General features: G+C 42.9%; 1 protein-coding gene across 2 annotated transcripts; it reads right to left on the bottom strand.

The window, feature by feature from the left end:
• Positions 1 to 235: 235 nt before the first annotated feature.
• Positions 236 to 56402, bottom strand: LOC130537441 (seizure protein 6 homolog). 2 transcript variants are annotated; one of them, XM_057054277.1, is made up of 17 exons: positions 56028 to 56400; positions 23644 to 24267; positions 23131 to 23252; positions 14993 to 15185; positions 10531 to 10716; positions 9704 to 9872; positions 9213 to 9379; positions 8937 to 9131; positions 8107 to 8245; positions 3847 to 4043; positions 3037 to 3231; positions 2492 to 2683; positions 2202 to 2396; positions 2084 to 2122; positions 1877 to 1985; positions 1700 to 1787; positions 236 to 1292 (listed from the first exon to the last, which is right to left on the bottom strand). In XM_057054277.1, the coding sequence occupies exons 1-17, from the start codon at positions 56101 to 56103 to the stop codon at positions 1284 to 1286; spliced, it is 2895 nt and encodes a 964-aa protein (XP_056910257.1). In that variant the 5' UTR covers positions 56104 to 56400; the 3' UTR covers positions 236 to 1283. The 2 variants fall into 2 exon arrangements, with proteins under 2 accessions (XP_056910257.1, XP_056910256.1); XM_057054276.1 differs by lacking the exon at positions 236 to 1292 and having other exon boundaries at positions 1299 to 1787; positions 56028 to 56402.
• Between the last annotated feature and the right edge of the window lie 4546 nt (positions 56403 to 60948).

The following is a 60948-nucleotide window of genomic DNA, read 5'->3' as shown; positions in this document are numbered from 1 at the left end:
TAAGAATACTTCACTGATTAATCTAGTTTGTGTTAAGCTACAACAGCGTAAAACTCCAACAAAGACTTGGCAATTGGTTCCCTGTTCATATGTCGCCATCTAGTGGTAAACCTGGGCATAACTATATCTCAAAGAAACAAAACCTTAGTCTGTGTCTTAATCTTAGTGCACAGTGTGCACTTTATCTGGCAGAAACTAGAAAAACAATTACAAGCGAATAATAAGACAATTTCAATACTTTTAATATAACTGCATTTTATTGAATCATTATAGATGTTGATTGATATGAATGATTTGATTCAACACTTAAGGTGCCTCTTTATCATCTCTGATGCTGAAAATCGTTGGTAGAATTCTAAAGATGCACAAATGAGAAGGTTTATCTACAAATGTAACATATGGGCCAAAAATTAAAAACACAAAACTACAGTATGCGTGTACATGAGTGTGTTTAAGTCCTTATCTGAGGGCTTTTGTATCATTAGGTGCTGCTGCAGGTTAGCAAACACAAATGAATTTTCTTTAACCTCATACACAGTTTCAGCAGGGTGGTCCAGGCTGAAGGACCAGCATTTGAGCTTTTGCATCACTTTTTCAGAGTGAATCGTTTGACATTTGTCAGCAGCCACTTCATGAATACTCACCAGTGAGCCTGTTACATTAACTAATAACACATATTTCATCACTGTTCATCTCATTATGGTCCTGACTAGCTCCACTCTGCTGTGTTTGGGACATGTCATCTTAAAAAAAGGTAAAAATGCAGCAAATTTTTGTATCTTTAAATAAAACTGCAGGAAAAGAAACACTTTGATGAAAATATTGGTGACTTTCACAGATGATATCTCAGGCTCTAGTCAGGCATGAGGCACTCATATTAGACAGGCAATTTATTTACAAATTGTAGACCTTACAGACAAAAAGAAAAAAAAGAAATGTGCAAAAACTGTTTCATGGATGGAGATTTGTATCCAACAGAAGATGACTGATCATAACAGTGTTTTGCTCCCTACACTGGCCTTTAATTACTTAAAAACATACAATCACCAAAGGTCATCAGCTTTTTACATTATAAAAATATCACCATGGTGATCCACAGATTGACAAACCAGACTGTGGGAAGTGGAAAGTATTTACAGGAATCCACCTATGGGGGAAATGTGGAAGGAAATCATGAGGGAAGCAAATGTTGGAGGAAAAGTTGAGCAGTGCAGAGAGGGTCCCAAGGCAAAGCTTGAGCAGTTCTTGATTTAAGGTCTCTAAATGGACACCTCGGAATCCTTTCATTTGTCCTGAAATATCAGACGGCTTGAATTAAATGAGAAACACCTACATACATATCCAAAAGATTGGGACGTGGAGAGAAAAACAAACATTTCCGCAACATTTCCACAATGTCGAGGACTCTCAGTCAGACATGCTGCTTTTTTCATTCTACAAATGGCACAAAGGGGACAGAAAATGACAAACCACATGCTGAAGTGAGGGAAATGGTCCTTGCTAATGTTATTGTGAACAGCATCACCAGGATGGAACATCAGCCATTTAATCATGGTTCATGCAGGGATGGAAGGTGTGGCGCCCTCTGCTGGTTAACAGTGAGATGACAACACGATGGCGTCCAGATGGGAGGGGATCAGGACAGCACACTGGTGTTATGACAATCCACGTCTTGCATGTTCACGGCATCTGTACTTACTCCGCTCTCATTGTCAAAAGCGGATTCTTCCGTCATGTTGTCATACGGTGGCAGGGATGATGGTATTCTGATAGACTTCCCCTGGAGTCTGAAGAGGGAGCAGAGCAACAGGGAACATCCCATCAGGGTGTATTTGATTCCAAAATAGCAACTTGCAATTTTATTCTGAAAACTTACTTTGCAAAGTAGACATAAATCCCCAAGACAACCACCAAGATGACCACGGTTGGAATCAAAACGGCAAGCGCAGCATTAGTTCCCTCCAAACTGTAATCCATATTAAGGACTACAAGACGAAAAACACAGAAAACATATCTCGGAAATATGCACAGCCCGTTAAGAGTACTTCCTTTTTTTGAGCAGTATTTGTCAGGCGTGTCTTACCATCTAGCTTCCGCTCGCTCACTTTCTGCGAGGAAGAAACTGAAATGGAAGAATAATAGTGGAGTCAGTGGTAAAATCTAAATCTAAAGTGGAAAGCGTAGCTAGGACGTGCTCTCACCTCTGCAGGCAGGGGGGGTGTTATTCCACTGTGAAGGGTGCCCAGGGATACAGTAAATGGTGGCCTCACCCTGCAGCTCGTATCCAGGGTGACAGGAGAAGGTCAGCATCTCCCCTGCTTGGTAAAAGGCCTTCTCGGAGTTCTGCATGCTGGTGGAGGCTGCGCCAGGGTTCCTGCACGGCTCGTACTTCTCAGCTGAAAGGGCCGCAAACACTGTCACCGACCCGAGCGTGGCCGAAATCTACGAACATCCTCGTGACTGCAGTGATTTCACGCCGCGGTTGACTTACGGACACACTTGGGGAGCCTCTCGCTCCACTTCGGAGCGGCCGAGTCTCTGTTGTAGCAGGTCAGCAGGCTGTTTCCAGACAGCACGTAGCCTTTGTTGCAGATAAACTGCACCGTGGAGCCCACGGTGAAGCGGCTGCCTGTGAGAATCCTGTGACTGTGCGCCACAGTTCCAGGATCCTGACACGTCAGAACTGGCACAAAACAAATGACAAATATTACACACACGCGCGCACTTGGATACAAGCGCCGCCGCCCATGATGCAACTGGGCCGCAGTCATTTGGCTCACAGATTCAGGCGACAGCATGATGGTTAATTACGGTGGCTCAGCAGCAGTTTCACAGTTTCGGATCCAAGCGGGTGTTATATTTGTTCCCTACAATCATATGCTGCATTTTATGTTTAAAAATAACCACTTTCCTCTCCTGCTTTTGATTGGACTCGATGAATAAACTGCATAAAAAACTCTCCCTCCTCACAATGTTCCAGCTTTCATAAAGTGCTTTAACTAAAATGGAGTCCTCCTACAGACCCTCCTATATTACCTTCTTCACATCTTGGTACGTCGCCACTCCATGTTAGATCCCACTGGCACATGAGGATCTCAGAGCCGGTCAGCTGATATCCGGGGTAGCACTGGTAGGTGACCACGGTGCCATGGATGAGGTCGGGGTGGGAGGTGCTCTTCCATCCGTTGGTGATCTCGGGCAGCTCGGAGCAAGTGTCGTTCCTGGGCACCTCTTCAGATGTTGTGACGGTCAGAGAGGTTGGACATTAAACACACAAAAAACATGCTACATTTAAAAAACAACAACTTTGAATGGTTTATTTTAACACGCCATCAAGAGGAAACGTGATGAGTCTGCTGGTGGAGCGCTATTACGCTTCCTCAGCAGGGAGCGACTCCAGCTGCAGACCCGTCTGCTCTGCGTAAACTCCGTAGAAGAATTTGGAGAAGAGAATGTAAACACGGGCTTGTGATGTTAGCTGGGGGCAGCGCAGCGTGAGGCTCGGCATCAGTCGGCTGCGCGCACGGACGCGAACACAAAGCACTGGGTGAAATCAGCTGATGTGGTCCCTGTGATGTAGACCCTATTACCCCGCTCCTGAGTTTGTTGTTAGCACATCCCATCCACCTGGGATAAGCCATAACGGAAACAGAGGCGCAGCGAGAGATCGACGCAACCAGACAAGAATAAACTTTCCCACTAATTGGTATCCTGTTGGGTTGAGATGTAATATTTTTTATTCTCCTCTTGTTACCCATCTACGGATTCTAGTCTGTTTTGCGGGAGGGGGGGGGGGGGGGGGGGGGGGTGTTCTACCAGAGGTTTAACAAGTTGGCAGAGACTCACCGAAGAAGTGAACCACAAAGCCGTTGTTGTAGCCGTAGATGTTCGTCGCCGGGTCCGACTGAAACTGGATGGTGACGTCAGCCATGGAGGTGTAGAGCTTGAAGCGTGACCGTGTGCCGCTGTACTGACCCAGGATGTTCCCCGTCAGGTCATCCCCGTCGTAGAAGGTCAGCAGGTCATTCTTGCCAATGTGGAGTCTAGAGTGAAGAACTCTTTTAAACCACGTGACTCTGAACTGATCTGCATTAGAGCTGCGCAGGGTTAGTAAGCTCTAAAGAGAAGTTTTTGTTCCCATTTGAAAATGTCCTGATTATGCTCACACGTGCGTTTGCCGTTTATGGAACAGAAAAAAACGGGCTGCTACAGCTCCATGATATAATAAGCAGGTAAAGTATCAGCGGGGGGTGGGGGTAATCTGTTTAATACCCATCATTACCGCAGACCTTTACATAATAACAGTATGCACCACTTGGGAAAAAAAGCTTTTATAGCTCACCTACTGCACCTCAGCAATCAGAAGAACTATACAGTGATACTTGAGGATTACTTGGTTCAGTTTACACCAATAAAAAAACAAAGAAAAGCACAACTGCTCTCAATATGGTCACAGATTGGGTCTACAAGAAATGGAGTTTCGGTGTCTTATTCTCGACTGTGCACCACAGATGCTGCACCCAGATGCGAATGTCCCCAGTAAAGCTCAATTTAGAGACAACAGCACGATGAGGGTGACTGAATTCCACTCTGGGTGCGTGCAGCGTGCCGGTGCCGAAATTTAGGCGAAAGAAAATTTCAGCTCCTCCTGATGGGCAGAGATGATGGATCCCAGCTGTGTGAATGGGAGGGAAATGTGGTGGCGACGTGCTCGGGCTGCTTAGGCGGACAGCGATGAGTATAATTTACACTTCCGTGTTCAGGAACAATCAGAAGCTGTGCAGGATGGGGCGGGAATGGCAACGGCAGTTGCTATTTCTGAAAACTCAAAACACTTCTTGCATGTGTGAAATGTGGTAATGCACTAAAACACAAACACACACACACACACACACACAGTTTGGTAAATGCATTGGTTGGCAAAAGGCAATGCAGCAACTCAGTTTATCTATCTATTTATCCAGATTGAGCCATGGCACCAGTGTCTAATTTTCTGAGTAGTTCCACCTTCCACCCCCCCACCACCCCCTCCACACTCCCCCCAATAGGTCCTGACTGAGCTAGATCCACTTCAGACACCAGAGGCTCCACTGGGGAAGGGGACGCACCTCCTGCTGTGCCACATTCACATACAGACAAGGTCCCTCTCCTTTTTCTAGAAACGCCTCCCCTGACAGCCTCATTCAAAGCAGATGATGACCTTGTTTTGCCACTGATGCCAACGCTCCTGTTCATCTTTGCTTGAATTGTTCCCTGAATCCTGACGACCCGGGGAGACGACCAAGCCTCCATTGCCTTCGGTGCAGACATACACGGCACACCATGGCGACGCTCTCCAGACGCCTTTTGTGTACAACCTGGCAGTCACTGCATCCAAATGTCAAACAACCTGCATCCTTTCATGGTTTCTTTGACAGGTTTCCTTTTTCAATCCATATTCACCATAATGGGTTTCACAGGGGTTTCAAAAAGCTGGCGAATCTCTGAAAGGAATGCATTTATATAATCCTATTCAGTCGTCCTTATGATGGGATGGCAGGGTTATAGAGGGCTACCTGTTTTATTGCAAAGAAACCTTGCCTGCAATAGTGTAAAATATATACCATTAATCTTTAAAAATCACTGGCAAGATTGCAATGTAACACTCTAGATGTCCACAAGAGGGCTCTATAAACCTGGTATACTTGGCTATAGAGCGTTAAAACTGGTGAAGTCTCCCACCCTACATTAACATGTAAAATATGTTTAATTTAACTTCTGAATGATAAAGCCCACCTGCTAATGATGCAGCTTGCGTATGCTACAGGTGTGGATATCAGCTGTAACCTCTTGTCTCCATCTCTTGCTCAAGCCATGCTCTATATTAATTAGCAAGGAGCCAACCCCTCTTGTTTGGTCTAAATTAATTAATCAGTCCTCATTATGCACACTGCTTTTCAGTAATTGCCAGCACAGACGCAGTGATGAATGATGAAATTGAAAGCATTCTCATTAATGTAGAAAAGCGTGTTCCTGCCTTTATAATGAGGCAGCTCTATTCAGCAAGAGTCTTTTTAGCCACTTCAACATGCAAAACGGTTTTCTCACAAATTGCATGTTGACCAAGCCTTTAGGAGATCACCAGCAAGATAAACAGACTGGACATGAAGGTAATGGGAGGCTCCCTGGGGATCAGACGAGCTGTGCTTCTTTTCTGCCATCAAGGCCATGCATGACCAACCTTGAGATTTACACTACTGCTGGCCATTAATTTACAGCAAGTGGCCTCCTGTGGCTCAAATTAAAACAAACTCTGGGCAGCTGCAATTTATTTTAAAGAGATCTCTGGGTGAAATTCAGTTAACCTCAGATCATACTTGTTTACTTGTGCGTGGGGGCAGAGGGGACCACTTTTTGATCAGTCTTTACCCGAGGTGCACGAGCTGGCAATCAGACATTAATCACAGAGTAATAAACCAAACACCCAGGAGTAGAGCAGGGTCACATGGATCCATGCGGAATTCACACTTGTATTATTGCCCCCTCTCATGCTGTTATTCCCATTTGGATCTGCGTCTCATATCTCAGCTGCTGTGAGCCCGACAGATAACATTTTGGGGCCTTGTATTCTTTGTGTAACAGAATACAAAACACAGCCCGTACTTGTGCTGTTGGAGCTACTCTACAGCGAGAGAATATCATAGAGGCTGCAGAAAAATGAACTCCAACACAGCAAGGATTGTACATAGATCGAGGGGCATGGAAAAAAGTCCTCTGCATTTAAAAATAAAATGTTAAAATAAATAAATAAAGGCCGCTGCCCACAGGACTGTTGGCCAGTTCGGACAGGCTCAGGAGGAGAGGAGGAGCGCCAGGGTAGGAGCTCTGCTGTGTCTGCTTGGGCTCCACGCTGCTCCTGGCTATGTGCACTTGCCGGGGAAAAAAATGGATGAACCGGGAGTAGAACTGGACGGAACACAAGGAGACAGGAGCAGCTTTGGCTGAATGAAACACTTTTTGGTATTCCTAATATACCTTAAAAAAACAAAACATCCTTTCTGTTTCCAGAGAGACCTTTGGCAGAAGGAAGACAGTGTTTTCTCTAAAATCTTCCCATGGTCCTTAAAGACAGCATCACCCGATGTTACAAACACATAAGTGAGCAAAGATCTGCTTGTTGCCCTTTCTGGGGGATCTCCTGCTGATGGTTACAATCATCATAAAGCTATCATGTCATAATTAACCCAATGAGTTCAGCCAACAACAAAAGAATTAAGAATGCTAATCCTAAACAGGGACACCTGTGTTTGCAGGTGTCTGACAGGCTTGTTGGTGTTCTTCTGTCACTCTCCAACCCCAGGCATTATTCCCACTGGTTTAATTTGAACATCTCTACACCCTCTTGTGAGCAGTTGCTCCGGGCAATAATGCAAACTACTTATGCAGTAGATTTGTAGCTTTCCACAGGATTCTACCTTCATGGAAATGGTGGAAATTGCTCAAAGAAAGACAAGCAAATGAATCCTAATGAAATATGCAGACGAAAAACAAGGCGATGCATACAATTGAATGGATTTGCTTGGAAATAGAAACAAAACATACATTTAATATAACTAAAAAAATATACAAGCAATAAAGCGAATGAGAAAACACAGCATTGAATGAAGGAAGTGAGCTGCGTTCACGTAAATGGGGAGAAGGACGAATGTGCCTTTCTCTGAAAAGTGTATCGGCTGATTGTGACATCTGTGTGCCTATGTTGAATTACAGTTGGGAGGGCTGGATAAATGACTCTAGTTCATTGCCAGTGCATATTCATTTCAAAGCCAGCTCTGAGACACACACCAGGGAAGAGAAAGCAGGGAGGCTTACTGGCTAATCTGGTCAGAGAGCGAGCTGGAAGCTACACAGAATTCTTAATGTAGCAGAAGAGGGGAGGGGGGAAAAAAGGAGCTAATTAGCGACTTCAACTGCAAAAATACCTCCCCATGTGCATACTGTGGCGTGTCAGTTTTATTACGAGAAGACGTGAGAAACAAACTATTTCTGTCTGGAGAAGCCTTTTACGGCGTGTCTGACCTCACTTCTGATCCCATTGTGTGATTTCACCTGAGTGCAGTCGCTTACACTTGGATGTCAAGCATGATCCTCTTGTCCTCTTCCACATGGATGCCCCAGATGCAGTCCTGCCCCTTGTCGTAGGCCTCAGGCCAATTAGGAGACAACACCACACCGGCAGAGTCTGTGATTTCCCCACTGCACACAGCTGCAAGACACAAACACCTCAGCCTCACACTAGCAAACAAAAATGCAGGATTTAAATCACAGCCAGTGAATAAAAACAGAATTATGTATCAGCAACAGCATCAGATGACCTCCCTCCTTATGTTTAACCGTGCATTATTACAAAACTGGTCTGAACTCATTGCTGACTTCTTGACAGGAAGCTTATAAAAATGCATACTAGTACTGAACTGCTTGGTGACCATGGCCCACAGGGCAGAAAATACATTTTCCAGCTTTACTGGAGAGCTTTTCAATTTCAGCATGTGCCAGAATGACCAGGCAACAAAGACTGGGAGGTCATTGTGTCATGTGGGTGTGTAAAGTGAAAAGGATAAGGAAAAGACTTGGGTATAGTGGCGGTATTAAACATGCGTGATCGTTGTGGCGTTGGGCTAACAGTTGCATGCCTTTAATCTGAAGCACGTCTGAAGTGTGCCCAAGCGCACACGTCAAATTATGGTTATAATTATAAGATCATTTATCATGGATCAGAGGAAAGCTGCTTAGGAAGATATATTAAAGGGCCAGTTTTAATACATGAGTAAAAGCACTTCTGCACTCATCAAGCACACAATGGAGGCCTCGGCTCTCTGCGTCAGTCAGTTTTGCCCCAGCGAACATGGATTTTTAAAAAGACTCCACAGCACAATCAAGCCGGAGCCGGAACTCACCCCTACAAGCTGGCTCAGTCTCATTCCACTGTGGGTTCTGCGCATCTGCGCACTCGATCACCACCGAGCCTTGCTCCAGCGTGTATCCCGGGTTACAGGAGAATTCCACCACCGCCCCGACGCCGTAGGTGGAGTCGCTGCTGCTGAAGTTGCCGTACTTCACAAAGGGTTCGTAACACATGCCTTTGGCAAAGGCTTTGGGTAAAACATGCAAAAAGGATTTACTTTAGGCAGTCTGCGTCGAGGGTGTTAAAGTGCTGCATTCTTTACACCTGCCTTCATATCTGATGGCGGCACCGGTCGAGGTTATCGTCCCGTCTGTGGTGAACTCTATGAACAGGTAACGTCCAGTGCTGAGCACGCCTTCGTTGGGCAGATACTCTACCTCATAGGAGTCATAGATAGGGGGGGAATCTATGTTGTTGCCGTTCTTAATCAGCAGTCTAAAAATATTCACGGAGACATAGATCACATCAGTTGTCATGTAGATTAGTACAGAAATGTAAATAATTATCTATTTCCTTCCCCTCTCGATGTGAACCCTGCAAATCATTGGCTCGAGAGGATAAAAGAGCCTTTCAACCTCATCTGTCATTCTCTAAAGATTTTAGTTATTTATAGACATTTTGGTTTTCAGCAGCTTACCCGCCGGCGCAGTGTTATTAGGAAAATGAGACTGAAACTCTCCGCCATCTATTTGCTGACGAGGGACACACACAATTTGATTCACTCGGAGGGTTTGGAGTGTGCCAGTGTGCATACACCACCTGTCATCATCCTCTGCCAGGGCAACCTTCTCAAAGTGAACGTGAAGTCGCTGGCCTTCGGGGGCCTCAAGGACCCAGTGGCACGTCAGATTGTTGCTGTAGTTGCCAGGGAAACCAGGAGAGACGATGCGACCGTAAGTGGCATTTTTTATCATCCCTCCGCATGATGCTGTGTTGGAGGAAAGAGACGGTGAAGGGTTGAAAGGGAGAACTTTGCAAAATGCAGCGACCCCCAACTACTGCCGGAGGGTTCGAGGGAAAGTCCAAGCCTTTGCAGAGATTGCATCAACCTCCACCAGACTGCAGCTGGACTCCATCAGCCAGCTCACCTGGGTGTGTATATGCGAGTCAGGAGCTGCGTGGTGGATTTGTAAAGCATGCAAGAAAACATTATCGGCTCAGAGCAGCCGCAGAAAGGTGTATGACAAGATGAGCCTTCAGCATCAGGACACGGGGAGTCATGTGGTCCAGTTCTAATTAAGCCAAACAGGTCCTTGTTTATCCTCCAACGCTTCCTGTGCTTCTGTATCACAGGCAAACACACTGATTTGGCCTCAGAGTGTAGCTAATTAACTCTCTCGGAAAGAAGGTAATGCAAGCTTTCATTAATCAAAAGCACTTCTGTTCGAGACATAAGGGCTTTTTGTGTCTTGAAATGATTTAGTGAACTGAAATTTAATTGCAAAACTATCAGCCAAGAGCAATATTGCTAAAGTGCGTGTGAACAAATAGTAAACAATACAGAACGTGCATGTAGAGCGCCATTGTGGTTGCTGAGTGACAGTATTGGGAGTTAACAGTGAGGAAGAGTTTGAAGCAAAACTTGCCGACACATCGGGGCTCCTTTCCGCTCCAGTAAGGCTTTGTTGCGTTTCGACAGGTGAGCATTTTCATGCCTTGCAACCTGTAGCCCGTGAGACAGCGGAAATAAGCTTCTCCACCAGGATGGAGGTGCGTCACGGAAACTTCTCCACCGGCCGGCTCTTTGGGGAAGGAGCAGCTCAGCACAAAAGCTGGAATAAAATGGAAATTAAGTTTTCATTGTCTTCTTTAGATGAATTTATAGTAATTTGCTGCATTGCTATTAACCAGTGAGTCACAATATGACTCCAGAATATGTTTTATTTCATTAATATTGTGCAGTTTATATTTTAGTGGCTAATAAATGTTACATTTGGAGCGAGCAGATCCCTTGCCTCTCCTCCAAACCATCACTGACCTCACAACTTGCAGCTATAAAGAAGGGACAACAATTTCCCCCTCTGCCACAAGCACGCGTCATTAGAGATGTTTGACGACCAACCTTTTAGCCTTGCAATATTTATTAATAGCACGTCGGCGGTGCACACAATGTACACCGAGATGTTAACAGCACTGCAGTAATTAACACCACAATGCAAGGCAACACAAACACTTTAACAAATAGAAAGGGGGCTGATTGGTTGAACGTCTTGCTGGATCTTTAATGTGATTACTGGAAGAGAAATGGCCCCAGAAGCTGTTGTCAGAAAATGGCGACTCCGGCGGGGTAAGATCAATGTTTTCCTACACCGGTTTTGCATTGTTGCTCCTGCTTTTAAATGAACGGTGCGGGACGGAGCGCAGTTCATATGGATAATGGAGTGAGCTAACTAAGTCCATAATGGAAGCTATTAAACAAAGTTCTTCTTCTGTCTAATAACCACACGGTTCTACCTCATTAGTGTAGATGTTTTAATGGCTGGAGAAAAAGTTTTAAACTTTTCAAGTTAACAGCAAAACAGCCGATATAATTGGATGCACTATGGCTAGTGTACTACCAGTGTCCAGTGGCAATTTCACTTTAGCGTTTCAAAATGCATTTTTGCTCAAAATTGCAGGTCAAGTTTTAGCTTATACCCCTTAGCCCAACTTTTTTAGAGGAACAGACTACATGTTGGTGGAGCCTTTATGTCTCTTGCATATATACTAAAGAAACACCATCCCAGTTTCTTGATTCTACACAGTATTCTGGAAATCAGAAAGAACAGGCCTCAACAGGCCTAAAACACATGTGGTCTGTGCTTCTCCCACCTGTATTGAGCTCTTCTGCAGCACTGACTGCGGTCATGGAGGGTGACATTCTGGATCATTCCGATTTTCAGAGTTCCAGCAATTGTTGACTCGCCAGAGACGTTCCCACTGGAATTCTCTCATTATTGAGGTGATGGCATGAGGACATTCGTGGGGAATGTTGGGATTGCGTACAATTGTTGGAAATGAGGGTTAGACACTATCAGATGCTTTTTTTTTTTATTGGCACTGAGCGCCTGCCAGGACAGCAGTCTGTAGCGAGGATTGTGTTTACTGGTTGAGCTAAAATAGAAATCAAAATGTTTTTAAAGGATATATCAATGATGACTGAGATTGTCGCACATTTATACATGTTCCATGCACACGTTGCAGGTTCTCTGCATGCACAGATGATCAGAAAACCTAAATGACCCCACAAAAGGGTGACTTTATTCAATACAGCAAAATGTTTTTATCGCACCTTACCATTTGAGGCATCACTTTAAAGCTTTAAAGCTTTGACCTCTAGGAAATGAACAGCTGAACGCACCGTGTAGATATTCTAATGCAATTGCTGTTTTTTGTTTGTTTGTTTGTTTTACACAAGCTGCTGGTTTCCACTATAATGAAACAGGCCTTTCTTTGTGGCAAATCAGTAAGCCACAGGGACGGGGTACGTTGCCCCTGGGTCATCCATTCAATTCGCAGTTTATCACTAGCTCCAGTGAACCTAGTTATTGCCATTATCATAGCAGCATTTACATCCCTATTGAGCATGCAGCGGCAGAGCCAGAGGCAAAAATTGTGGAGCCAATTCCTGAAGTATTAAATTACGTGCTGCCTCCATTCCACTAGATGTGGAGCTGGGTCATAAAGTCTGATTGTTTTACCATTACAAATAATAGATCCACAGTGCAGACAGCCTGAATGATTAGCTCACACTGCTATTGGACCCAGAGAAATGGATGTGGAGCTTATGCCTGTATTTAGTGATTCCTCATAGAGCAGAGAAAATGGTCACACTCGCAGAACACAGGTACATCATCAGTTGTCCTTTGTTATAAAATAGAATTAACTTGTTCGAAAATGCTGTTCCAATTTGCCGTACATCCTATCTTCAGGGGCACAGCGGTTTTATCTTTTCTTCAACCTATTTATTCACAAGGGTTGAAGAGTAACCATCCTGCAGGATCTCCCCTGTTTTCTCCTGCAGATGGTAAAACCTTAAAAACCAGTAATGACTTGAATTGTCTGTTTTTCCTGATAAAAAATACTGGAAATAATTCTTTAGTTGAAGAAAAAGTGCACCTCCTTAAATCACTCATGCGCTCCTCTCTATTAATTATTCTGCGGCTCGGACATGTTTTCTTGCGGGAATGGTTCATATTCATAATGTTTTTCAGGCTCTAATAGAAACGGATTATTGTCCTGTGGAAAATAGATGAGGTAAAGAGGCTTACCCACCATATTTTGGGCAAATAAACAACTCATGAATTTTAATTTTGCCTGAACAAAATGCATTTCAAGTATCTCTTCACGGGAGAGCAGAGGTGAGACCCAACAGGTCAAAAGATAATGAAAATAAGAAAACCCAGCACAAACAAAGATGGTACTTTTGTCTGGAATGGTGAGGAACATTAACACAGATGTATAGAGAGCAGCCTGGGCTGAACAGCAGCCCAGCAGTGTGACAGAGGGACTGTAAATGTGTCCTGGCTGCGCACCAGTGCATTACTTTTAGCAGAAAGATCAATACTGTTGTTGCAGACAAAGTGATTCAGTTGTGGAAACCCTGGCTGTAGCTCTGCCAAGATATGGACTCTTGATATTTGTGCAGTTGGGTTCCAAACTCAATTTTAATGGTCATTTACTCAATAAAGGCTATTAAAGGGAAATAACGTTGGGCCACAGGCAGCATCTCATCAATGCTGCTGAGAAGTGGTGGCAGGCGGTGGCTCGCTGCCCGTGACACACATCCTCTGCACTCTCTTCTTGTCAAATTGGCATATTAGTTACTGCCAATCAATACATGTCAAACATTACTGCCATTGATTATGCTCATAAAATGTAGAAGTTACAATTGGAGGTCAAGATTTGTCAATCACTCCATTGACAAGATAATGTGGAGCGTGTGGGTGATCATAAATTTAAAACAAAGGATCGTTCTTATTCATAGTAATGCAGTAATGTGTAGTTAGGGTGTTACAGTATAGTGTAGGTTCATACAAATTACCTTCAAAATGATAGCTTTGATCCCATAAGGGCACTGGTAGAGTTTCAGATTACCATCACTTTAATTAATTATCTTACGAACGATGTCCTGTATCGTACTCTTACAGCTTGAGGAATTCCCATCTATAATTTGAAAAGCTGCATTTAAATGGGAAACCAGCGCAGTGTGGATGGTATGAACACGCAGTTGCAGCAGCTGATGCTATAATGGCATTTAGACTTTTGAAAAGTAGAGATATCAAGCTCCCAGCTCTCTGCTGAGGTTAGAAGGGCATCCATCAGCCTGCCAGCCATGCAGCAGATATTAATTACCCTGATCACAGCTCCATCACTCCACAGGTCTTGCTTCTTCTCCATGCCTGCCCAATCACATTTCTCACAGTCCATTATAAGGGACAAGGTGATACTCAGCTTACAAAGCCTAGGATACAAATTGAAATATCCTGCATGGATCAGGTCGGCCTCGCCTCTTCCAAACCTGTTCTTTAGATTTTCCCTTAATTGCTTTTTCTTTTTCTCGTCCCTCCAACACCAGCAGCTCTGTTTTTGATGGATGCTTTCATGAAAGAGCAGCAGCACTATAGTGGAATCAACACTTTGTCCACCATCATCTCAAATTGATGGTGCATGTAATTAGCGCCCACTTTGGGTGATTGTGATGATAAACAGACGCCGATGCAAACGTGGAAAACCGGCATCAAAACAAGCGAGAGTGAGGGAGGAGGGTTCATGATACATTATTTGTGTGGTCAACATATAACAGCTGTTCAGCTGATGTGTTTTTCTGCTTGTGAACCATGATTACTGTTAGCTGGAATACTTTCCTCAAGCTTATGCTATTCATGATGGTGTTGAAAACGATGATGGAGCTCTGACACACACGGGACCGAAACTGTTTCCTGTTTATGTTAAATTAAAGCAAGTCGAACATGTCTGTGAGGTTTATTTCAAATTTTAGTTTCTTTTTTTTTTTTTTTTTGCTGTCTGGAATTCTCAGCAATATTTCGACACAACGCAGTTGCTCACCTTGGTAATGCAGCCTGACAAACCCGGAATTGTGCCCTTGATCGCTGCGGAATCGAATGGCGATCTGGTTGCTCCAGCTACGCAGGACGAGTCCCCTCATCAAGACCGACTCGTTGGCGAGGATGAAGGTCTCCTGGCCGCCCGTGTCCTCCACTGTCACCTGCTCTCCCTCCAGCACACTCACATTTAGCACCTATAGCAGGGGAAAATGATGCCTTATCACCACGGTAGAAGGAATATGATTCATTTGTGCAGCCTTTTGCTGTTTTTGCGCCTTTCTTGCTAATTTTTCTAAGATATTAAACAAGATTATGGTTTTTGTCCCACTTTACAGACAACAGAGGCCCTGCTAAAATGTAGTAATTTTATTAAAGCTTTAGTCTACTGAAACATCTTTGCTCTTTATATTTCTGCAATAAAGCACAATAGAGAAATACTTTAACCTTTATTATTTCACTTATATTTCGCTGTAAATGTGACAAATATTTAATGTCTTCAGCGAGTCACAACAGCATCTGCAGCTAAATCTGGGGAAGGGGCCTTGGGGGATTGAGATATAGTAAAACAGTCTGGATAATGGACTACCAGCATAATGTGGGACACCATCTGATTTGCTCCCCATAGAACTGGGGGGGGGGGGGGGGGGGGGGGGGTTATTCCAACAACAAGTTATGATTATTATTAGTCCCTGTATGTCAATGGAAAAAAAAAACATAATTGCACTTATATATAAAATATTTGGGATATATTTCAATATTTTTTACTGAGAGAAAAATCCTACACTACAATCCTATACTCAAAGCTTAATCAATGGGTTTATTTTAACCCAGCCTGCAATCAGCCCCAGAGTCCCAGCACTCGTCTTGAAAGATGAGTGCACCTTCAAAGCTTATTCAACCACATTTCAAGCTCTTGGTGAAATTCCCAAGATCCTCTGAAAGTGAGCTGTGTAGTTGGTGCAGGTCTTGGGTTTAAAGGCAGGGTGAGAATTGCCCTCCACAAGCTGAAATCTCCGAGGTAACACGTGCATAGCTGTGTTTTTGCAACAGCTTGACAAAGCTGAGACAGGCTGAGCACGTTGCTCTAAAGTGTCAGCAAAAAACACCCCGTCTGGTCGGGTTGCCTAACAGTCACTCTGTTAGGTGTGTGCTGATGGAACCCGAGTGATTTTCCAGTCATCCAAATTGAGTTTCCCCACAACCAGAAACACCACCACTCCATATTATCAGGGCGGCTCCGGTGAATTTAATCAAAACAGTATTTCCAATTTTTCTGTCTGTCTTATCTTATACAGAAACCTATAACGCAATTTCATTGCAGCGTCACCAGTGGAGTAGATTCTAGAGCCTTAAACAGCAGAGCCAGTAACAAAGGCAATGTTGCATGATTTTCAAATCTGTGTTTTTCTCTTTTCTCAAGGGCAGTAGCAATGACAATGCCTTAGGCACAATTCTCTTTTCTGCTTTTTCTCTGACTTAATATGGGCGACTGTGATGCAGATCGGATTATTTCACTAGTTCTCCCACAATTTCATCTATCTATCTATCTATCTATCTATCTATCTATCTATCTATCTATCTATCTATCTATCTATCTATCTATCTATCTATCTATCTATCTATCTATCTATCTATCTATCTATCATGTCTGGAATAGGTTTCATGGGTCTGTGTCCACTTCCATAGTCCAATTATATAGCAGCGGGCTACAGAAAGTAAAGGTGAGCCGACAGTAGACAGTGAACATTTGGACTGATAGATAGTTCGGCCCCAGAGGGCCCTATCATCTGTCATTCGCCCTGGGGCCTGTCAGTGCAGCCAGCAACAGCTGTCCTACCTCAATTATGAATCATTGGCCATGTCAGGAGACATCAGACTGTCTTATCTTCACCAGTGCTGCAGCCAAATGCCCACAGGGACTTCTTTCTCACTGTTGTATGTCTCAGTCTCCTCTTCGCTCTGACTCTCTCTCTCACACGCACATACATACATATATGTATGTTCCCCTGGACAGTAATAAGAGCAGACCTGGTGTACCCAGCTAGAATCTCTGCCTCAGCAGGCACATTTTTGAGACTGGAGATTTGGCTGACCGTGCACCCTTCTGCACCAAAAACACTACCAGAGGTTACCATCCACACGTTGTCCTGCTCCATTTTGCAAATTGTGTTGTCAGAGTGAAAAATTTCAATTTATTTATGAATAGAGAGAGCTGTATGTATCGCAGCAAACATGATGGAGTCCTTTGTGTAGGTGCATTTTAATTTACTCCCCACGGATTGCAATACACATTTTTTCTGAAGAATCAGAATGAGAGGGCTGTAGGACAGAGGCTCTTGTCCCACATCTACAGCCACACAAGCAGCTGTATCAAGAGACCATCCATCTAAAAGAAACCAGACTGTGCTTGAAATACAGAAGTAACTTGAACGTACTATGTTTAATGTGATTGCTGTAAAGCATGGAGTTTACTGCATAGTGCTGTCTTAAACCATCAGGGTGGACCGCAAGGCGAGGGGAGATCTATCTTATCTCATCCAAACAGAAATCAGTTTGGCACGGGGTTTAATCCGTAACACCGCTGGCATCCAGCAGTCACACCTAAAACATGAATCTGACCGTCCTTTTCGTGCAATTAGAGGAAGTCCTCCTACTGTCCTAAACAAATAAACACTAAAAATATTATCACATTATGTTTGAGTAAAGCATTTCCCCAGAAACAAACAACCCGGCGAACAAATGGCACTTTTCACCAGTGGATTGTGTTCTTTATTCATCCTTATGTACACAGCACCGTTTATCTGTCCACAGAGGCTGGCTCGCACTGATGATTTACTGCTGGAACATCTGCCGAACATTTAAACTGACTCACCGGAGTCATTCCCGATGCGGAAACATGCAATATGTAATGAAAATGATCCCTCTATACATGCAAATAAAATGACCCTGCTGCTGTAAGGGAAATAAATCAGAGGCCATTCGGATCCCCAGCTGCGGTGTCACCAAGATGGAACGCGTCGGCTGTACCTACCTCACTGCTTTATGTCGCCGCTTCACATTGGAAATCATCTTCATGCTGCTCATTCAGTGGAGCCTTTTCTGCGCATCCTGATTATTTTGTGTGACAGAGAGTTCTTCCAGCGCTCATTACATGAAAAATGTTATCTCAGTTGAACATTCACCTCTGCATAAGGCAGCCAAGGCCATTTTGTATTGGCCCTGCTGTCTGAAACAATAGATCTTTGCCAATCAAGAGGAGCTGAATGTTAATGAGAAGGCGTCGGAGTCAGCAGCTGAATAACTCATATCCTGCATTCAGTTGTGGTTTTGTATGTATTAGTGCACCTTCTTATTTTCTAGAAATGTATAGTAAACCACATGTGAAAAACCATGAATATATATATTTTTAAAGTATTTCTGCATAGATTTAAATGTATGCAATGCTGATACCCCCCCTCCCCACCAAAACCACCTTCAAAATAGCACTGAAAGAGTAGGAGGAAACACAGACAGTCTTCTCTGTTTATGACAGCTAGCTGGGTAGAGAAGCAATTAGTGTCACCTGAAAGTGTTCCTCTTGGGGTGTCTAGGTCCAATAAAATCTCATCTCAGCAAGCCCTGACACCCTAAAAGCTCATCATGATCCAACCGGCCTTCTTTATGTCCTTCCTCGCTCCCTTAAGGCACAAAGTGATGAAGACCTCCCTCTGTCTTCTGTTTGATTAAAGGAAGTCTCTTTTTGTGCCCGTTCCTCAGTCCGGATCATGTTCTCTAGGGTGATTTCCCTGCTGCACAACGCAGTTTTAGACAGTTTGGAAGGTTAGCCAGGTAAGTCTCAGCGTGTCTCAGCTGTAAAAAGAAATGACCTTCTCACCAGTCATCTTTCAGGATGATTTTGGAAGAAAAGATAACACTGTTGAGCAAAAGGTCCAAACAACAGGTGAATTTATGCAGACTTTTTAAACCTTTTGATGATTAAATTAAATTTGTGTTTGACCGGGTGCAACCATTGTTCATTCACCGTAACATGTCTTAATGACATAATGCAACCCAACCCAACACCTCCACAATTCTGTGTTTGGAATAAGCAGCAGTTACCAGATGACGGATAAATAAAATGCTGCCCATCATTTGTTTGAAGCTGGTAATTACATGTTGAACCAGTCTGTGCATGTGGGCCTTGGCAGTCACTGGAAACCAACAAATCAAATGAAACTGCCCTGTTCATCTGCCACACTCAGTCAGGATGGTTGCCCCGCACATCGTATTCCTTTCGTGGGAAATACTGGAATTAAAACGAGAATGCAATGATCAGGTCAGCCGGTGCCGAGATAAGAATGTGTGTCCAGTGTTGGTGCTGCTCATTAACGTGGCTATTGATTGGACTCGGTCGAGTGTGGCCATGGAAGCAGCATCAAATACTGATCGTTAACCCTCAAGCCAGGGATAGCTTGAAACATTTGGTCTGGTCTGTAACGTCTCAGTTTCTGAGGCTGCATTTCACTGGCGGAATACGACCACAATGCATTCATTTCCATCCGAGGTGTAATTCATTAGCACATTCAGTCTGGACGCATTTAGCAGTTACTGATATGTTTGTAATTAGCATCATTTGGAACAATCTGTTTGAGGAGCAGAAACATGATCACGCTGATATTTTGTTTTTATTTAGAATGTTATATTTCATGATTTGCTGTATGATTTGGTGTGATTCAGCTGCAATCATCTTGCACCATTGGTGTATTAATTTTTCCCATATGTCACAGCAACAGATTCAGGACAAATATGAAAAAGAAAAAAACCTGAGAATAGTAGAAATAGGAAAAAGCAGATTGAAGGAGACGAGAAGGAGTGAAAATATGTGTGCCGACCTCCCTCCCCATCTCCTTGAGTTATTCTGCTTCAAACCTGTCAGAAAATGGAAGACCAATAGGCCTTAGAAGCAGTTGATTGGCTAACTCTGGGTTTTCAGCTTCTGGAACATATGGAACACTCTCACTCTCCGCTCTGCATGATGCATTTATTTCTTGACTTTTTTTTTCTTTTTTTTTTTGCAAAAGGGCAGAGGCGTTTCCATGAAACAAAGCGGGACAACTGGTGCTAAGCCTCCTTGAGACCCAGTCAGGTCAATGAGAGGGGAAGCAGGTGGAGATATCAGAGCGGGTGCAGATGGCCTGGAAAGAGCTGAGTTCTAGCTCACCCATTTGGATTAATTTTCAAATGAAAAGCTCAAGAACAGATTTTAAGCACTTTCATGCATTTCTGGAAAACCTCCATCTGCTCTTACCTTAAAACTAAATTGCGGAGATGATGGCTATAGTGCACAATAAAGAAGCCATGCTTAAGGCATTACTGGTTAAAGGTTATTGGTACATGTGGAGAAAAGGGCTCACTGTTACACGCCTGTACTTTATAATTCAATATTTACATTCCAAAAATGTTACATGAGTAAAATGAAGGCTGAAAATAACACGCGTGCCCAACAGCTTTTACCAACTGGAAACAAATATGTTTACCAAAGTCAAAACAAAGGTCGGCAAGAAGACACAGAGATAAAAACTCAGTGCAGGACCCAGCTGGGTCAGTGAGACAGTCGGCCTGGAGGGAGAGGCAGCGCCTGCTAGCACCTCGAGTAAACACCACTGTTACTTGTTAAGATCAAAGAGAAAAGGAGAGGATTTACCCGACTGACATCCTCGCAATTCACTCTCAGAGTTATTTTGGTCTTTTATCTTCGTGCAGCAATAGATTCTGCTTTATTATGTTATTTTTGCACAAACAGGAGGTGGGGATTTGCCCAGTGTGCGACCAGTTGCCATTTGCCTTGGCAGAGTTTGACCATTCAAGCTGAGGGCAGTGAAATCTTTAAAAATAAAATTTTCTGTCCTCTGCGTTCTCCCTGTCAGTGAAAGGGATATTGACCCAGTGCACAAAAGGGGTGATTTCTACATTTATTTATTTATTTATTTATTGGCAGCCACAGATGCAGACTTACTGCAGCATGGTTTTTTTCTTTTTCACCTTGACCTTCATATTTTTTTCCCCTCTTCCTCTGATATTGCCCATTGCTGGACTGACTGGATGCCAATAGAGATAAAAATGCACTTTTGACTTATTTCCTTGCAAGATAGTGAATGAAACTGTAAGGAAGGTGCTCATAAACAAAGTTTTGAAGAAAAAAAAACTAGTGTAGCCACAAATCAATAGGCTGTCCAATCAAGTAATGGCATGGAGAAGGTTTGTGAAGCCTCCAGGGAGACAGTGACTAATTCTCCAAAAAGGTTGAAGCGATCAATTTTGAGAGAATTACAACCTTCCTGTGTAGTAATGAACGGAACAATGACCTAAGCTCTTTAATAAACCTTTGCCTTCCCCCGGCTCCATCTGCAACTTGACAACAGCCATTCAGACATGGATACTCTAAAACATGCACATCCAGATGAGTGAAGACTCTAAATTCCCCCAAGGTGTATTTAATGGGATGGTGACAGATTGGCATACCTTCAGCGCCATGTGAGTGATTTCAATGAGCTCATAAGCAGTAAACAGATCGTTACCTGAGAAACCAGATGAACCAGCATGCTGAAATTATAATTTCACAACTGTGTCTTCGCTCTTTTGACTCTGGACTACACTGACTTCCGTCAATGTTGCCCGTCTAACAAGAAAAAACTGGTAAAGTTAGAAGTTCCAGTCAGATGCCATTTTTCCAGAACTACGTGGAATCAGAACTGCTGTGTCCATTTCTGTCAATTTGCTTTAGGGATTAAGATTTGGAACGTGAAGCAGGTGGGGTTTAACTGGCCCAAAAATCCTGTGTATAGAAGAACACTCAGACTGTGAGGTGAAATATTTCTATGCACTTTTCTCTTTTTTTCTGTGCACATTGCTAATCCAAAAGTGAACCTTCTGATGTCCCCCACTCCTTTAAAACCTCAGAACCTGAAAACCCTCAAGGGAGAGAAGCTATGCATGGCACTGTAGAGGAGACATGACATATACTGGTACTTGACTTCAATTTCTATCTTTCATTTCTGTTTTTTTTAGTATTCTCAGCAGAAGTCTCACCGAGTCATCATATTGTTCTGCTATAACTAATTAACGAGCGTCCTGTGTGAACTGGCATGTGATCAATATCATCCTAGCTCTGGATAGGAAATGAACTAACCTTTTTTTTCCCCTCCTCCATTTGAAGGTACTGAAAAACGTTTCCTTCTATTACTTCATCCTGCCTGGCTTGCATTGATAAACTCTCTGTTTTGTACTGTATAACGCAAATGAAAAATTCCTCCAAATGCGGCGAAAAGCAGCGGACGAGGAGAGCTGATATGGCAAATGTTGTTGAGAGCCATAATATGTGCGTGCATGCACATCCGCAGGTAATGGTGGCTGCCTTTAGAGTGCTTCAAGCTTAACTTAAGTAACTCGGGGCTGAAGCTTTGGGAAGAACACACACTCTCAAACATATTCTGTCAAGACTTATCTTGGCCCTCCAGAGGCAGCAAGACAAAGCTCAAGTCTCCAGTAGTAAATGAGGCATTTGAGCAATTGCAAATACCAGAAAACACACGCGCGCGCACACACACACACACACACACACCACACACACACACACACACACACACACACCACACACAGGGAAAAGACAAACATTTAACAGAGCAGTCCATCAGTGCACTAACTCACCCTGTCCATCTCAATCAACCTAATAACACACACACTGCAACGGCCCAGTACAGTGGCCGTGCTCTGTACTGGGTCAGGGAAACGTGAAATAACTGATAGTAATTTGTGATCGTGCAACAGCACTTTGCCTTGCTTGTGGATGGCATTGGTTCCTTTTAAAGCATTTTTTTTAAAATAAATAAGCTTTATACTGGTTTTTCAATACATGAAGCAGTTTTTAATATTTTTCTTCGAATGTTATTTACTCCTTATTGATCAGTGAGGTAAAACCTCACAGATAAAAGAAGAAAATACATTTGACAGGACTGAAACAAAGACTCTTGTTTCTCTGTGTCGGCTCTTTGTCCCATCAGCAAGACAGCTGTTGTTGTTTTTCTAAAATCCATGTTGGTTTTTGTTCCTTGCTTCCGGTGCCATCGTCAACTGTACCATGAGGCAACCTTTAGTACTGACCTGAACTTCGATGCCATATCCCAGGTACACCGTGACCAAGTAGTTGCACTCCGCTGCAGAGTCGGAACGCTGCAGAATTTCCACATCCGCCTCAGGGTCGGTAAAATTCAGGTTACATGGCTCTGTGAGAGACAGTCAAAAGACAAGTCACTCCATTTTCCTGGACAACAGACAATGCATGTCTCCCTCTATAGTCATGTCTCCCTCTGTAGTCAAAGGACAGACCAGGGGAAAATCACAATGTTTCTGACACATGAGTTACTTTATTATCCCCATTGGACAGAAAAGTAGAGTAAAGCACGCAAATTCAACAAAGCTGCTAATTTTCCTGTCCTCTCGGATGATGGTGTTGAATTTTTGAGCAGACTCAGCTTTGATTTACCTTTAGGGAGAAGTTTGGGGGTTTTATGGGGATTCGTAGCTGGTGGGGGAGGGGGGGGGGGGAGTCTATTATCCTGACAAAGACATTTTGATGTTCTGCAGTATCAGCGAGGGACAGCGAAACACGCCTACCTGCTGTCTGTACGGCAGTTTCAGGCGTACTAGTGAGACTGGAGGCTTTGGTTGTGCCGTGCTCTCGGAGTGTCGAAGGTGCATTAAGATTGACTGAGGAAGGTGCCTTGGCAGGAAAAGGAAACCGGCTTCTGGCAGAACCTCCACCGCTCAGTGGCACCTGAGTGGTAAGAGAGTCTGTTGTTGGTGACACCTTGTCCTCCCGTCTGGTCCAATCATGTGAGGACTTCTTTTGAGGGACAGATATGTGAGGCCTCGGTGTTGTGGGAGAGAACGTCGTCAGTGGGGAGGTGGCGGCAGCAGTGGCTGTGGTAGCGATGTCTGAATAGGCCGGGGCATCTTCATGGGGCACCAGCTGAGTCCCCCGATCTCCTGAATCTGGTGCAGAACCCGGAACAGTGGAGCCCATGGAACCATCACCCTGGAAAAAGTGCTGATAACCCTGGAAGTCTCTAGTGAGTAAGTGTTCATGAAGCAGCAGGCTCTTGAAGAAGGGCTGGTGGTGCGGGATGTTTACGGGCGAGGCAGTGGTGACAGGATCAAACTCCCTCTCTGTGTCCAGAGTTGATAAATCATGGTCGATGCCCACTGCCCTCTTACTGATGCTGGAACTTTCCTCTGCACCTGAAAGTGTTCACAGAGATGAGATAGTTGGGTAAGGTATCAATATTCTGCTGAGGTTCCTGTGTCTGATAAAAAAAACAGTGTTGGAGGGCAAAAAAAGAAATTTGTGATAAAAGCTTAATTCTGTTATTCTATATGCTACACATACACGCAGACACATAAACACACACACACACGCCCAAAATATTGGCTCCTGAAGTGAACAAAACCCCAATTAACTGAACATGAATAAAAACATGAAGTATAAAGTACGAATCTTCACCTTATTCACAAGTAACCAGTAGATCCTACTTAAAAAAGTGAGCAGAAAAATGTGAGGAACCGTTATTCAATAATCAGTCTATTTATTTCTTTATGGGTCTGTGTATTTATTAAGACTCGAATGAATGAAGACTCAAATGAATCATCCATCTGTAATCTATGAATAAATTAATAAATTAAAAGATGGGTTCTGCAGTGATTTCGTCATTTTGGCAATGACACCACTAATCCATTTAAAAGTCAGACTAATCTACAGTTTTAATTAAGCCGTATAAAGTGAGGAGCAAATTAATCCTTTCAGACGTTTCATTTAAAATCGCATGGCCTTCCTCCTTTCTCCCACATGGAGATCCACACATCTGACCAGATCCTGTGCAAAGTTCAGACCGAACTAAAGGTTATCAGATGGCAGTACTCAGATGGCAACAAAGGAGGTGTGCCATACCAAAACTATTGGTTAGCAAGATTTGGTTTCTGTCTCCTTGATAAAGAGATGCTGCTTATCTTCTTTAGGCCACACTGAAATATGTGAACCACTATCTGCTGCAGTCATTATGCTTTTATGGATAGGACCTTCTGTGGTTTAAAAATCAACTTAACTGGACTTAACCAAAATTCTATATTGCACACAATTATTTCCAAAATTAGCAGAGTATCAGTTTAGCAACACAGAAGATTTGGTGCCTTGCTCTGTCTCATTGTATTCATGTCCCGATAATAGTCTGCCTAGAAGGTTTGTAAAAGCAGGGCCCGCAGGACGATGCTGGGGAGGTGGTGGGATTCAGCTCCGAAGCACGGAGCAGCAGAATAGCCAGGGCAGCAGAAGGCAGAGCAGCACGAGCATCAAGCAGCGTCTGCGTCTCTTTGTCTGCCTGAACTAGCTCCGCAGGCTCCGTATCGTTCACTAGAAGCTTTTCTTACCTGTAGTGTTTGTATTACAAGGTCTATGATTGATTTGATTTAAATTAACTCCTGTTTTCTCTCATTTTAATTTCAGCATAAATAAAATCCTGACCTTTCACTCTGTTTTTCTACTTACTGCAGGCAACTCGTGTTTATAAATGTTTACTTGCTGTCAATTTGAACAACCGTATGTACTTCTCACAGCTGAGGAAATATTGAAAACTTGAGGTAACTCCTCTAATCCTCTTATTTGTCTTTGTACACGTGTCGACAAGAAACAATGGCGTCTGCTTTGACACCTTAATTAGCTTGCATCCGAGATGACAGTTTGTTTTTAATGAGCAAAAAAAGCTGCCAGAACTCTTCATGCTTATAGATGAGAGTATGTTGTTGACAGCCAGCAAATGAGTGAGATATCCTCCTGCTGGGCATTTTTGTTTTCCACAGAGCTACGAGAGGATCAAGCGTAACCTCAGCTGTCAAAACGCATGTAGGATTCTGTTTAAAATGGTCTTTAGAGGCCGGCTGAATGTTAGATTTGCATTCACGTCAAATGTCCATTTTAAGCAGCAGCGCCATGTTTGAGAACATTCCTGCAGTTTTAAACGGGTCTTCTTCCATCCCGCAGACAAACACTCAATAAGAGTGAAGCTCCAACAAAGGAATTCGACAATATTTTGATCAAAGCTGTATAATGTGACAAAACTTGCCTCCAAGTTTAACATTTACATCAACTTTACTGTTCACATCAGTGAAAAATCCCCTGTGATCAATTCACAATGTTTTATTAAATAGAAATGCATGCATATTTCATAAATGTTCAGCCAGGGAAACTGATTTTGACGGCTGTGCTTACAGTGTAGCGGGAAACATTAAACACCAGTGAGGGGAAAGGTGTGTGAATCCATGTGTAAATCTTCCTGATACAGCTGTGAACCCGGTGACATTTTTGCCGAAGCGGACCGCTGCCGTGCGGCTAATAAAAGATTGATCTGGGTATTCAAGAGGAAGGGTAAACAATTGTGTTGCAAAGCCGCTCTGGAGAGCACGGAATTGACACATCGTTTTACGTTTGTGCTGGCAGAGGCGCCATATTTGTCTTTGTGGGCGACGGAATTAATTCAAAGAGCTTTGATGTTTTTCGTTGGAGGAGAATCGTGTCTGCGCAGCCTTATTCTGTCACAACAAAACCAGCTAAAGCTGCACTAGAAAAGCAGACTAAGCACATTTGACACATGAGTGTACAGTGGTCGTGGTGGTGGGGGTGGGGGGGGGGGGGGTCTCCATGAATGATTAAAGTCTGTGTGATGGCCCTCTCTTTGTTATTGCAAAGTGAAATCTAAAACACAAAGAAGCAGTTGTTGCGAATCTTGGGAGATTTAGCCTCCTGTAGGAAGCCTCCTCTCCTGCGGGATGTTTGTGTGCCTGTCGCTGCTCTCTGTGTGGGCCAGTTTTGACCCATCCACTTTCTCCCCCTCCGTCCTAATATCGAGCAGAAGCAGAGCGGGAGAATAGAGAAGCGGGCCAAACCGCAGTTTCTCATACGCTGATCAATACGGGATCAATAAGTACAGGTTGGAGACGGCACAGTGGTGATTACAGAGGGGCGAGCACTCCTCCGCAGCTCTCTCCTCTCTGAGTCTTAATTAGGGCTGCAGAAAATACAGATGAAAACAGGAATATCAATGGAGTTTTGTTCTGCACGCCAGTAATGTAAATCAATAAATGCACAAAATAAAACAAGTCATCAGTCTCTTTTAAATACGCAGCGATTTGAATGGATCGCCACATTTATAAGACGCTATGAGATAAATTCTGCAATTAAAGCTCCTACCAAGCCCGACGCCAACGAGGTGGAGTTAATAGGCTGTCTGTTGAAATCTATGAACAGGTTGGCATCTTAACACCCAGGATGCACGTGTAGATGCGTTCAGATCGGTACATGTGTGCACGATGCAGCACATCCTCACGGCCAGTTTCAGTGCCTTTCTCTCTAAAACTGTGGTGATTGTTAAGAAGCCTCTATGATACTCACACTGAGATGCTACCCAGGGTTGTATCGGCCTCTCGCAGTTTTACAACCTCTGATCTGGCTGTTCTACCCAAGCAAACCTCTAAAAAGCAAACCACGCACACTTTCACCAGCTGGTTGAACTGTTCTGCTGTGCTTGAAGGGTCCTAATCAGGTATAGACGTATTGACATAAACCGTTCTGCTCTGTCAGGTTCACAGATTGGACATCTTGCTTTTTTATTTAACTCTCAACACACCGGCAGGATGCCCCCAACCTGGAGCAGAAAAACACGGCAGAATATCTAAAACATCTGGCATATTAATGCGTTCGATAACATCCAAGGTCAACAAAGACGCCGTGCCGCACACCCAGGAGACTGAGCACGCAACTCCATTATAGATCAGAGCACACCCGGGCTGGTTAATTAGAGCTAATTCATAAGTTAGAGGTGGTTTTCACCACGGCTGAATGGGATTACTGTTATCTTAATCTAAGCGCTGCTAAAAATACAATAAAACACCATTAAGGTTCCGCTGAGACATTAAGTCAGTGAAATGTTTCCTCCCTGTCCGCACAATTAGTGAGGCATATTTATGAGAGTGAGAGCGTTTATCTCGGACTGCATTCAGCACTGTCAAACCATATTTTTACACTGGTCAACTCATTAGTGCTGATAAATGTGACTTGACAGAATAAAATGATTCGTTAAAAAAACAGGCCCGTGGTGGAAATAAATGCTCATTCTCAGTCAAAAGGTTCTTCTAATCCTCCTCGAGACCATTGCGTGTGGATTGTTTTCCTAGATACTCAAGCTTTTATTTATTTCCCACGGAAAATCTCTTAATACTAATGCATTATAAATTGCCTCATGTCGGAGTTGCAGCCTTAACCTGTTGCTGCCCTCGAAGTTGCACCCTCCATGTTGCACTCCTGTCTCCCCTGCTGCTCATTTACTTTCATTTTTTTCCATTTATTTGAAATTCTTGCAGTCAAATCCCGTGCAATCTCCAGTCAAAAGAAAGACTCTCAATGCTGGCCTAATTATAACAAAGAGGGCCTGAAAATCGTGATTGTGTGTGACATTACGGCGGATGTACACGCTCAGCTATTGCCCCTGTAATCGATAGATCACGGCAGTCCTTCAGTACGCTGAAGACGACGGAGTGAGCAATCATGGGGAATTCCTCCTCAAGATGGCAACAGACAGCCCTCTCTTCTGATGCATATCAATGCAGTCATCAGTAAGCACTCAGTGAGCGAGAGAGAGAGAGAGAGAGCGCTAATAAGATGGGACAGGCTGCACTTGAGGCAGGCTACTGATTGACACCAATCTCCTTACATCCAGTGGATTTATTTTCTTATTATTAGAGAGACAAGCAAATCAATAAAGTCCTTCCTCTGGCTTCTGTTGCAAAGCCTCCAGACGATTCCACCCAACTCTACAAAAGGGTCACCGGGTTTCATCCTGAGACACGAGGGGTGACATTTGCCGTAGATCCCGGAGTTTGGAGACGATCGTTGCAGAGGGTTTCATAGAGCCATTAAGAAAGACTAGAGGAAACAACGGGACAAATCTGATAAATGATTCCATTTGTTAGCCTAATGAGTTGTTAATTTCGTTTTGTTTGCGGGCGTCGCAGGTGCGTGAAAGTGGAAAGAAACAGGGCAGCTGGAGGAAAATGAAAAAATGAAATTAAAGAAGCTGTTGCTGGAAGAATAAGAATCGACAGAATGACAAACCGACGCAGTTTTATCCCGCACGCTGGCTAATTTCCATTCTTAACAAGAAAATGACATCTACCATTGTTCCGTGATTTTCATTTGAAAGAGCAAATTGGTTTTTAGTTGCCTGGTTTGGCGTCACGAGCATTGCGGTGTACCGTGTTGAGACAAAGTCGTATCCTCCATCTGCCCTATGACTTCACTGAGCGGAACCATAATTTTTCCTTCTCATTTATAACGACCTGTCAGCGTTCTGGTTCATTGGTCAGCGTCCTTCAGACAGACTTAAGCAAACTGTGACTTCATGGTGCCAGAAAGCTCATAGGACCTGACCTTTGTTCAGGAGAAGAACAAAAGCAGAGCCACCGGGCAGAGCCACCGGGCAGCTCCGTGTGCACAAAGTCGACTGCAAGGCACTGAAGCTGCCGGGCAGTAAACAGGTCAGCCTGAAATAAAACTGATGTCCGGTGACAGGAAAGGGTGCCAGTTTGCCATTATTTTTTCCACTAATGTGGAAAAAAAAAAAACCTGTTCAGGGACTAAATGAAAGCATGTGTCCTTTCGTTTGAATGAATGGTGATAAAATGTCAGTTTCTTATAAACAGGGAGGAATCAGACTCCTATACAAGTCAGATCCTTATTTTATTTCTATTTATCAGTGCGATGTATACATGGAAATATAGCCTCTTTCCACACTTCATTTCTTCCCATTTGAGTAATTTATCTTTTCATTTTCTTCTCATTTACTCCATGCTGAACTCAATTAACAGCAGAGTTGGGGCTGAAACTATGAAATCTTTCTCAGCTTACATTGTAATATCCGATGTACATGTTTTTTTCCCCCTTGATACTTGTGAAAGCATGTAACACATTATAGAGGTATCTAAATTTGTTCAGAATTATTTACAGAATCTCAGCAATATTCTGTACTTTCTCTGTAAATCACATATCTGGCTTTCTTTAGTTGGTTTATGATGGAGGGCAAATGTCTTCCGCTTAGTCCCAGCTGTTAAATTCCTCCATAAAATGTGTTTTTATCTCTGCAGCTTTTCACAGAGTGAAGTGCGCCCACCATGAGGAGGGAAAGGTGAGCTTTCCGCTGTAGAAGAAGAAAACCTTATTCAATCGTGAACCTCGACCTAGCTGTACATACAGGACTGGTTCAAAGGAAGAGTCAAGCAAGGCACAGAATGGAAAAAATAATCATAGTCTCTCAAAGAAGAGGTCGCAAGCAGAGACGTGTGGTTGTGGTAAAGAAGAGGTCGCAAGCAGAGACGTGTGGTTGTGGTGTTCGGTGTTGAAGGTTGGAATTCTTTCCTGGAAATAAAGAAACACGTGTAGCTAAAAAGATGCATCATGTTGCAACTGCCGTACCAACCTCCGAACGAAGTTAGTGTCCATACTGAACGCTGCAATCTTATTTTTTTCTTAAGATGTGTCCATTATTTTAATTTCGATTTTTAATTTTTTTCATCTGACAGGTCCTTAGAAATGTTCTCTTGCTGTTGACGTCTAAATGTTCTCAATTCGACTGGACAACACCAGCACCAGCCTTAATCCTTCAAACATGAGAACAGAATCTAATATAAAAATAATAACATTCAACCTTGCAGTATAAATGACAGAATGAATGGGAGGAAGGAGAGCCTGCTGGAGAGGCAAAGATGTCTCGGAGCAGTGGCATTTTAATACGCTGACTGCGTGTAATGTCGAAATTGGTTTTATGCGATTTGGCAGGGGAGTGCCAGAGAGCGTAGCCAGGTGAGGGCCTGTGAGTACACAAGTCTGAAAACATAAATGTTGTAAACCAAAACACGAGCATGCCTATTGGGAGGTGAGGGGAAAACAATATTAACACTGACAGTGATGGATGATGCCGCTTCCTGTAGGGCTCTGATAGATACAGCCCAGTTTAGAATGGCGAAGCACCATTTCCCCAGCCATCATATTACACTATATTCTACCTGCGCTTGTGGGAGAAAAATATTTTGGTTTTTTTCCCAAAATGCCCCAGATTTTTTGTGCTGGACAGAGCAGGATTTGCTCATCGTTTTTAAGGGTGTGCTGATGGAGCAGTTAGTGCTGTCACACCATTGTTGGCTGGGGATTTTTCTAGAAAACTGCCCGCAGGGGTAAATATGCACAGGAATATGCTTCATAAACAAAATAAAAGTAAAATTTATATCAGAAAATGAGTACTGTAAATCCACTTCAAGGATCCAAGTAACCAAAAAAACAACATTTTTTTTGTCCTGTGTAGCATGTTGAGCAGCCACTTGCCCTTTTTAAGAAAAAAAAAACCTCTCTTTGAGGGCACCGATAGAGGTAGCTAAAGGGGATGGATGGTGAAACAAAGCAACAAAAATAAAGAAGAGACCAGATGTCTCTGCTAAGAAGTGAAACAGAATTTTAAAGCACTGCAAGCAGCAGGGGCCCAAATATAATACACATTTTTTTAAAATTCTGAACAGGTTTTGCTTTTGTTTTAGTGCTAAATCATCATCATAGATGCATTTTTAGCTATCCAGTCGAGTGATTTTGTATATTAACAGTGAATACACAAAAAACCTGAGCAGTCGTCGATGTTCTTTATTCTATCCAAACCATAAAGCGACAGTAAAGGTGATTCTGATTCTATCTCTTGTTTTAGTTTCTGGTTATCTCAATTTCTAACTGAGAATTTTGATTTGAGGTACCAGCACTGGTAGAAAAATCAAATATGATTGAGAGACTCCAAATGTTATTTAAAGTTCTCAAAGGGATTAAAGTCACTGGCTTGTGGTGGATGGAAAGATTATGTATTCCATGCTGAAGAACATTAATAGACCCAATGACGTTGTTTGGTGGCAGATGGCAAAAATAAAGCTCAGTTCATGAATTACTGGAGACCAGCTGCTATTTTCCAAACAGTTCACGTAACTGAGCCTTTGCTTATGATGCCTGAAATACTGGCTGCCAGTAATCTCAGTTTATAGTTTCCTTTTTCTATGGTTTTTTAATAATTTTTGCTGTAGATTTTAAAGTGAATTTTACTCCTGGCCGTCCTCAATAGATCTATGTGTAAAACCAAGTGAAATTTAAAGTGATTTAGCTTGAAAGGGTCTCAGAGGAGTGGTCAACCATCCCCTTTTTCATTTCGATTTTCTTGTACAATTAATAATTTGTCCATTCTTGCTCTCCAGAATACAGGAGGCATTCATCAGGAAGTGCCCCTTCCCCCATTTGGTGCAGCCAAACTGCTACATGGGTGGCACCAATCGAGTGTTTGTAATCTAGGATTCCCACAAGCAGCGAGAGTGTGCAGCTGACAAATGACTCGATCAAAAAGAACTGACCGATAGTCAACGATGGAGCGAAAATTCACTGCTTCAAAATGAACCGGAAGCGCTGTGTCCCCCTCCGTGGTCGGCACTTAGATCCATTAATCCCGTAAACATGACAAGCATACTGATTTCCAACGGGACGTGCCTGGGCTCAGCCGTTGATGGAAGGCTCCTGACCCACCTTTGTCACCATTTGAAACATTAAACCCACTCTGAGGGCATGTACCGTCACGCCTGGGCTACTGCGTCGGACGGTGCAAAAGCGGTGAAGATATTCCAAATATCCATCAGGCGGGTGGAGAAAGCACACCCCGTTCTTACCGGTGTTCTATACCACTCGGTTCTAAATGGCAGATTGTGTTTGGCTCTGTTGGATCAACAATGTGTGTCCTCACCTTCTCCATGCATGTACCAGTCGTCAGCGCACCTCCCCACCTGAACCGGGTGTGAATTACATCGCATGCTTGCAGCTATGGAGTACACACATACCTCCAGAGAGTCTACTTGGCATTTCACAGTGTATCCCAAACTGTACAAGACTCACTGCCAGCACATATGTAACCATGTTTGCACTCCTGCCGCATCTTATTTCCATATGAGCCTGTGTGATTGATCGAATGCCTTCTGGTCTGCACTGAAATAACTCGGCGATGAGCATTAATCACGAACGATCCATGCATACAGAAGCTAATAATGTTCCAGGGCGAGGCCAACACATTCTCTCATTTTGCTCCTTTCATGTCTTCTGTGAACGTTGCACTTTGAGCCGCGTTGAGAGTCTATCAGAGCTCCTTCAGGTCTTTAAAGCCAGCAGGTGGTCAGACGCCCACACCAGCTCTAACCTTTGTGCTTTTGCTCACAGGAGACGCGTATCAAAGCTAACGCTCGCATCTGCGCCTGTTTGTTTATTCCATTTCTCCGCGGCAATGAGATGAACAGCTCTTGATTAGAGCGTGCTGGAAATATTAGTTCTCTTCAGCAAAAACACACAGCAGAGCCACTTTCAACCAGCTGCCGTGGCTGCCGCGGTGGGGCTTTGTCAGATATGTCATCTTCAAACCCACATCGCACATTATGGTGGATCAAACAGCTAGCAGCTCAAAGTGTCCGGCAAAGTAGCGTTTTTATACCTTATGTCTCTGGCTCGAGTTCAAATGAAACCCAGAAAGTTCAGACAGATGTGCAGACTAAAACTTTCATGGTCCTAAATAAAAACGAACCATCTTATCAGGGCCGATCAGTAACCTCGGGCGGGTTTTTACAAACGTGACCCAAAAACTTCTTTGTTATCTCTTTTCCAAGTGATGCGAAATGACAGCGGCGGTGTCATACAGAGCAGTGTGAATAATTCAGTACTTTTTAGAAGGACAAAAGACTTTAGAAGAGTGACAACTTGTCATTGGGAGATAAGTGGCAGAACGAATAATAGACAAAGGCAACAAAACTGTGCTGCTGACATACAGTAGGTAACCCGCTGCCATCTAATTTCACCTTTTACAAGTGTTTATGACACCCCTCTGCTTCCTCTCCTGTGCTTTTATTATACAAATAAACTTTGACTCTTTTGCTTTTTTTCTGCTGACATGTTTAGGAACATGTAGAAGAAATGTTTCTTGTTCAGCAGCGCTCAACAGAGAGGCGAGGAGATGTTTAATGGTGGCTAACGTTGGCGTGTAATGCCTTTGGCCACAACGTGACTCACTTTTATCACCATGAAAATGAACACTGACCAAGTGCGTCCAACACAGTAGCCGCACACAGGGTGTTCGAGGTGGGGGGTTACACAGACATGAGGGTAGAGAGCGTAACTAAGGGAGCGGCCAGGAGGCAGTTTCTGCTATGATTTGACAGTTTATGGTCAGTGCCTTTATCACAAATGTCATCCTTCATCATCGCTGAGCCACAGCGCACAACCCACCCACATATGTGAACGCACGGCACAGGAGAAGGTCTGGAAACAGGCATAAATGGAAAGTGCTAGATATGGGGAGACTATTTGAGATTGACATTTCGTTGTGCAGTTTAAAAAAAACAAGATTGCCGGAGATGAAAACAACCGCAGGAGCACTCCTGTATTTACAGATACTGGATTTTTTCCCTGTCTGTCTGTCTGTATTTACAGCTCAATTCAGCAGCTGTTTTGCAAGTCTCTTAATCTCAGGGTTAGTGACCTCTGCACGCCAGACAGATATTAACCATATGTTACTTCCTTGACCTCAGCTCAGAAAACACAATCATTATGTTCCACTCTGGACTGGGATATATAATTTAATCAGAAACACACCCAGTTAGATATTTGCATCTATACATTTTTTAAAATGTGTTTTCTTGCAAATTGAGTTCAAAATGGATTTTAAATGCTGCCGCTGTGACTCAGCGGTGCCTCTCACAGTCTCAGTGCAACAGCGGGCAGCAGATTGCTTGTTATTAACATCTGAAAGCCAAGGTTGAAATTACAGCGCTTGATTTTGAAAGTGCCTGTTGTTGCGAAATGTTCTTTTGTGTGAAACATAGTACATTTGTTCATGAGGTAGAGGGGAGTCATCCGAACAGCCGAGATCATGTTTAATCCATTATCTCAAAGATTAAATCGTCTCTGTCCCTTACAACAAAGCCTTTCACTCATATACTGTATATTTATAGTGTAACATTCTATTCTATTGCCTCTTAATATCTCTAGAAGCCCTACTCATTACAATTCCTTCTAGATTATTCTTTAAATTTCACTGATTATGTCCATATTTTGCTTATTTTTCAAATGTGACACAGCGCATTACATTTATCTGCTGTGTGTATCAGTTGTGTCCTAACAAACAGCATTTTCCTGCTAGTGCAGCTACAAAGTCGATGCTAACCCTCCATAGTAAATCTGCTAAATGTGTACATTTTCCAGTTAATCTGTGGGAAACGGCCATCACAGCAGGGCAAGGTTAAGCGGGATGTAGCGCCACGGAAAATACAACCCCGGTCTAATCCTTTAAATCTTGGCAGCCCTTGCAGCACATGGAAACAGTCAGCATTACTGGAAACAGATACCGTGCGATACACATTGTTCTTTTGTTAAATGTTTGATGAGCTCAGCCTACTGTGAAATGAGCTTTACCATTTGTTCGTCCGACATTTGTCCTGTTTGACAAGGGGGGGACCTGCAACCGGCTTTTAAATACCATCTTTTCTCCCTATTTGAGGAGTGCAGTCCAGAATTTACTGACTAATTCTGTTGTATTATGTGATGGCATGTGATTTGGCAGCGAAGTCCCGTCAGACGGCCGGAGCAGCCTGCGACTTCCCCGCTGACAGAGAGACTCAGGATAGAGTGCCTGTTACACCATCGACTGGCATCGCTCGAGGAGCCAGCCGGCACCCTCGCACGGCTCAGGCTACCTGTCCACCCGCTCCCGCAGGGCAGTGAATAAGCAAGTGGTCCAGCACGTCAGCGTGTCAGCGCTGCAAGCTGTGCCAGCTGCAAGGTTAAAAGGGACAGCAACCTTTGTTCAAGACACATTATGCAAATCCTTGTCGAAACAGACTGGGTTCTCTTTTTTCTTTTTTTTTTCTGTCATCACAGGTTCATTCTCTGCAGAAGAATATTAAGAAACATAAAGTAAAAAAAAGAAATGACCCAGAGGCTATCCGTCCTTGTCACCGTAAATATTCTGGACTGAAAGCACAAGCGCGAACATCCATTCTTGCACTCTCGTGTCATTTCTCAAACATTTTTGTTTTATGACCTTTACTTTCAAACATAAATGCACATGTAAATGTTATATGCATGTGAAAATCAAACCCCTTTTTAACCAGTCTACTTGCATTCAGGATTCCTGCTTTTAATGTTGACTTGTCAACTAATTAAATCAATTTACAAGGATTACAAATTGGGATTAGGGCCCTATTTTTGATCTGTTATGCGGTGCTGCCCAGAGGGATTCACCATCAGCCTCGACTTACCACGTTGCCTGTAGACGGCTGCTCTTATCAGCCAGGAATGTGTGTCAGCACGTGTAGTGCAACAGCTACATTCGCAGATAAAACCATCTATCTCCTTCTGTGTGATGGCAGAGGACACGGAGTTTGGGTCATGTTGCTGCTATAGTAAAGAGATAACCGATCAAGTAGCGACCCTACCACCTCAAAGAGATTGGCACAGGCAGAGATTTACGGCTCAGAAAAGGTCACCAAAGCCATTAACAGCATCAGGTGGCGAGGCATAGTTTGATTTAAAATGCCAGAAATTTGCATGTAACTCAATGGGGAATACAGCAGACATCCATCTGAGCGCTGGATCTACTGACAACGTTATGGTGCAGAAATCTAGTCAAGCACAGGCGGAGCTGGCACAGAATGAAAACATCGTGTGATGTGGTCATCTCCAGCCTGTGAAACGGGCCAAACGGCCTCCTCAAAGGCCACTGGCAGCAGATTCCGGAGGAGTGACATTGGCGTGACAGGATGATTCTAAATTTGTGGTTCTGTTGACAGGTAAAGAAATCAAACAGATCAAACAGAGGGAAAAAAATTCAACAGGAGACCTTCATCACATACAGCTTACACATTTTAATGACGGCACAGTAATTGAAGTGGCAAAAATAGCACGCTAGACGCTACTGCTACTTCTGCGATGTGCAAAGATCAATAAAATAAAACAAAATAAACACTTATAACACGATAAACACTTATTGCCGCAGTAACCCCATTTAAAGTTTATGAATAAGTCACTTAATGATTCCAATTTGATTTATGGATTCCAGAATGATTCCAAACAATAAGTAACTTTAACAGTGGTTGATTTTTTTAATAATGTGTGTGTGTGTGTGTGTGTGTGTGTGTGGTGTGTGTGTGTGTGTGTGTGTGTGTGTGTGTGTGTGTGTGTGTGTGTGTGTGTGTGTGTGTGTGTGTGTAAAAATGCACTAAATAATGTTAATGGACGATTCCTGTAAAGTTGCCAAAATTATCCAACTATTTTTCAACTGTTACATGACAGCGCAGATATTTGCATACTGCTGATGTGGCAACACGATGCAAAATCACTTTATTCCATCTGACTGACTGCAATTGTGAGGCTCTGGGCTGTAATATTCTTTTAAAAAGACATTTTTTATTGCAGGCAGCTCAGACTGACAAAGTCATCGTTTATAGAGACGGCATCAGACGTCCCCATCACTCAAAGAAAATATAGAGTTGTTCGTGTTTGTTGTTTTGTGCTTTGATCTATTGACAGTGCTTCATTAAAGATTCTTTAAATTGGTTTATTCATTAACATCACATTAGACATGCAAAGAAGTGTATAATATTCAATTTTCTTTGTTTAATTGCTTTTATGCTAGCAGACGCTGTGATTTTGTAGCTACATTTTTTAAAGGGAACAAGGACAGTCATGCCAAATGTACTTTTTGGGGACAAGAGGACCCACAGAGGTGGTGGGATATCGTTTTTGGGGGGAGATGATGGCAGAAATCGTAACCATTCAGCAGAATTTTAATTACTGTCGGCAGCGGAACGTCTTACAGACTAATCTCCACAGTAGGATTTATAAGCATTACTGGTGCTGACAAAGTGATTGCTGAAGGAGAGATAAAACAGTATAAAGTATAAAAAGAGATATGTTTACCACAGCCTCCTCGAGGCAAAGGATGTTTTAATGTTTGTTTCAGAAAATTAAATTGCCTATTAAGACATGACTATGGATTATTACATTTTGCAAGAATGCCTTTGAACGGCCTTTATAAGAGGATTTGATTTCATTTCAAAAAATTACATCATACTTATTTGCAATTTTTGAAGCAGCTTTGTTTTATACGACGGAAGATGGTTTTAATTTACCATCAAATGTGCTTTTCTTCAGCCGCTGAGCTTAAAGGAGGACGAGTGGAGAGGCCGTAATGATGAATTCTACAGTAGATTAGGACTTAGGACATCTCTTCCATCCGCTTTCACCTCACTGACATTTCTATTATTGGGAAACAGCATTTCTAGGACAGAACGCCACTGGAGCTGTGCCCTCCGCTCGGACTTAATCCTCCTGGCATTTTACTAGCCTGCTCTCTATCCTCACACACACCAAACTATTTAATATTTAATCCACTTTTGGTGGGATTCGGTTCATTTGAGAATGTTGGCAGAGGACTGGCTCATCGATAGATATGAAGCATGGCCTGTGTATTTTTCGCTCTCTCTCTTATTTCCCCTTTGGTAACGAAATCTTCCGTCAGCTGATTGAGCTTGTTGAGCTGTGATCCGGGATTGATGAGAGGTCCAAGTCTGCAGAGACGATATCTAATGAACAAATAAATCAAACATCTCGCTAGGATTGAGCCCGGGATCGCAAAGTCACACTGAATCAGCCTTGCCAAAGAAGAAGGGCATTTAATTGAATTGGGGTATATTCGCGGGCTGTACATTACCCCCCCTCAACAACCTCACTGGGCATTGCCTTTAATTTCACAGCCCAAAGTCAATTTCACAGCCTGCAATCTCCATATGTTTATCTGCAGTAATGTGATTTTTGTTATTAGCGACAGTCTTTTGGCCACATGCTCAAGTGCGCACCCACGTTTCCATGTTCAGACACACATGCATCCATTAGGTGAGAGCGTGTGAAGTCATTTTAGAAATTCCGAACAAATTACACTCTTCCTGACTTAATTCACTCAGTGCAATCAGGACGCTGATATTAAAATGAAGAGTCTGCCAGAAGAAAGTTATTTTTTAATAAGATGCTGATGACTTTGCATTGACATTCATATTCAAAAGGGTCTGCAAGCAATGGGATATTATGATTTTATACCAATTATGTGAGTTGGAAGCACTATGCAGAATTGCGTAATGTCATCTTTACAAAGAGAAGGATGGGCTGAGGCACAACCCTCATGATTAATGCTGCAAGGACAGATCCAGCAGTATAACCCTCTGATCCAGAACACTGCAGATAAACCAACCAACTATTTCTGTTTGTCTAGAAGGAATCCTGCTCTCAGCCGTGATTGAGAGAATGGGAAAACTCCAGGATACATTCTCATGTGATTGAAATGAAAGTCAGAGTGTCTCATGAGGCTTGTCTGCCTATAAGAATAGAAACAAAATATATCAACTTGCAAATCTTGGCAACTAAATGAATTGAGAGGTATCTAACAATGGTTTTCAAAGCATCCTGTGGTTGAACATCCTACTGTACGCAGTGCCGCTGCTGTAGCGAACTAGAAAACCAAGTTGAGGGATGATGAAAGGAGAATAATGCAGGTGAAGTTTTTGCACCCACACAGCCGGCGTTTCCTTTAAAATGGATGCAATTCGCATCAGACATTCACAACTCTAAAAATAAGGTCACACTGGAGGTGCTGCTAGCACTGCAAAGCATAGGAGTTTATGTTTACAGGTAAAATCAGATGTATTTGGTGCCGAGATGGCTGGTGTACTCGCCCGCATTTTCAGGGTTGAATCACCTCTGTCTTCCTGTAAGTGGTCTTCCTCGGTGTTAGCTCACCTGTTGTTACAATGATGAGCAACACGGACAAAGAGATCTTGAAGCCCTCTGCGGCTTTTTGTGTGAGGTTCAGCAAACATCACAATAAGCCTCGTGCGGAATTGGGAATCGGCGGGAGAGGGATTGAGGTGTGCTGCCGACCAACCCATGAGATTATTGAGAAACTGTGTGAGAGCTCAGCACACCGGCATGAAGAATCAGATTCTGTAATGCCGAGACGTGGATGTTACATGGCAACACAAAATGTAAGAATTCCAGCTGGCCTCCTTCCCAGGCTTACATATGATAAGCTGCAACTATCGTGTCCTGAGCTGCCAAGTCGGTGTGTAACACAGGCTCATCTGGCCAGTGCAGTGGGCTGTGACATTTCACCTCCTGCCAAGAAGATCCTTCTTCTCTGTTTAAAAACCCCTCCAGGAGCTCTGTCACTGTGCAGCTTGAATTTACTCAAACAAAATGGATTCTGAAACTGCTGGACAGACCAAGAAAGGGTAATAGAGTTTGAATAGAGCAAACCCGTGCTCGTAAAAGGTAATGTGATCAAATCACATCGTCTGATCCGTTACGGGATTTCATAACGATCACATGCGGCGACTAGAAAAGCCCATTGCGTTGGCGCCTCCACAGCACGCTACAAGCAGTGAAGTAAAAAATACAGACTCGCTCTGTTTTGGTAAAGATAATCTACAAATTTACATCTCAATTTCTGAAGCTAGTCTATTTTATCATAGGGGACTTACAACTATGTTCCAGTGCCAGTAGTAGTGGCCTGTGGTGATCTATTGCTTATCACGTGGATATATGTTCACCAGAGATACAGCCTCGCACATTCTCCGTAATAGTTCAAGAAGGATAATATTATTCAACTCCTGGCATGAGATTCCTCTCTGAAATATTGTGAGGCTTTCTTGTCTGCACAAAGAAGTGGTTGTAGTTTGACGTAGACTTGTTTGTTTCCTAGCAATGAGACAATAGTAGCCTAAGGACATGGAGGCATGCTTGTTACTAGGTTTCTTGGTTTGTTTGGGGAAATTAATTAGAAGCACTTCCCTGTGGTTGCATCAGACGAGCCCTCAAGCATGAGTGAACACGACTGCATAATCCAACTTTCCACACAAATATAGCTCCAAGGACGTAAAATGAATATAATATTGCATACATGGTGGAGTAAAATCTAAACTCGTGAAAAATCCACAACAAATTCCATTAGTTGTGTAAATGCGGTGCTACTGACTTCCAACATGATACCATATTATTCATTAACTAATGGATATTTTGACCTGTTCTATTGGTGGTACTCACCGCCCCGCAGAGACAAAGTGTATTTTCAGGCTTGACATATGTTCTTTCTCTTCCTGAATTGAATTCTAAAGACAATGCACAGATAAAAACCCACAGAGAAGAAATAGACTAACAATAAGCCACAAACCTGATTGACGCCTGGATGAAGGTCGTGTATTGTGCACCTTTTTCTATGATGGACAAAGACTGAAACCAGACCGTTCAGCCATTTTAGATTCAATGAATACGTCAGTGTGTAAAGCTAAGATTCATTTTCATCTAAACACGCAGGTCTTCATCTGAACCATATAAAGGAGCAAATAACCCCATTTTAACATCACTCTGAAGATCCACTGACCTGGAACTTTAGTCAGTATGTTACTCTGTATTGCAAACCACAAGGAGTCAACGCAGGCAATCTGGCCTGCGATCGCCCCCAAGGATAGACTCATTGATTCCCTTTAGACCTTGAGGCTGACTCCCGGAGCCACTGAGCAGGTTTCAAGGGCTCTCATTACAGACACGCACATGTAAAGCGGATCACAGTTGCCTGAAGCTGTCTGCAGAAGAAGCTTAAATTGAGTGCTGCAGTGAGGATGATGGATAGTCTTGTCGGGGATACAGATGGCTCCTGCAGGGGGTTCGGCTTCCTTCAGGAAAGAGTCAGCTGGGCTGAGGACCACATGTTGATAGTGAAAACCATAAGGCACCACACAGCCAACCACAACTGCCCGGAGATCGGGTGCATTTCGTCTGTTGCTCTGGTGCCACTGGAGCAATTGGGCCACTAACAGCGCGCCGTCGGCACTATCTTTTCCTGACTGTGCATAGTCATATCTCATCAGAGCTGTCACCTGTGGGAGGTCTAGACCTCACTGAAGGCCTATTTTGTCCCAAAAAATTAGTTACCATTGTAAAATTAATATTTACAAAGTGGAGAACAAGATAATATTTGGTTGGTGGTGACATTTTAATTGTGTAGCTAATCAAAATTGATTTTGATTAAATACAATTTTAATTGTTTGCATATTTATTAAATGCAAGAGGTTTGGTTGATACATCATTTAAGGGGCCAATAAAATCACAAATGCAAATACTCAAATATTGTTTTGGCTCACAATAATGCAGCATAAATATAATAAAACATGTTTCAAATGAAACATATTTACATGAAGAACAGTGTAAAATGCCTCCCTGCTATAGATACATCATAAATGTGCCGCCACAGTGTACCAGCTCATGCTCAGCCTTACAGAAAACAGAAATATAGGCGCTATATGTCACTTTGACTGGCTAGTGCTGCAGTGAGCACTCTGTTGTCACACGTCTGTATCCCGCTCTTTGAATCAGCCTTGTTCTCCTTGTCCTGCTGGCCGAGGCTCTCCTACCGGTGCAGGTACAGCTAATCAGAGACTGTGCCACCGGATCCATGCAGCCAGCCTTGAATAAAACATGGGGTGAAAATTTTAATCAAGAGAGGGCATCTGCGGCTGTCTGAGGATGCTGGTACCAACTCTCCAGCCACCCACCACATGTGTCCTCATACTAATGGCAAGCCTAAAAGGAGGCGCGGGGCAACCTCTTTTCATAATCAAAGTGTTTTTATTCATGACATGTCTATTAATTAGTTTGGAATAGTCAGCACCATGTGCTCAGAAGTATTTAATTGGCTGAAGAGGATTTGCCCTTTCACGGCTGAAGCAATGATTTCTTGGCAAGTCTTTTTAACTATGGAGGAACAAAGTAGGGGTGTATAAAGAGATAAAGGAGTGTGTGCATGTTTGCGTGTGGGTGTGTGTGTCTTTGTTTCTATTACTAACTCATAGAGCCAATAAATCACAGAGGCCAGCAAAATTGAAACTGTCAGCAGTGTTTGTCCCGTTAAAACGTTCCACCGATAGGTGTGTATATTATTAAGAACACACAAACATGCATGCTTGAAATGAATAAAAACAACAGCTCAGCCAAGTAATCTATCTTTTTCTTTTCAGCCTGTCACTTCATCTTTGAAAGGCAAAGATGCCTTATAGGAAAATCGCAGCCCAAATCTACCAGGTACCAAATGTAATTTACCTCTGAACCCACTAATAAATATAAACTCGCAAAAATTGGTGTGAAACGGTTTGAACCTCTCAAAAGTGTCCGGCAAGGAGTTTCAAACCAACCCATGCAGCTGTGACAAAATGAACATTTTAAGAAACTCAGACACTTTCTGCCATCAGTAAATCCAGAGTTGTTTATTCAACCGAACTGATCACTGAAGAATATTCTTAGGTGTTCATGTCATCACACTCTCTCCTCCATGTTTGACACATCCCTTCCTCCACATCCTCCTTCATCAGGTTTTTCTTGACTTCTAAAAAACTAAAACAAAGTCTCAGAACTCTTTTTATAATTTTTTTTTTAAGTTTAATTTGACCTTCCTGTTCTTGAATCTTACAAGCGTTTTGAAGCAAACGGCAACTCCCTCTTTTCAAAAGATTGAAGTGGAGGTTAAACATAAAAGGCAAGAATTTAAAAAAAGAATGAAGGAGGGCGTCACTTTTTCCACTGTACGCAGTCACTTGAATGTAGCGCTGGCTTCTTTGGCTGATTTCTCTCCAACAAATTGCACGACTCACGATGAAAAGTCTTGGCTCCTTGCTCTTCTCGCTCATTCCCAAAGATGAGACGCCATTAACAGCTGCTTTCATCATCCAAAACGGCCATTAAACAAGCCAGCCTCTCTGTTGACGTGACAATACAATTGGGGACAAAAGCGTCTGTTATCCACTTTCAAGCTAACTGCAGATCAATAATGAATTCAAACCTTCACTGACAGGAGCTCATAGGCAACCAGCCTTCCAGGGCAGTTAACACGACTCCGTGCACTTTCGACACTTATCACGATAAAATCAGCTCTGATGTTTCATTTGAGGGTAGAACGGAAGGCAAATTGTTTGCTAATTCTTATTTCACACTCCCAGTGTGAAATCAACCAGGCAGCCAGAGCAGCAGTTCCTCCTACACCCACAATGGTCCGACTTGCCGTGTAACGCCAATTTATCTTTCCATTGGCTTAATTATTCATTAGGCAAACATAATTAATTTAAAAAGCTCCCCTTGCAGGAAGTGTTTCAAATAAAGGCCAGAAGGACAGCTTTCTTCTTAATCATTCACCGGGAGCAGAATGCAGCCAAGACCCTGCAAGGGTCCTTAATCTATTTCTGAATGTAATTTTAATCTTTGCCAAGAGTTTTTCAGCATACAGTTGATGGCCTCTCTTTTTTGCTCTCCTTTTATAGTGCTAAATTGAAGACCGTGATTAATCCTTTGAGGAACTAAGTATAATTTCGGTATGGTAACAGAAGAGAAACCACATGCTATTCTTACCTCAAGTCACCATAGGTGGGGTCTCACGTCATGATTTATTTCATCTTGGTGGCTGATGGTGTCACAAGTTGGAAAGATTTGCATCTCCTTGCAACCAGTGCATCACCCAACCGTTTGCTTTACAGTACATATCATCCATACAAACCCTGCACTCAACTTTCCTTGTTTATTCTCCCTTACTTTGCACAGTGCATCTAACGGAAGCATTGCAAAATGGAGGAGGAGGAGGAGGCTTTGATCTATTTTCTTCCTGATTCTGAGCTTTCAGATCAAGGAAGGGTTTGTCTTCAAGCTCACCAAATCCTCAAACGGCCCAAGACAAAGAGCAAACACACTGAAGTGCCTTTCAAGATCCATTTGTGTAATGGGGCAGAGCTCTCTCTCTCCCTGTGTGTGTGTGTGTGTGTGTGTGTGTGGTGTGTGTGTGTGTGTGTGTGTGTGTGTGTGTGTGTGTGATAACCTTCACTGTATTATGTTCTATCATTGTGTAGTCTCTTTTTTTTCCATATAAATGTTCACCATTATTGTTATAATTATTTGTACTGGCACTACAGTAGCAGTAATTGTAGTATTACTGATAATAGTACTAGTAATTGAAATATTTGTAATACTTTCAGTTATGCAATATATTTCCTTGCTCAACCCTTCTCTAGTATTAATCCCAACATGACGAACCTCACTGGTATCGCTATGGAAACAACACAATATTTTCCTCTTGAGGGTCTCTTAAAATATTTTGCTCTCTGGTTGGACTCTTTATTTCCAATATAAATGAGGAATATGAGGCATCTATCCCTGTAAATTCAGTTTTCTTTATGCAGATTTTAATTTTAAAGGTTCTAAACACATCAGTAACCCAGGATTGAAATTTCTATACTTTTTCAGGATTAAATGACATCAGGAAAACAGTGATATATAGCCTTTACAGCATCTACAGAATAATATATCCCCCCCCCCCCCCCACACACACACAGTAATACCTTATTCATTCACAATATGGCCCCATGTCAACCTGAGACACCTCATCAGTCCACACCACAACCAAGGTAAACAGACACACACCTTCCAGACGGAGGCCCGTGCTGCTTTGTTGACACATCGCATGTGCAGAGCCCCCGCACGGTGGGTAAGCGACTCACAGGAGCGACTCCACTTCATTTACAGAAGGTAATTGCACTGGAGCCAAGTGGTGCACTTTTATGATGAGATTTTTTTTTTTCATTCCCAGGTTTGCTTAAACCCTGATTTGTTTACTTACTGGATGGAACTACTTTGACAGGCATGGTTCAGACGTACACCAGCGTGTCAGCTTTAAGCAGAAATGGCCGTTGACATTCACAGGCTATTTGCTGACCATTTTTCTCAGCACCGCACGCTCAGGCATGAAATAACATGACACTTAGGTGGTCAGAATCCATTAATATGCTCCAAACCAAAGCAGAGGTGAATATTAACATTTTCATGGCAGGTCTTTGAGTCCAGTTAAATCTTCTGGGCTGTTTTAGTGTATCAAATATTTTCCATAATATAAATAATAATAATGTTCCCCATTTCACTCATTTCATGAAATTGTTTATAGCCTGAAACCTCCGTCAAGCCAAGACAATTCCTGCCACGGAACCGACAGATAAATACTCACAGCTCAGAAAGTGCTAATCTGCTCTCTGCTGTGTGCACGTGCCTTTGTCTTACTTCAAATTTCACGTGGGGGGGGACTAAACCAAAGAAATCACTGTCATCTTTTGTAGCCACATAAGAAAGGATGACAGTCATTATTGTAACAGCTGTCCTCACACATTACTAGTACAATTTCACTCCCATTGTCCCAGGGATATAACACACACACACACACACACACACACACACACACACACAGTAATACCTCATTCATTCACAACATGGCCCCGTGTCAACCTGAGACACCTCATCAGTCCACACCACAACCAAGGTAAACAGACACACACCTTCCAGACGGAGGCCCGTGCTGCTTTGTTGACACATCGCATGTGCAGAGCCCCCGCACGGTGGGTAAGCGACTCACAGGAGCGACTCCACTTCATTTACAGAAGGTAATTGCACTGGAGCCAAGTGGTGCACTTTTATGATGAGATTTTTTTTTTTCATTCCCAGGTTTGCTTAAACCCTGATTTGTTTACTTACTGGATGGAACTACTTTGACAGGCATGGTTCAGACGTACACCAGCGTGTCAGCTTTAAGCAGAAATGGCCGTTGACATTCACAGGCTATTTGCTGACCATTTTTCTCAGCACCGCACGCTCAGGCATGAAATAACATGACACTTAGGTGGTCAGAATCCATTAATATGCTCCAAACCAAAGCAGAGGTGAATATTAACATTTTCATGGCAGGTCTTTGAGTCCAGTTAAATCTTCTGGGCTGTTTTAGTGTATCAAATATTTTCCATAATATAAATAATAATAATGTTCCCCATTTCACTCATTTCATGAAATTGTTTATAGCCTGAAACCTCCATCAAGCCAAGACAATTCCTGCCACGGAACCGACAGATAAATACTCACAGCTCAGAAAGTGCTAATCTGCTCTCTGCTGTGTGCACGTGCCTTTGTCTTACTTCAAATTTCACGTGGGGGGGGACTAAACCAAAGAAATCACTGTCATCTTTTGTAGCCACATAAGAAAGGATGACAGTCATTATTGTAACAGCTGTCCTCACACATTACTAGTACAATTTCACTCCCATTGTCCCAGGGATATAACACACACACACACACACAGAACACACAACAACAGTGTGGGCACCTCCCAATCTGACAAAAGATGGTGAACAATAAGCAGCAAATATTAAGGTGGTAGAGTTTGTCTGAAAAAAAGGATAAATGATTGGTAAGTTCTTTAGCTAAGCTCATGTTACCTTGAAGTAACAGCTATAAAATACGTAGGTGAATGGTAATTGGCGTTTCATTTTTATTGAAATATATTTGTATGGTTTTAAATAAATATCTAATGAATGTGTCCCTTTATATATTCCATTCAGAGTGCAGCGCAGTGAAAAGGTAAAAAAAAAATCGAAGGTTTTCAGCTTGTTGAATAAAACACTTTGCCTCAAAGTTAATGAAGGCCAAAAAAGCCTTCAGTCAGCTTCTTATCAATGATGTGATTAGCTGTTGCTTGGATACAAGTATCACCAATACTTGAGTTTCTCTGGTTGAGTCTGTGCCTATTCCTGATTCTCAGTCTCTGGAGAACTCATGCCAAAACTGTAAGCTGGAAATTGACTGCAACACACGAAAAGCAGGTAACAGCCCAATATCCCCTCAAGGTGTCAAAACAAAATGGAATAAAAAGGGAGGGGGGAGCAGCCAGAATAAACAGGAGGCATCAAGTTTATGTAGAATGTAGATATAAAGCCGCATGACAGATAAGTCAGGTCTCAGTCTATAATGTCCAAAACTGCTTCCTCAGGGACAGAGCTTGCAAGTCTGGGTTGCTAAAATCATTTCTGCTACCATTTGAGTCCATTTCCTAAATAATTCATTCATACTGATATTATTTCCCAGGGAAAATGTGACACTAAACCTCCAGCTCTTAGTTTATCTGCAGTTTTTTAACATTTTCATTTTTAATGTAATTAATTACAGACCACTTTGGAAGAAATCTGAATAATCGTGATTAAAACTCCTTCGTTATTAATGTTGTTTGGACAAAACGACGATATAGATGTTGTACGGTGTCCGGATATCAAAATTTTAAAAAATGAACTTGACAGCAATTTGCCATTTTCTCAGAGAAATTTCCAAGTAATTAGCTTGGTGTTGATGGGGTATGTTCAACGTGCCGACAACTGCGACTCAAATTTCCCATCTAGAGGGATAACATGCTGTTTAGAGCAGTCGATCCTCAAAATCTTAATCAAGCTAATCATGCAAACTGGGTAATCTGGATTAATGTGCTACGTTTCCCTGTTTGCTTTTAAACAGAGATTGACAAAAAGTTCCTCTTTCTCCATCAAGTGTTTGACGACCATCAAAGCGCATTTACCAGCTTGTTTCAGTTAAAGCTCTATTGAAGTGAAGGACATCATTAATGAAGCCAATTTTCTCCTCAAATCCCGGGTGCTTCTGATAACAGTCATGATCACTCTGCCATATTTGCAGCAGCGAGGCAGCTTTCCATTTTCAGCGCTCCCTGCCAGAAGCGGAATCCTCTTGTAATTTTTCTCATCCTGGATGTAAAGGCGGTGCTGAGTCGACACGTCCTCTCCCCCCTGGCAGACGTCCTCTCCCTCCTGTCAGTGTCAGAACACCTGTGGTTCTGCAGACTTCATGACCTCCTCCCAGTTTCGATCGTCAACTTTAACAAGCTCTCGCTAAATTCTGTCCCTCGGCCTCCGCCTGAGAAATTGCTTTCATTGGATTGACAGCGTGTCGTTTCACTTTTGCTGAGGAATATTACATTAGCGTTTTTCACTTGTTGTCTTTGCTCTTAACCGTGGATGGTTTCATCATTTCTCTCGTCATTTCAGTGCGTTGTGTTTAAAGAGGAACGTCAAATAGTGCCTTCAGTTTGGTTAAGACTCGAACTTTAATCTGTATTTAACCTAAATCAAACTAGTGCTGTTTCATCTGTTTTTCAAGTAAATCTCTTAACCTGCGAAGCAGCCAAAAAGATTAAATGTTCCATCCCTGAGGAGTACACTGGGAATGCAATCTGCAAATTAGTGCAGAATATAGCTATAACACCTGTTCTCCTGAGTTAGATTGAAGAGTTTGCACACAAAAGGGATTTTCTTTTTAATTTCTTCGCGAGTTTTGATATGATTCTCTTTTAATTGCTTGCTGATATTATTCTATCAGAGTAATACGTTTCTCCAAATCATTGTGAAACGTCATCGTAACACTTTAGTGGTGTGACGTCTCTTACCTCTAATTCTCTTCTCTGAAGAGGTCTGTCTACATACTGTGCAAGTGAAAACAGTCTTTAGCGAGGATCATCCGCTTCAGTCTGTCTGTTTGCCCCTAAATCAGATTTAATCCTTTGAAACACACACGCGCGCGCAGGCACGCACACACACATACACACAAACTGTGGTCAAGAAGCGTTTTTTTTGAATAAACGAATAGGATCTGAAGAATAATAATTACAGATAAGTGTATTAAAATGCTGTGTAGTCTGATTTAAACTACCAGGCACTGTTGGGATCCAAAAACTGTTGGACAACTCAGAGGCAAACTAAAGCTGTGGCAGAGGAGGACTGGAAATACAGATAGTAAAGCCCATCACCAGTCAGGCGCCTAATCATGAGTCCAGCTGTCCATCACATCCGCCTTGTTTTTATAGCGCCAAGTATTTATAACGAACTAATGACAAATAGGATATTCCATGAATGTGAACGGAAGTGTCTGTAGCATCAGGGGCCATCTTAAAGAATACTTCCTGTCTGAGGAGCTTTGGTGAACGCAGTCGTCTGGCTGCCTCTACAGCAAACAGGAAGTTCTCCTCACAAATTTCATTCCGCTTTTATAAAAGAGGGACAGAAACGAAGATTCCGGTCCAGCTAAATCAATGGAATGATCTGACAGAGCTCCGGGTGTTCCTTGGCATAAGTAATCCATTCTTAAGGGGAACTGTTCTTTTGAAAGGCAGCTCAAGGCTTTGACAGATGAGAACGACCACAATGAGCCAACTCTCCATCACGGGGAGAGAAGCGGAGGCAGAGGGCCGCATTATAACTGACAGACAATGGCCTGACCACCCGCCTCTCTCTCTCTCTCTGTCTCTCTCTCTCTCTCTCTGCCCGACAATGTATTTTGACGGGGTCGATGTAAGGACCTTTAAAATATACAAAGGGTCTTGCAGGAGGCCATCAATACATCTTAGGGCAGAAGACGACACTCCTTGCCACATCTCAGCGTTCCTTTGTGTATTAAAAACCTGAGCTGAATTCTTAGAAACGGGCGGATGTCTGTGATACGTGAAGCCTGTTATTTAGGCTTCACGGAGGATCCAAAAGTTTTTGGTCAACTGGTGGTCGGCTCGTCGTGTGCAGCGCTTCACGCGACCTTTTGGGAATGAAAGCGCACACAGAGGGGCAGCAGAGTGTGACGCCAATAATCTAGCTGCACAATAAATGCAGCATCTGGGCCCTTTCTTGATGTTTGCCTTTGACTGCTTTCAATTACCGGTGGAGCCACTATCCCCTTCCTCCATCTATCCGCAACATTCTTATCTTCCTCTGCTACTTTTAATATGTTTACTCATCCTGATGAATTCAATTACATCTTTTCAGAGGAAATTACTGCAAAGGTGGCTCAGGCTGCCAGGGGTCAGCGCTAACTGTGAATGCTAAAACTACTCCTCCAAACACATTACACAGCCTATTACCTTGCTGCTCTTCACGCGGCTCTCTCCAACCCCACATAAGCCTTTGTGCGGCCACAGATGAAATGCTTTCTAGATGGAATGTGGCGTGGAGAAGAAGGGAAGAGAGCCGGTGCTGTCCCCAGGCCTAATCGCTTCAGAGGGCCATCCCGACTTCAGCCGCAGTACACGCCAGTCCTGGTTAGAAAGGTGCCTGCACAGCCAGGTAGAGCAGGGACGGTGTGGAAAGGCCGGGGGAAGGTTAGCCAGGTAACAGCTAATCCCTGTTTCAAGAGTTCAATAAGATGCAAAAGGCAAAACACGTAGAAGATCTAGCAGTGTGTTAATGGGGAGGGGTTCCAACGAGTACTCTAACGTTCGATTGAGTCCAGTGTGTGTAATAACAATTTTATTTTCACTTCGGTGTCTTTGTTTGAAGTCTTTTCTAAGTCATATGCTGCAGAGGAAGAAATTTAACAGGGTGCCCCCTGGAAATCGAGAGGTAATTTCGTTCCTTCACTGAAGATAAACTGGGACAATTTCATTGAAAGCTGTAATTTTAAACCTCTCAGAAAATAATTAGCTGCTGGAGACTTCTCACATCATTATCTAAACGCATTAACACACTTCAGGTCTATCCAAACTGGCAAAGTGATTAAACAAACAGGACGGAAAAGCCTCACTTTCTTCCTACTCTCCACTTATTGTAGTTTTACATTCTTGTGGTGAACTGAGTGTTTTCTGTTAACACCTTGTTCTTCCACTGAATTTGGTAAAGCAAATATTTTTAAGAGAATTTCAAATCAACTGTTACAACAAAGTGGGGGAATATTTCTTTTTCAGACTGTCAGATCAGGTTTATTATACATCTCTGGTTCAGCTGAATGAACTTTGATTTACAAGTAAAAGCTTTTTTTTTGTTCATGCACAATTCTGTGTTTTTTCTAAAATATATTTTTCTCCACTGCTCAGTCAATAAATGCACAATGAAAGAATTTTCTATGATTTCTTGAAATTCCAAGTTGAATTGTTGCATTTCCACTACTACAAATGCATATTTTAATGTGTTTTTTTTTATTTTGAGAAGTAATTAATTATTGTTAGACAGTAAATATAAAACATGCCAAAAGGATATCCTATTTAAATGTATATCTATGTAGCATTAATTCGTTTGTGTGCCGTATTGGTTGTTTAATGCAAAATCATTTATTACTGCCATGCAAAATGTCAAAAAAGCAGAGTATAGCAACACAAAGAGAAGTTGTTTTTTTTTCTTTGGACAAAACATACCGTTACTCGAAGCCTTTTCTTTACGTCGCATCAGAATGTGAATTCTGAGCTGCAGATTTAGCCAAAGAACAGACTTTGATTCAATGAGTGCCAGGTTTCATTTCCTATAGGCAACACCCAGCTGTTGGAGAGCCACACCAAGCACAGCAGCGATGGCATCCCAAAAACACTCGTGTCAGAATATGCTTTACTCTTCACAAATAAAGCCACGCGGGCTTGTCAGGAAGAGAATATATGAGGCGATGACTCAAATTAGAATGCACAGAACACTCTCGCTGGGTGAGAGCGGCATTTGCACATGAAGAGTTGAAAATGAGTCGCATTCAGCCAAGCTGTGAGCTCCACCTAGGAGGCAGTGAAAGAGAGCGAGGCAGGCGCAGGGAGGCGATGAGGCAGGCAGGCGGGTGCCAAGCCTTGAAGAGGGGCATTCTGGTATAATGACTCTCATTTACCATTGACAGGCCTTGGGAAAGTTAAACTAATTATGACAGCCCACGGATGCTGAATAGCCTTTGATGAAGTTAATCACTCGCAATCCAACAAACAGGTGTTGAGTGATTTCTACCTCCCCTGAAATTATAGGATATTTTTTCTATATGAGCCCACCACTGAAGGCGTCAATCTGTCTGAAATTAACACTATTATTTACATGATACGGGTGATTTTTGTGAAGATGAGCAAGGGTCAAGAGTTGAGCACTAAAGTAGTGATAGACTGTAGCTAAATATGTGATTGATTGAGAGGGATTTGGGGCTTTTTCTGAAACCATATTGAGTTCCACCATGACAACAGGTGATGTGCTGTTCAGGAATCATTGTTTGGTGAAGCATCCCTCTACAACCACCTCGAATCAGCATTTCATTCTGTTTCATCCTCTTCTTAAACTCAACTATCTTTTCTCCATTTTCCCCAGAATGAGTCTTTCACTAAAATCTAAATCCCCAAATATTCTGATGTTTCTGCTATTGGCAGTGTCCGGATCCAATAAGAGATGTGACTAATAGGTTTTTTGTTCTGCTGTCATAATGACTGACAGAATTCACAATGTGCACAATTGAAAGCAACACAGCCCTGTCAGCAATAGCTCTGTCATCCAGGAGAAGCTCATAACTCATTTAACGAGCTTTAGGGTACATAAAGGATGCCTTTCCCCAGCTTCCAGATCATTACAGATCATTGTTAACAGTTGCAGATAATGTCTGAGCGTAAAGAAAATTGGCTCAGCTGTGCATCATTAAAATGGTGTAAAACTTCAAGTGCTGCAGCCGGGCCAGCTGAAAAAGAACCCCCTCTCTGCTAAACGCGTTCCTGATTCGCTATTAAGTATCTGTCAGAGTTTAATTAGATTTACCATTTTTTTTTATTATTATTATTCAGCCACTCTGTAAAGAATGAGGCGAGGACAATGTGTTGAATTTTAAGACTTGCGTGCAGCAACGAGGAGGCCTGAAATGTGTTTGGTGCATTTTTGGTCATAAAACTAGCGGAGTAAAAAGGGAGAGCCATCGGATCTGATAACATGTTTCACTCCAGCATGTGAACTTGATTCATATGTCTTAAGACAAGTTCCAGATGTTGCCTTCAGGTTGTGTGTCAGAATTAATGTTCATTACAGACCCTTGAATGTTGTCCCATAGCAATTTAGGATAATTGAAGCCATGTGGCCACTTCGCTCGTTGGAAATCCTGGAAATGCTGGTTGCAACCTGCGCCTCCTCACAATAATAGCCTGCTTTTATTTGAATTATGTTTTGTATCAGATGAAGATGTTGACCTATTTATTTCAACATGGGTGACAGACCACTGTTACATGAGCGAGTGAAAGCAGACAGGAACTACAGGACAAAGTAACACATTTATCTCTCAAGGCCGTCCATTCCAAATTCTGTGCAGTTGCACATTTTAAAATGGGAAGTTATGATGACACTATAATGGATGTCTGGTCGACAACGAGGGTTGAACCACATGGAGGAAGTTCATTTCTAAAAGCAGATGACTAAAGAGTAGGGTTGATGATGGATGGATGGATGGATGGATGGATGGATGGATGGATGGATGGATGGATGGATGGATGGATGGATGGATGGATGGATGGATGGATGGATGGATGGATGGATGGATGGATGGGAAATAAGATGAAATAATGATGCAATGTCTTCAAAACCATCTCACGGTGACAAACCATCAGGGCCCCGAGGATTAAAACCTGAAACGCTTCACCTTGGAAAGAATTGATTAAGATGTGAACGTTTGCTGGCAGTGCAAGCGGCACAGAATTCACTAATGGAAGCTGTTAAATTTTATTTTGCTCTAAAACCAGCGGTCTGCGCATGAGTGCGTGTGAAAACACTCAGCGAGTCGCTGGTTGTGCATTTAGCTGTACGGCATTCCGCCACTGAGTGCATTTCTGCGCGGAGAGGTTCATTTCCCATCATCTGTCCAGCACTTGGTCTTGAAGTAACAAAGAACTTTCTAGACGGTTATTAGGTAATTTGTTGATAGCACCAAAGATTGTGACAGGCTCCGGTCCGCAATTGTGTCGTGTATTTTACCGACTGTGATGCAAGGATTGAAGCAGCAGACGGGTTGTGAAGCCATTTTCGAAATAATTGCATTGTTTAGCCATCGCTCCACCTCCATAAATGTGTTTACCTCCTAAACAGGAAACGCAAATGAGCTTTCATCAAAGCTGGATGTAGGAATATCATCCAGTTCAGTGGCATTTATCTAAGGACTGTGTTACCATTTGGCATTTGTATCTGCATGATGCTGTTCATTAAAATACATGGCTCACTGCTTATTTCTCCGTGTTTATGTTCTTTTTTTCCGCCCTGTTGACAAATCACTACCCACGCCCCACAGCTAACTCTAAGTCACTGTGCTGGAGGTGACTCATGTTGACTATTTGTCCAGTTGCCTGACAAAGAAGAGCTTCGCAGGCAGTTCGAAACACAGACAGACTGGCAGAACTCTAATGATAAAGAGAGGGCAAATGCACAATAGAGAAATAATTAGGACAAAGCCCCTGTGCATGAATCCTTCCACAAGCACTCAACTGTGTCAAACAGCTTGGGCAATAATCTTCAGCAATTCCTGCGGATTAGAGTCTGATTACAGAGCACCGTCTGTCACACAGACCCTGGTGCCCAAACAAGTCATTCCTCAGTGTTTATTTGCATCTCATCAAAAAAAAAAAAAACTAAATATCATTCTGCTCGCTGGAATATGGTACAGAACTGTGCTGAGTTTGCCATCGCCTGATTAAGTTTTGCTCTCCGTGCGGGCTAACGGCATGGAACCCTGAAAGGGGAAAGTGAGTGACATACCTGCAGAGGTTCTGTGATTGACAGGGAGCTGTTATATAACAAGCGGATGATTGTATATTTTACCAAAACTGCGTGAGTACAGAACAAATTGTTGTGCTCCGAGTGCAGCGTGGATCCATCTGGAAGCTGATTTCCCTTTGTCTGCTGCTTTTAATTTGGATGCGTGGCTCTCGGGGATTTGTTCAAAACTTCATTGAAAATAATTAAAAGTGCCCCTGCAGCACATTTTTCAAAGCGATATTAACAGCACAATAAAAACGCAAACATTAATAAGAGCTTAAGCAAACTAAGAGCGTGCGTTATATCAAATAAATGAGGAGCAGTCGCGCTTCAACTAAAGACACTTGTAGATCTGACGTCTCATTTCTGAGCCTCGCCGTGGATAGTTTTACAAAGGGGCAGAGCGCGGAATAATTACCACAAAGTGCGCGTAAATTCCAAGTTCTTACCTTGACCGTGCGTGTGAGCCACGACGGCAGCCAGAAACAAAACCGCAAAGATCTTCTTCAGTCGCCTCTCGCACATGTCTGTTAAAGTCGCGGTCGCTCTTTCCGTCTCTACAGAAACACGTCCGTGCGTTACGCAGCGGGCGGAAAGAATACTTCCAGGGTCGGGGGGGGGATAAAGAAAAAAGCCAGACTACAGCTTTGGAAATCAGAAAAACGCACTAAAGGTTTGCTGCTGAACTGTTGCTGTGAATCTCAGAGGACGAGGCGGCGGAGGAGAGCGGAGGGAAACGCGGAGGTCCCGTTTTGATTTGGACGCTCAGGCGGCGGATTCCGTCTGTGTGAGCGAGTCGGCACATGGAGGCAGCTTCAGCACCGCGGACAGCTCCTAGCGTCAGCTGCTGGAACAGCCCCAAGTTCTGAGGGTGGGTGGAGGGGAGGGGAGGGGGGGGGGGGTCACCGCACTCAGCCCCCACAACGACACCTTTAGTCTTTAGAAGACATTTCTTTATTTTATCATCTGGGACTGCTTTAGTTTGTGAGGGGTTATTATAATCCCGTTATCAGTTATTATAACTGTTGGAAATGATCTGCTTGAAGGTGTCAAAATGATCTCCCTACGTCTCACCGTGAGCAATAATGGACGTCCAACGTCAGCTTGTTTCCTAAAAACGTGTTCAAAGACGCCGGCCAGGAGGAGGGAGTGCTGGTTGCAGCAGAGACCAGGACAACAGCTTTCCACTATCTTCATGTGTTCAATTCGATTCATAAATGTAAACCCTGAGTCGTCTTGGACATTTTTAGCTGCACCTCAGAAATGATTGGACCCCGCTGTGCATGACAGTCCCTGAGGTGAAGCATGCCTCGGGTGCTGGAAATATTCTTGCAATGCTCTCTGGCTCTCTTGAGAAATTTTTGGTCCTGCTTTTAGGTTCACCTTATGTCTTAGGGCTGTGCCTCTAATGTGCACCCCTGCTAGTGCACGCAGCTGAATCCATAATTAAACCAAGAAACTATGGGGTTTACTGTGGCAGCTAAATGTAGAATTTGGAAAAAGATAAATATAAAGGAATGGTGAAACACATCCTGTGTAGGCAGCAGGTAAGAAAAAACCTCTGACACTGAATGATTACTCCTACAGGCTTTAAACGTTGTTTCTGTGTTGCCGGGCTGACCTCTGACCTCCCAGTAGAGCCAAAGCATACGAAAATATCAATAAAATGTTGCATTACTCTTCTTGCCACTGAAGATTTCATTCCGTAGAATTCAATACCACTCTGACACAAGTGAATGTTGCGATACGATAATTGTGCGGAGTTAAGCTCCACACTTATCTTTCACACTCATCATCACACCTCTTTAATTATCTGGGTCAGAAATAAATGTATTTTCAACGGGCTTAATATATAGGCACGGCAATAATGGCAATGTGCTGACCTTAGGATCATCAGTCAGCAATTTCTTTTAAAGTGATGGCAGGGAGGGCTGCTGTTAAGTTGTCACCACATTTAAAAAAAGGGGGAAGTAAGGATGGTTTTACACAGTCATCGTCAGCATCTCGTGTGAGTCAGAACAAAAAGAGCAGAATAAAAGCACATAGAGGCCGAGAATAGACAAATGGTACGAGAGAGAAAGGATAAAGGAAAAGAATCAGCAATTACTTCAGAGGGGAGTTGTGCATGCTGATGCTATTTCTAAACAAGGGCAGCCTTTCTAAAAATAAAAGGTGTACAGTAGAACTCTCGAATGCATTTGCTTTTTCTCAGCACTGCCCATAAAAAAAGCATCATAATCTGGAGCAGACGCTCACTGCCTTAATGATCCGCCGTAAGATGATCCTGCACCTGTATAATTACTAGAGAAACAAACTGCGACGTAACTCTACATCCACATTCTACGAGCAAAGTGAGGACATTTTTGAAAAGTGAGGGCATTTTGGCCTGTCCTCACATCTTCAAAGGGCTGTTTGACGGGTAAAACATGGCTTTGAGATGAAGGTTAGGGTTTGGGATTAAGTTAGGATGGTTAGGGTAAAGGGCTGGGTAATGCATTATTTCTATGAAAGTCCTCACAAAGATAGAAGCACAAGGATGTGTGTGTGCAGTTAATCTCATTAGATAAATTGGGCTCTGATATTTACTTGTAGACGTTAAGAGGAGGGGAATATTGTTGCTGTCATTGTTACTGTTTTTGTATTTTAGGGATGGTCGCTTGGAAAGTTATTTTTAGTAACTTTTTTAACTAACATAAAAAGGATATATCAGGATAAATCAGGATATTTTTATCAGTGTAACTTTTGACCTTGTGCGAAATGCTATTCTCCTTTCTATTCATATTTTTCTCTTCTTCACTCATCTTGACTTTTCTTTCAGCTTCTATTTGACTTTGCCTCCATCCATCGCCCTCTGTCACTGCAACAATATCTCCCTTTCTTTCTCCTCTAAATTTATCTTTCCATTTCCCTCCACCAATCCCTCCCCCCGCGGCGCGGGACACTCCTTGCATCAGTCCTGCGCTCCCTCTGGATAGGCTTGAAGAAAGAGGGGGGAAAAAAGCTCTAATAGTGTAACTTTCCCATTCGTGCACCTCGGTGGAGCCATAAACAGCCCCGAGGTCTAGTTGGGAGCCAGATGGTTGCAGCCGAGCTTTCATTCCGCTAATGGGTAGGAGGAGAGGGGGGGCAGAGCAGTTAATGAAAACCAAACCCTTGAAATGAAATGACCAATGTACCAAGGTAATGAGGCACACATCGGCAGCAAGCCTTTACAAGCATTACGGTAATCTTGGATGGCAGGATTATGTAAAAGTGATCTTTTGATGAATGTTCATCGGAGAGATAAAGGCTGATTATTATACAGCATGTTCAGCTGACAAACACAGACTTCCTGACTCAGAGCTGCTGCCTGTGATATTTAAATTGACTGGCAGGGCTAATTGCTTCATCCAAGCAAAGCCGTGTGCCAAACCCCATCATTGAGCCTCTACCCACATAGCGCTACAACCTCCAAACTATTGCCCAAATTACAGGACAGCAAGAGTATGACAGGCGCTGGGCATGGCGTGCTAATCACGCTGCATTCAGAGATACAGGACTCTGACCCTTCCAGAGCACTCTCCCCAAATCTGCCCCCAGCTCACTGTCTTTACCCCGGTTTGGCTTCAGCAACAGTCACAGCTGGACGGAGACGGGGGACATTAGAATTGAAGTAAACACTAGTTAGTAGCTTCACAATATCTGATGGAAGTCTGCCAAGAAACCTTTGACCAGTCGTGTTATTAATTTTCTTTTTTGAATCTTTTATTGATCTTGTTTGATAGCCTTGTTATTCTTTGTTCATGCATAGTTGGATTCCCATTTTATTTTGTAGGTTTTTATTTCGCTTTTATTTCTACTTCCTGTATGTTTCCACCCGTCTCTTTGGCCTATTGTGCCATTTTATGTGCTTCTCCACTGTGTGAATGATTGTGACTTTATGCAGCTTTGTTGAGGCTTTTTGACTGATTTTTGCATGTTCTGTTTTTTTTTTCACATTTTCTGGTACTGCTGCCCGTATTCTGACTGTCTCAACCAGCAGATGAGACGTGGATGTCTGGCCTTCATTTGCTTCACTCAGATTCTTTAACTGCTCTAAAAATAAAAATAAAAAGGTTGAGCATCGGGCTCCTCTGTGTGTTTTGTTGGTTTGTCAGGGACATTCATTGATTTCCCCCAGGATTATTTTGTTGCGATTGCTGTAATAGCAATTTTCTACATCGTTCAAAGAAAAGGCTTTGACACATGGTTCACTGCTTGACTTTGTGTCTCTATCTATAGTACTTTTTGTATTGAATTTATTTCTTTTCTTTCTTGATGGCCTGAATTTGAACCATGGGGCATGGTGACGTTGGCATTAATTTTTATAAATTCATTATATCTCATAAAGTAGCGCTGTAAAACTCTTGCCGCTAAAAGGATATTCCTTAGTTTGTGTAAACAGTCCGAACAGCTGGATCAGTCTGCTTCGTTCTGGCCACTCCAAAGCCTCACACTTCCCCTGGAGCCTTTATCATGACATTTAATGATAAAACCTCTTTCATATTTAATATACAGCGCTGGCATTTGGGTTAATTCGCCAAATGCTGCATACACGCACCGATGGGAAGGTGTTAGTGATGATAAATGTACTTTGCCGAATGTTCAGTAAACAAAACACAGGGAAAAATATTATGAATAAATAAATGCCTTTGGAGCATCACTGTATTTAAGGCGTGATAATGTCATGTTAATGGGAATATAAAGCTTTACTTGTTCTTTAATCCATTTCTTTATGTGAGTTGCTATGACTCCGTTTCCTCAGTAAGCATCTTAGCTTGCCTATGCTTGTGCAGCAGGCAGAATTACTCACAGGATTTGCTGTCTTCGTTCTCCCCAGCCCTTTTCTCTTCACCGTGTGCTTTTCACTAACAGAGAACTGTCAATACCACAACAATTGCAGTGCATAACTATTCCCTCATAACGAATCTAAATGACCTTTTCATAGCTTTCTGGACATAAAAACGTTATCCTCCACTCAAAAGAAAGTGCTTACTGATTCTGCAGCAGTTGAGTAGACAAGAAGGTTGAGAGACATTTCGCCTCAGCACTCGTATCGATGGCTGTCGTGCCTCATCTGAGTCCCAGCGGTGGGAATAAGTGACCCCAAATGCTGAGCAGCATCTGTTAACCCCCTGATCATTTCTTCTATCTGACGGCTACGGTTGGAGTGGCGTCTGCCCAGCCATGCGGGACCCTGCCAATGGATTCAGCAGACTATGGTAATGAGCCTGAAAGGATTCCCGAGCTCAGCGCTGTCATTTTGACAAGTGCAAAATTAAAACAGTGCTTGAAATTCTCAACACCTGCTGTAATAACACTCAGCGGTAGAAGATGTCACTTGTGCGGGTA

The sequence above is a fragment of the Takifugu flavidus genome, chromosome 14 (assembly GCF_003711565.1).
Source record: "Takifugu flavidus isolate HTHZ2018 chromosome 14, ASM371156v2, whole genome shotgun sequence".
In the NCBI taxonomy this organism is placed as follows: Eukaryota; Metazoa; Chordata; class Actinopteri; order Tetraodontiformes; family Tetraodontidae; genus Takifugu; species Takifugu flavidus.
This window is presented reverse-complemented; position numbering and strand designations above follow the sequence as displayed.

Coding starts and splice junctions, on each gene's coding strand:
- LOC130537441 (XM_057054276.1), bottom strand. CDS start 56,103: ATGTGCGAGAGGCGACTGAAGAAGATCTTTGCGGTTTTGTTTCTGGCT. Junction 24,268..56,027: donor GGCTCACACGCACGGTCAAG/GTAAGAACTTGG, acceptor GAACACTTTCAG/GTGCAGAGGAAAGTTCCAGC. Junction 9,132..9,212: donor TGCCGCCATCAGATATGAAG/GCAGGTGTAAAG, acceptor TTTTACCCAAAG/CCTTTGCCAAAGGCATGTGT.